Genomic DNA, 55,682 nt, shown 5'->3' with positions numbered 1-55,682 from the left:
AGAAGTGCACAATCCAGTAATGTTGGGACATATTCTTTATGTGTCCTGGTGTTTGACAATATGAACATTTTTTTCCGATCATATTGTTCTTTTATGTCCATATCAGTCTTTATTTAACTTGTTTTTTTTTATAATTATGTCATCAATAATAATAAAAATAAATACTAATTTATGTTTCTATATTCAACTTTTATGTTGTTGTAGAGTTTAATTTTTTATTTTATTCATTCTTAAAAAAAATAATTTTTAAACTAAACATTTTAAATTTATTACTTTTTTATTTTTATTTTGTAAAAACTCATTTCTTTATTCATTAATTATATTTCTAACTTTTTTAAACATTAAAAATATTTATTTTTTAATGCATTCAAAATTAAAATTATATAAAAATAATAATTTATTATTTTTTAATTTATTTTTGAAATGGTGCTAGATAGGGAAATAAAAAAATAAAAGAGTGCTAAATAGAGAAATAAAAACAAAAGGGTGCTAGATAGAGAAATAAAAACAAAAGGGTGCTAGTTAGGAAAATAAAAGTGTAAATGGTGTTAGATAGGAAATTTACCCACTAATATTATATATATTAAATTTTTAGATTAGTCATCAAAGTATCTTTGTTTCTCTGGTCAATCCTTTTAACTATGGAAAAAAGTTCCTATTTGAAACTTACTAAATGCAAAAGTCACCAAAGGTTGGCTTTGTAATATTATTGATACATACATTATCTTTTCCAATATTACTACAATCCTTCAATTTCAATACAAATGACTTCTTGATGAACTACATATAACTTTATGCAGCTAAAAGTTTTACATGAGAATCATGTGCAAATTTTGAATTAGGAAATTAAAAGTGTCTGTAGTTATGTTTTTTAACATGTTAACCAAACATTTAATGAATTTTTAAATTATTTAATTTTAAAATTATAAGAATGTATGCTTTATTTAGAGGTCTTGAGTTGTTTTCTTCTTTTCATTATCATTTGGATGGAACAAAAATTTGTTAACTATTGTAAATTTGATTTGTATTCCTATAAAGGTAGAATATTTAAATATTAGATGGTGATATTTTTTTAAAAATTATTTTTCACCGCTTAAGAATTACTTTGTCATAACTAATTTAAATTAGTATACTACTAATTTACTAATTTGAGTACACAACAATTTTTATTCAGTATTTTAAATATTTTAAAATTATAAAAGATAGATTTTTAGTTGTGTATTGAATTGGAAATTACGAATACTATTGTCATTGATAATTTAAATTTTATATATTAAGATGTTAAGTAATGATAAGAAGTTGGATAAAATTCTGATCATACTTTGTATAATATGTATAAGGAACCACTCTAATATTAATTGAGGTTAGATTAATAACAGTGTTTTATGATAAGTTAAATGTTAGTTAATAATAAAACATATTTAGTATAAGTCATTTAGAAAATATTAAGCTGTAACAAATTATCCTAAATTCATAATTGTTGTAAGTTCTTAATATTAAGAACGTATACTGATGTGAATATATTATATGAGAAATAATGAAATAATTTATTTATATATTAGTTTATATTTATGTTTTATGATATGTTTTTGTTATGATCCTAGCTAGTATCAGAACAAATAATATTACAGATAGAAACATTTTCCAATAAGATTAAAGATTTAATTTGATGACACTTTTATTTTGAGATTATATATATATATATATATATATATATATATATATATATATAATATCAAAATATAAAAAATTAAAAGTAACATTTACTTAAAAAATTAAATATTTTACATCGTTTGTAAATATTAATACACTGACATTAACCATATTTTCATGTTGATTAAAAAAAATCATATTTCCGATTTTGATTATTTAAATATTTAATAATTTAATAATATAATAATAAATTATTTTGTAAAACATTTTTAGGTGAGAATGCTGAAGGTATAAGTTTAATGTCGTTTTTTTTTATATCATAATACTTTCTTTCATTCATAAATTTTGAAAAAGTTCATTGAAAACTATACTGTTATGTGTCTAAGGTTGTGTGTTGGTCGACCGATACCTGCGATCCAACAATTACGCTCAATTAAGGTGAGTAAAGCTAAATCATCATTAGGAATTAGGTAATACACCTCTAAACATGATCTATTTTACTAATGTGGCCCAACAAAATAGGTCTATTAAAATAATATAAATAACGCACATTTCAAGAAGCAGATACGTCATTATTCACTGTCTAACAACCGAGTGTTGAAGCTCCTTTGCTGACTTGAGTCAGAGTGCCTTCTGCAGGTACCCCCATTCGACATTCGTTAGGAGACGGAATGATCGAATAGCTGGGAGTAGTGAAAGGTTTGGAAGAGGAAGCTAAAACATTGACCGATTGTCCGATAGAAAGGAAAAAGACAGTCTTTCAATAGTTCTCTAAGTCTCATATCCCAAACAAGAAAAAAAAAAACATTTTTTTTAATGTATTTTTATTTAAATTTTATTCTGAATTAGGTGATTTAAAATAAATTATGAAGATGACGAAAAAGGATATGAAGATACAAAAGCAGGTCAAATCTATGCTACTTTATTAATAAGTCTTTTGCGTTTTATTTTTTCCAACTACCATTTCTGAAAATTTAATAAGTTTTTATTTTATTTTCTAGAAAAAATTAACTCTCATGTTACGAAAAGCTCAAATTTATTCTTACTTTCTACTATTATATGATATTATTTAACAACCTATATATTCAGTGAAAAATAAAATAATAATCTCAAATAACATTTAATGTGAGTGTGTCTATTATCAGTATCTATTATCTAATACTTTGGAAAACAAATTCTAGATCCTTAAATTAAATACCATTATCTACTTTAACATGAATTTAGAGAAAAAATAATAAATTAAAATATTAGAAATATTATACATAAACTTTTATACTTTATAGTTATCAAAATTAAAATTTACTCATTTATAAGATTGAAAATTACTAATTTTAATGTTTAAAAACATAAATGATTTCAAATTCTTATATTTTTGTATAAAACATTTAAAATTCTACAATTTAAAAGAAAAATTCATATAAAGTTTACATTTCCATCCAATGATCCAAACAAAATATGTTCATTCAGTCTCCTCCCACTCCATCATCAACTAATTTTATTTTCACAACTATTTTAATTCATGTAATTCAGTCTTATTCAGTCTTTATGCTCTTTAGTTACAGTTAATTCAGTTCAATTGTTTTTGTAGTTAAAATTTATTTAGTGTTATAAATACATTTCTGCGGTGCGGTTGATAAAAAAAACTAAATTTGTTCCCGCGTATGAGTAACTAGGAAAAATTTATTCTTACCTACAATGAAAAGTGTCAGCGAAAAAACTTTTTATCACGGGTTAAGTGGATTCATCTGTCAAAACTAGTGTTCTATTGTTTGTAAGTATTCCGTAATTTTCTTTTGTTTTTCTTAGATTTTTAAATCTTTCTTTCTTTTTTCTTGTGTTTTTTTGAAATTTAAGTCGTATTTTCTTTAATCAATATTTGTCAGGAGATGTTGTTGGTTTTGAAATTTCAGTAGAAACCACAACAAATTTTATTTGGAGATAAATGACAACTTTGAAAGTCAATCAGAGGAAAGCATGGGTCTAGTGGAGACCCCTGATGAAAATCGATTAACAATTATATTTTTTTATCTCATTTATATTGGCTTGTTCTTTAGTCTTTCTTCCCCTTTCCTGCCTCACCATTGTCGCTCCTCCACCTCCGCTTCTTCTTTCTTGAGGTTCTTTTAGTTAATCTTTATTTTCTATAAGATTTAATTGTGTTTTAGGTTATTTTTCAGTTTTGGACATAAAAAATGGTGATGTTGGAATGAACATGATGAAAGGCACGACAGAGATGGAGGTGACGTAATGAAAGATAAGTCAGAGATGGAGGAGAAGTTATGCAAGACACTATTAAGGAAATAGTAATTATCAAATTATAGACAATTATTGTATGCAATATTGTACGATATTGTACCAATTATATGGAATTAATTTATTCTTAACTATGATGGAAAGGATCAGCGGAAAAAAAACTTAGTATCACGTTTTAAGTGGATTCATTCGTAAAAACTATGATGTTCTGTCGCTTGTAAGTATTCCGTAAACTTTTCTTTGTTTTTCTTAGATTTTTAAACCTTTCTTTCTTCTTGTTTTTTTTTTTAAATTTAAGTCGTATTTTTTTTTAATCAATATTTGTGAGGAGATGTTGTTGTACTTGAAAGAAACCATGGGGATTCTACTAATTTCAGTAGAAACCCACAACTGATTTTATTTGAAGATAAATGACTTATTTGAAAGTCAATCAGAGGAGAGCACGGGTCGAGTGGAGACCCGATGGAAATTGATTAACAATTTGACGATTATATTTTTTTATCTCATTTATATTGGCTTGTTCTTTAGTCTTTCTTCCCCTTTTCTACTCGTCATTGTCGCTCCTCCACCTCTGCTTTGCTTCTTCTTGAGGTTCTTTATTGTGTTTTAGGTTAATTTTCCCCTGTTTTGGACAGAAACAATGGTGATGTTTGAATGGACATGATGAAAGGCATGACAGAGATGGAGGTTTACGTAATGAAAGACAAGCAGGAGATGGAGGTCACATTATGCAAGACACTATTAAGAAAATAATAATTATCCAATTATATGCAATTAATTTATTCTTAAGTTTCAGCGAAAAACTTATTATCACGTGTTAAGTGGATTCTTTCGTGAAAACTATGGTGTTGTGTCGCTTGTAAGTATTCCGTAAACTTTTCTTTGATTTTCTTAGATTTTTAAACCTTTCTTTCTTTCTTCTTGTTTTTTTTTTAAATTTAAGTCGTATTTTCTTTAATCAATATTTGTCAGGAGATGCTCATGGGATTCTACTAATTTCAGTAGAAACCCACAATAGATTTTAGTTGGAGATAAATGACTACTTTGAAAGTCAATCAGAGGAGAAAACGGGGGTCGAGTGGAGACCCGATGGAAATTGATTAACAATTTGAGTTTGACGATTATATTTTTTTATCTCATTTATATTGGCCTGTTCTTTAGTTTTTCTTCCCCTTCCATGTCTCGCCATTGTCGCTCCTCCACCTCCGCTTTTTCTTGAGGTTCTTTAACCCTTATGTTTCGAATTAATCTTTATTTTCTATAAGATTTAATTGTGCTTTAGGTTTATTTTCCTTTGTTTTGGACAGAAATAATGGCGATTTTTTAATGGACATGATGAAACACGTGTTAAGTGGATTCATCTGTGAAAACTATGGTGTTCTGTCGCTTGTAAGTATTCCGTAAAATTTTCTTTTTTTTTCATAGATTTTTAAACCTTTCTTTCTTTTTTTCTTGTTTTTTTTTTTTTTAAATTTAAGTCGTATTTTCTTTAATCAATATTTTTCCGGAGATGTTGTTGGTCTTGAAAGAAATCATGGGGATTCTTCTAATTTCAGTAGAAAGCCATGGCAGATTTTATTTGGAGATAAATGACTACTTTGAAAGTCAATCAGAGGAGAGCACGAGGTCAAGTGGAAACCCGATGGAAATTGATTAACAATTTGAGTTTGACGATTATATTTTTTATCTCTCATTTATATTGGCTTGTTCTTTAGTCTTTCTTCCCCTTCCCTGGCACGCCATTGTCGCTCCTCCACATCTGCTTCTTCTTGAGGTTCTTTAACCCTTATGTTTTGAATTAATATTGATTTTCTATAAGATTTAATTATGTTTTAGGTTAATTTTCTTCTGTTTTGGACAAAAATAATGGTGATGTTGGAATGGACATGATGAAAGGCACGATAGAGATGGAGGTGACGTAATGAAAGACACGACAAAGATGGAGGTTACGTTATGCAAGGCACTATTAATGAAATAATAATTATCAAATTATACACAATTATTGTATGCATTAGTAACGAGTTCGATAGAAAACTCGTACAAGCTTCACCACCGAGCAAATTCGGCAATTGGCAAAGGCTATTTACTCGTTAGTGTTGCAGGTCTGTTTGTCCATATCTCGTCTATTAATTCTGCTTTTACGAAACCATGGATTTTGGATAGCGGAACAACCAATCATTTTGCATCTGATTCACAATTTGTCACACACACTTCATCATCATTTATTCCAAATGTTAATCTGCCTACAGGTTTAACTGCGTCAATCTCATCTTCGGGCACAATTAAATTCAATGACAATATCACTCTCAAAGATGTTCTTTGCGTTCCTTCTTTTAATTTAAATTTTATGTTCGTTAGTAAGATAACCAATTCACTAAATTGTTGTGTCGTTTTTATTCCACATGGTTGCGTTTTGCAGGACTTGGCTACGAGAAGGATGATTGACTTGGGTAAACAACATAGGCTTATACTACATGTCCCCTCTACAACTTGCATCTTCCTTACTACCTATCAGTAAAAATATCATTCCCATATTTAATCTATTGCATTGTGACATTTGGGGTCCTCATAAAACCCCAACTCATTTTAGATAACGTTTTTTTTCTCACTATAGTCGATGACTATACTAGATGTACTTGGTTATTTCTTATGAATTACAAGTCTGAAACTCAACATCTCTTAGAATCATTCATTACTTTTGAATCAATTTCAGGCATTTATAAAACTATCCACGTTGACAACAAATTGGAATTTATTTCTATGCGTAATTTTTTTCTCAAAAAAGTTATTGAATGTCAACGCACTTGTGTTTACACTCCTCAACAAAATGGAGTAGTAGAACACAAACATAGACACATTTTAAACACAACACGAGCCCTCCTATTTCAGTCCCATTTACCATTAGAATTTTGGGGGAATGTGTTTTAACCGGCACATATATCATTAATCGTTTGCCAACACTTTTACTCAAAAATAAATCACATTTTGAGATACTATATAATCACCCACCTTCACTTTCTCACTTAAAAACTTTTGGTTGCCTCTGTTATGCAACTGTTTTTTCACCTAAGCAAAAATTTGATCCGCGCGCTCAACAGTGCATTTTCATTTGTTATCCTCTCAATCAAAAAGTATATAAATTATTTGATATAGATACAGACACTTTTTTTACAAGTCGGGATGTCATGTTCCATGAAAGTGTTTTTCCATTCTGCCAACAGTTCCAAACGCAATCCTCACCTCCATTACAAGGTATTTTGCGCAATATTGACATTGACTTACTCACTAATGTCCAAAATTCACTTGATCAACCTTCTTCTCCTACAAATCACAATGCACCTGAACCTCCATCAAACCAACCTTCTTCTCCTACTCGTCACAATGCACCTGAACCTCCATTAAACCAATATTCATCTACTCGTCATAATGCACCTGAACCTCCAGCAGACCAACCTTCTTCTCCCACGTCAAGAAGTTTAGCACCCATTACCAAAGTCTCTCCAACCGACCTTCCTGTTCGACGATCCAGTCGCACATCAACCCCACCTTCTTGGCTTCAAGACTACGTAACAGGATTCCAAGCCAATCATTCGACCATTGCCCAAGACCGACCGAATGGAACCAGGTATCCTAGGCATCATTTTCTTTCTAATTCACGATTTTCTTCTAGACATAGTACATATCTTGCTAACATCATAACCACCAAAGAACCTCACACTTATGCTCAAGCTATCCTTGATCCAAATTGGCAAAAAGCAATTGACGAATAGCTTTCCGCCTTGTAGCTAAATCAAACGTGGACCTTGACACCGGTACCCGCTGGGCAGAAACCCATTGGATGCAAACGGGTCTAGAAAATAAAGTACAACTCAGATGGCAGCATCGACAGATATAAGGCGTGCCTTGTCGCAAAGGGGTACACCTCAGATTGAAGGTGTCGACTATTCTAAAACTTTTTCACCAACATCAAAATTAACAACTTTGAGGTGTCTCTGTTAACATATTTAGTTTTTATGTTTTAAGTTATTGGGCTTTGTTTGTTTGGCCCAACTTTCCTTTTCTGTTTCAGCTAGGTCTTAATTTTTTTCTTATATATACACCATGTATTTTACTCTCTAATATACAAGTAAATAAGAATTTCTTTTGTATTTTCTTTTCTTTGGTTTTCCCTCTTTTATGCTTAAGTCATTGTCCCTTTTTCATTTGCAATTAGGGTTCATCAGAACCTCCCTTTCTCCATTGCGATTTCGTGCGCTCCATTTGATGCACCACATCAGACAAGGAATATTCATTTTCATTAACGGTATGAAGAGCTCTGTTGCGCTTCTCTCTGATCTTTATTCTCCCTTTGTTGTTCTCTTTCAAAATCTTGATTGGGTTTAAAAATCTCTTAGACAATGTTTAATAAAAACCTCAGTCTTCATAGTCTTAATAGTAGTCACACTAGTATTACATGCAATTTTTGTGGTAAATATGGTCATACTGAGGCTGTTTGTTTTCGCAAAGTGGGTTTTCCTTCTGGTAATGTTAAAACCTCAAAGTTTTCTTCTACTAGAAAAGTCTACACTTTTTGTAATCGTCTTGGCCACATTGTCGACACCTGTTATAAAAAGCATGGGTTCCCTCCTGGCTACAATTTCACCAATTGGACATCCCAAGCCAATAATATGATTACTACTGACACTCTTTTTCTGAGCTTTTTCCTAAAGAATAAGATGCAAAAGGATTCAACTTACATCACAGCAGTGTCAATTCTTTACCAACATTTTGTGTCAGCAAAACCTTGAGGATCTTGCCTCTCACACTCAAATTAATCAAGTCGGCACCTTCTATGCGGATGAAATCCCCAATACTGAGCATTCTTCAACATGTAAGTTTCCCTCTTCACTATCTGCTATAAAAGAATCTTGGATTATTGATTCTGGTGCCATGGATCATGTTTGTCACAATTTGAACGTTTTTACTACTTATACTAAAATTAAACCTGTCTTAATTAGTCTTCCAAATGGCCAAACTGTTTATGCCACATACTCTGGTTTAGTACGTTTTTCTGATAAGTTTTATTTGTCTAATGTGTTATATACCTAATTTTCAATTAAACTTAATATCTGTTTCTAAACTTACACACCAACTTAAATGCACTTTAACTTTCACTTCAACCCACTGCATTATACAGGACAATCTCACCCAAGAGAGGATTGGTACAGTTAAAACCACCGCTGACTTGTACCTTGTCTCTACCTTGCCTGCTTCTAGTCGTTCTAAACCGCATTGTTTTGCTCCTTTTATTAATTGTAATATCACGGACAGAACACTGTGGCATTATAAACTAGGACACCTTTCACTTGAAAGATTACATGTCTTAAGCAAACAATACTCTTTTATTACTGTTGATACTCATCATGTATGTGATACTTGTAGTCGTGCAAAACAAAGAAAACTTCCTTTCACTTTAAGTAATACTGTTACCTCTGCTATTTTTGATCTTGTACACTTTGATATTTAGGACCATGTTCCATAATTTCTATGCAAGGTTTTCGTTATTTCTTGACTATTGTTGATGATTACTCACGTTATACTTGGGTTATTCTGCTGCATAACAAATCTGAAGTGTTTTCGTTCAAAATCATTTCAAAACTAATATCAAAACGATTCGTACTGACAATGGTGTTGAGTTTGCTATGTCAAATTTTTATGTTTCAAAGGGAATTATACATCAAAAATCTTGTGTTGAAACACCACAACAAAATGACATTGTAGAATGTAAACATCAACACATACTAAATGTAACCTGTGCTTTACTTTTTCAAGCAAATCTTCCTCCTATTTTTTGGGAATTTGCTGTAAATCATGTTGTTTTCTTAATAAATGTTATTCCTACTCCATTACTTAATAACATCACTCCTCATGAAAAGTTGTTTGGAAAACCATATGACATTTCCTTTCTAAAAATGTTTGGTTGTCTCTGTTATGTTAGTACCATTACTGCACATAGGAAAAAAAATTAGATGATAGATCTATCAAAGGTATTTTTCTTGGCTTCCCACAAAATAAAAAAGGTTATATTATCTTAAATTTAAAGTTTCATAGCATAGAGATATCAAGACATGTAATCTTTCATGAAAACCACTTTCCATATAAATTGGACTGTGGCTTGCCTAAGGACCCTAACACTTTATCTCTCCCTATTTCTAACGCCTATAATTCTGCTTTTGATTTTTTTCTGATACTGCACCTCCTGCCGAGCCATGTGCTTCTACTCCTGCACCCAATATTGTCCCTCCACCAGCCTCATTATCCTCTGATCTTCCAACAAATAGTGCCTCTGCTCCTGCATCCAACATTGCACCTCCACCAGAATTATCACCGCCTGCATCTCCAGGAAGCACCTCACCCCAATTTCCAAGAAGATCAGCTCGTCCTCACCGACAACTTGCCTATCTTGTGGATTTCCACACTGCAACCAACACTGTAAGTAGTAGATATCCTATTCATAATTACTTGTCTTACAATTCCTTATCTTCCAATTTTAAAAATGTTATTTCCTCTATCAATTCTCATCCGTAACCTCGGACATATAACGAAGCCTCCAAACATGCTTCTTGGCAATCTGCCATGCAAGATGAGCTTCAAGCTCTTGCTGCTAACAATACTTGGCAACTTACCCCTCTCCCTCCAAGAAACAAAACTATTGGTTGTAAATGGGTATATAAAATCAAATACCATTCTGATGGCACTGTTGAGCGCCACAAAGCTAGAGTTGTTGCCAAAGGGTTCACCCAACTTGAAGGACTTGATTTCTTAGACACTTTTGCACCTGTTGCTAAACTCACTACCCTCTGCCTTCTTCTTGCTATTGCCACTACCAAAAATTGGATTTTAAAACAACTTGATGTCAATAATGCCTTTCTTCATGGTGATCTCCATGAAGAGGTATACATGACCCCCCCACATGGTCTCTCTCTTCCTTCTCCCCAGCATGTTTGCAAGCTTCAACGGTCTTTGTATGGCCTTCGTCAAGCTGGTCGCCAATGGTACGCCAAACTTTCTACTTTTCTTTAATCAAATAATTACTCTATTTCTATTAGTGATCATTCTCTTTTTCTTAAATATAATAACGATAAACTCACTGTTATTCTTGTTTATGTTGATGATTTGCTCTTAACTGGCGATGACACGGAGGAAATCAATACAATTACTGCATCCCTTCACCTTCACTTCAAGATAAAAAATTTAGGTCATCTTCACTTCAAGACGATTACAAAAAGTGCAGACTTTTCTAGTAGAAGAAAACTTTGAGGTCTTAACATTACCATAAGGAAAACCCACTTTGCGAAAACAAACAGCCTCAGTATGACCATATTTACCACAAAAATTGCATGAAATAGTGTCGACTAGAAAAGTCTGCAAAATATCCTGCAAAACACTCAGATTGAAGGTGTCGACTATTATGAAACTTTTTCACCAACATCAAAATTAACAACTTTGAGGTGTCTCCTCACCATTGCAGCAGCCAAAAATTGGTTTACTCATAAGTTAGATGTGCAAAATGCCTTCTTACATGGCACATTGCATGAAATTATTTACATGGACTTGCCACCCGGGCATCATCGACAGGGGAGAACATTGTATGTCGACTCAACAAATCCTTTTATGGTAGACTACTCTCTATTCATAAGACAGAATAACTCATCATTTATTGCCCTTTCGATTTATGTGGATGATATTCTTTTGATAGGAAATGATTTGACAGAAATTCAACGTGTTAAAAACTGTCTATTACAACAATTTCGCATTAAAGATCTTGGAGACTTAAAATATTTTCTAGGGATTGAATTTTCCCGTTCCAAAGCTGGTATTTACATGTCACAAAGGATACGGGACTCACAGGTGCTCGTCTAGAAAAATTTTCAATGGAGCAATACCTAAAACTCACACAGGCGATGGAGAGTTATTAAAGGATTCAGTCAAATACAGGTGTCTCATGGGACGACTGATATACCTCACGGTTACTCGGCCTGACATAGCATTTTTGGTTCGGACCTCATTGACCCTAAGTCAATATATACAAGATCCACGGAAACCTCATTGGGATGCCACAATTCGAGTCCTAAAGTACATCAAAGGATCACCGGGACAAGGATTGCTATTGCCATCCGAGAACAATCTGACATTGACAACTTATTGCGACTCAAACTGAGGAGGTTGTCAGACAACTCAGAGATCAGTATCTGGGTATTGCATTTTTCTTTGTTCTTCTATTATCTCATGGAAGTCAAAAAAATAGACAAACGTATCAAGATCATCAGCGGAAGTAGAATACCGCACGATGGCCAATACTTGTTTAAAGATAGTTTGGTTGTGATATCTGTTGCAGGATTTAAAGGTGTCATGTAACTTGCCAGCTCAACTTTTCTATGAAAATAAAGCGGCATTACATATAGCAGCAAACACAGTATTTCATAAACGCACAAAACACATTGAGATAGACTGCCACATTGTGCGAGAAAAATTACAAGTCGGGATAATCAGTCCTTCATATGTACCGGACACAGTATCAGCTCGCAGATATTTTTATGATCTTCTCCTACCAACTTGAGGGGAGTGGGGAGTATTAAGGAAATAATAATTATCAAATTATACGTAATTATTGTATGCAATATTGTACGATATTGTACCCAATTATATGCAATTAATTTAATAATTATAGAATCCCATTATTAGTGAATCCCTAACTAATTATATTAGATTGTAAGTTAGAGAGAGAAAGTCTCCCAACACTAGTATATAATTTTGATGCATGAAGTGATGTAAATATACCCATAAGAGAATAAAACTTCTTTCTTCTTACCTACAATTTTCTTATAGGCACGGGAATTAAACAAAACAAAAATTGTGTATGCATTTACTAATGTTAATGTGAGACAGGTCAAATAATTGATTTTGATTGGAATGAAATGGAATACTATTTCTTCCTTCCAAGCTTCAAATTTGTTGTTCCTCTTAACTTCTTCACTTTCTTTTCCTCTTTCCCTAATCACCGTTGACTCATACATTTTCTCTAAAACTTAAATAATCAACATTGCTAACCACTTCAACATACCTAAACCTAATATATCTATTACATTTATTTTGCTTTAAATATCAGTTTTTTAAACATCTCATTCATATGTTTATTCTGTCTTTTTTAGTTTATCTCAATCTTATGATACGTAAATAATCTCAAAAAGTATAATTTCTTTTTTTATCTTCAATTTTGGGTACATCATTTTTATCTTTCAAGCCTACTTGTTTAAATGTTTGAGAATGCTTCAATTCAAGATTCTTGAGCCCAAACAATAATAACAATAATTTATCAATAAATTATTCCTTTTAGTATATTTATTATAACCCTTCCGGAGTCTCTCCTATTTGTCAATTTGATACATGACATTATTTATAGTCATGCTATTTCCTTGGTGTCTTTTTTGAGAATTTCTTATTTCTTCTTCGTAATTAAACTGTGATCGCAACAGAAAAGGAACAATGAAGATAACCTGTGGTTTAATATTAGTAATTTTGGTCCAACTTTAACCGAAATAAAAATTAGAAATAATGTTAAAATTTAAGTTATATAAATAAAGTTTAATTTAATTTAATTTAATTTTTAGATATAGTAATTTAACACGTATATATTTTATAAAGCAAGGTTCTATATGAATATAAGTTTTTCTTTGATCTTTTCAGTTTCCTTAATTAAAAGATTAAAAAATAGAATATGCATACTTTATGTCATGATATATTAAAATATTGTCATTAGGGCACATTGACTCCCACTAATCTCTAATAGCCAAAACACGTATAAAAGTATATGTGGAATATATAACTAATTAATATTATTTGACGAGAACACAAAGTTAATTTGTAATTTGTTTTCTTTTGTTAGGTTGGCCAATTGGAGGGCATAGGTATTTTTTTTGTTTTGTGATTTGTTGGAATGGTGTTGTGCTTCTTACTAGTGTTTATTATTTTTAGTTTGTTTTAAATATTTTTTTTTTATTAAAACTTTGTGAAATGACTCTTTCGTATATTTGTTCTTACTATGCCACTATTTTTACCTTGTTTTATATATTTATTTTCTTTGTTAAAACTTTGTTAAATGGCTCTTTCATATATCTGCATTCACATGTCCATTTCACTAAATAGGGAATGAAAAAATAAATAAATATTTTTCTAGGACCATTTTTCCTTTTTTTTATAAATTGTAAAATATAAATTATGATATTTATCCATTTCCCCATCCACCTCCATATGCATCATAACAAGGTACTAAATATGCTTACCCTGGACCTTCAACGACACCTCAACCAAGTATTGAACGTGCTCCCCTTCTACCTCCAACTGCATCTCAACTAAGTAATTTGAGTTCACTTATTTTTCAAATTTATTAATTCTCACATCATTAGCCACAATTGTTTTTTTTTTTCATTATGCTGATTTATTTTTAGGAACCTTGAAAGTGAGGATATATTCAACTAGACAGACCAAACTCTACTGCTACATTCATTGTTCAACCCCCAATTGCACCTCAATATAATTCTCAGTCACCACATCAATTTGTACATGTACCTGGACCAACAATACCTGGTACATCGTGTGTATATTCAAAAAATGAAGAGGAAGAAAATGAAGAAACTGAGTTCCAAACATATCAACAAATGCCTACAACCTGCAAAAGAGCATGACTTGCTGATGTCATTGGTAAGCCACTATATATCAAGTTCAAAATGGAAATTTGTATAAAGCCACTATAAATTTGTTAAAAGCATGCAATGTTATATATAGTTATATATTTAATATTAGTTTTTGGTTTAGTCCTATATCCCTTAAGACAAATGTTTTAAATATTTCACAGATGAGGAAGGAAGAGAAACACAAAACAACTAAGAACAAATGATGTTTGACATCTACCTCCAAATGAAAGGATTGTTGTGCAATGGAATAATGAGGGTCAACCATTTGCAGATGGTGGAGCATTATTGAATAGGTTCTTAGGTAGTATTACAAGAAACTGTAATGCATTTCCTATCAGTTATTCTAGTTGGAGGAAAATTCCTAAAGTTTATAAAAAAGATATACTTAAACACATTATTCAGGTTATCATATATAAAATTATACTATAATTTAATTTATAATTTAAATATATTATAATTATTGTTAATTTTAATTGTTGACTGTTTTGAAGGCTAAATTTGATGTTCGTTCTGATGTTCATATAAATCATGTCCTTTAATCACTTAACATAATAAAATAACTTTTACTGTCCATTTTGTTACTATGACAAAGAATGATTGGAAGCCATATAATGATACGTAAAAAAATTGCTCTCTAAATCTATAAGGTAGAAACAGTGATGATGCTCCTCAACAACCCAAGACTAACAAAAATTAGGATCAACCTCAGGATTTGGTAGAGTTACTAATTCAAATGATAGGGAATATCAAATATCAATAGGATGGGAAACATTAATTAAGTTCATGCTACAAAAAAATCCTAATACTTTCTCCCATTCATAAATTTCGAAAAAGTTTATTGAAAACTATAATGTTATGTGCTCAACGGTGCGTGTTGGCCGACCGACACCTGCTGTTCAATTACGCTCAATTAAGGTGATTAAAGCTAAATCATCATTAGGAATTAGGTAATACACTTCTAAGCACGATCTACCTCACTAATGTGATCCAACAAGATAGGTCCATTAAAATAATATAAATAACGCACATTTCAAGAAGCAGGTACGTCATTATTTACTGTGTCTAACAACCGAGTGTCGAAGTCCCCTTGCTGACTTGAGTTGGAGTGCCTTCTGCAGGTATCCCATTCGACATTCGCTAGGAGACCGAGTGATCGAACAGCTGGGTGTAGTAAGAGGTTTGGAAGAGGAAGGTAAAACATTGAGGCTCTGTTTGGATTAGGGAGAGGATGTGTGAGGATTTGAGGGAGTTGATGTATGAGGATGTGTGAGGATTTGAGGGAGTTGATGTATGAGGATGTGTGAGGAAAGTGTGAAGAAAGTGAGGGTGTTTGGATTGGAGTATGTTAGGGTGGATGTATGAGGAAAGTTTATAGGAGTTTGTGAGTGATGTGATGGTTGTGAGAGAATTTTAATTTTTTTTTAAGGTGTGAAATGTTACTTTACATATTTACCCTTGTCAATTAAAAAAAAATAATAATAAAATGAGTTGTTTTTGTTTAAAAATAACAACTTTCACATATTTCGTAGATTTAAAAATTATAAATAGAAAAAAAATATATGTTAAATGTAAATATGTATAATATAAAAATTATAATTAGAAAAAAAAAATGTATTCAACAAATTAAATAAAAACATAACTTCTTTAAAATATTAAACATGTGCTATAAAATTGAAAAATAAATCAAATCTTATATAAATAAAAAATATTATTTTTTAAAATTATAAACCCTGTAGTAATGAAAAATAAAAAATACTAAAAAAAAATATAACGTAATTAACAATAGAAAAAAAAATCATAATAAATAAATTATAACTCATAAACATAATAACTATACATAGAAATATATTAATATAAATACAACAAATTAAATAAAAATATAACTTCAAATAATTTCTTTAAATATTAAACATATACTATAAAATTAGAAAATAAATCACATTTTATATAAAATCCATTGAAGCAAACAGGTCGTGACTGATTGCGCGATAAAAAGGAGAAAAACGAAGCCTTTAAATAGAAAAAAAAACATATTTTTTTAATGTATTTTTATTTAAATTTTATTCTGAATTAGGTGATTTAAAATAAATTATGAAAATGCCAAAAAAGATATGAAGATACAAAAGCAGGCCAAATCTATGCTACTTTATTAATAAGTCTTTTGCGTTTTATTTTTTCTAACTACCATTTCTGAAAATTTAATAAGTTTTTATTTTATTTTCTAGAAAAAATAAATTTCATGTTACGAAAAGCTTAAATTTATTCTTACTTTCTACTATTATATGATATTATTTAACAACCTATATATTCAGTGAAAAATAAAATAATCATCTCGAATAACCTTTAATGTGAGTGTGTACGGTATGCCGTATATTATCAGTATCTAATACTTTGGAAAACAAATTCTAGATCCTTAAATTAAATATCATTATCTACTTTAACATGAATTTAGAGAAAAATAATAAATTAAAATATTAGAAATATTATACATAAACTTTTAGAAAGATTAAAACTAAAAAAATACTTTATAGTTATCAAAATTAAAATTTACTCATTTATAAGATTGAAAATTACTAATTTTAATGTTTAAAAACATTAATGATTTCAAATTCTTATATTTTGTATATAACATTTAAAATTCTACAATTTAAAAGAAAAATTCACCTAACTCACTCTCTTGTTTACATTTTCATCCAATGATCCAAACAAAAGATCTTCATTCACTCTCCCACTCCATCATAAAAGGATCCAAACAGAGCATAAAAGTTTTTCTTCCAAAACATAACAAAACTCCTACTAAAGCTAATTTTATTTTCACAACTATTTTAATATTTATAATTTTTCAACACAACTTTTAATATTTTTATTACGAAAAGTTTGTGAGATTATATATATATATATATATATATATATATTATAAAAAGTGAGTTTTTGCGTAACAAATTGACACTTCAGATCAATCGAACATTTTATGTTAGAATTAAAATTTTACAAACTTTTTTTTTGAAAATTATTTCAGAAAATAATGAAAATTATTCCCCTTATTTTTTTAAGAATATAAAATTTACGTAACACCACTAATGACACAACGAAAGAAAAAACCCTGTAGTGATAGAATTAAGTATTAGCTTCGCAAGAAAGAAGCCTGGGTTAAAAAGATGTTCATGTTGCCGCTACATTGCTTATAGTTAAGAATGAAGAAATTGATGATTTCTAAATTAGTCTTAGTTACCATGTAGTACCTACAGTGAGTTATTGAAGGGTGCACAATTTTTTACTTCACCATATAACTTTCCAGCAGCATGGTCCAATCCAATCACACAGAGGGGAAGAACTTGTTTAGATTGAAAGGAAGTGAATAAAATTCCTCACTCCTTGTATCTGTCTTGAATGAGCTGAATCTGTCCCACCAATGCATGCCTCTGTCTTTACGAGTTTGATTGTCTTTGTTGTGCAATGTGGCATCCAAGAACAGTGCCAATGAACCAGCAACAAATGCTTTTGATGAGAATGGGACATTGATCATGTCGTTGAACTGCCAAAAGGAGATACTTTTAAGTTGGCAAGTACTATGAAGTTTAAATAACAATGCACACTCAACAATGAAAAATGAGAGAAGCTGAATACCCATCTAGCATGGGTATGCACTGGACCATAGTTCTTGAATGCTGTGTACTCGTTGAAGTATTGTGGTATAGAGAGGCCCATGTAAATAGAGAATCCTAAGATGAATTTAGTTCTGAAGCTGTTTAAATTGCAAAACTGAAGGAAACTGAGGCCTGAAGAACCTGTGCAGCAGGACATAATTTTGATGATAATAATAACAAGGACTTAATGAAAGTATGCAGAAAAACCAGATTCTTGAGTTGATCATACATACCCACATAGGCAAAGAAAAGGCAATATAAAGCTGCAACTATTGGAGCTGGGATTGAAGCAAACACAGCTCCAAATTTTCCTGTACACCCACATACACATATAGTAACTACATTGGTTGGTTTATCAGGGAGAAAAAACATCAAAATTACAAGCCTAACTAACCAAGTATGGAGAAAAAGATCATGAATCCTGCTGATATTTGAACAACCCTTCGGCTACCAACTCTTGTCAAAGCCAAGAGTCCAGCATTTTCTCTGGAAAAAGCCAAGAATTCTTCTTATAACGATTTAGGTATAATATATATTCCTACTGTGAAAATGATACCTCCAGCACATGTAAGTTTGAATAAGAATCTTACACGGAAACTGATGATCCATTCCCGGTTCCAAAGATCCCAGATAACAAAATTCCTACCCCCTAATTCATGAGAAGTAGCAACTAGTGATGATGGAGAAACAATAAGAAAAAAGCCACAGGAAAAATCTAGAGCCAACAGAAAACCAACAAGGCATGATCAAGATACATGCTGACAGTCATTTTTAAAACAATTTTTATAATTTATATATTACTTAATAGAAACAAACAAATTAGGTGGGGGGAAATTTGCAATTCATAAACCGTGTTTACCTGCCAACCAACACCACGGCTAAGAACTGAAGGTGGCAATGGAGTTGCACTTGCATACCTTGAAACAGCAATAAAAGCACCGGTTGACTGTACAAAATTGAAATGCATGAGAAACCAACAATCATTATATAAGTATGCAACAAACTGCATAGGTATGAGAAAGAATGAAAGGACGGAAATCATGCACTCACATGATTACATTACTTTTGTTTATATTTTTGTTTATGTCAATTTGGACGAAGTAATAACAAATTTCTTGAAGTGAAGCTCCTAATATCTTTGAATAACTACTTATGTTTTTAAAATGTTAGACTGAGGATAGGAGAGAGTCTAGAAGTCATTCATTTTTTAATAACAATAAGAAAAAATATAATTAGATTACTGAGAAAATGTAAAGGCATTCCTCTCTCAACTTAAGTGCTCTGAATATTATCAGACTAATGAGTCAAGTGCAACAGATTGCATTCAAAATAATTGCAGGAAGAAGGCTAATCGCATCACAACTACAGGCTTCTACAGAAGGGACAAAGTTTAAGAATTCCACTGCACTTGTTCAACAGCAACAAATGTATTCACATGCATAAAAATAAACGAACCTCTACTAGTGCAACAAATGAAGCAGCCATCGTAGCAAAAGCTTCCCCAGCATCAAATGTAGGAGCTCCCCATTGGAATGGATATGGGATTCTAATCCTGAATTTAAGATTTTATCAGCAACAAAACTTATGAGTTAACCAAATTAAATCCATTTTTCCTTGTCATTTACCCAAATAACAAAACATTAAAACGAGTTTCAAGCATTATCAAGTTAGTCCTCCAAAATATACAGCCACATGAAGAAGAAACTGTTTCTATAATTAAAAATCACACCCTTACCAATGTGCACCACTTATAATGCCAGCACGATCAGTTCTGCACGTTTCCTGAGTTGTCTGTGGTACATGTTTATATGCTCCACCCACAGTGAGAAGATGAGCATAAATCCACACAATTGTTACTGAGAATATAACTGCAAACCGATCACAGATAGACTTTTGTCCTTTCATCACATGAGGAATGTACTAGACAAAGGAATACCACTACTTTAGAATATAACATTTAAATTAGAGAAAATAAAGTAAAACAAGTAACATAATTTCATCTTTGGTGCGTGTTAGGTACTCAGGGTTATTTTTAAACCTGTTCCAAATGATGAAAGGAAAGGTAATTTAACATCATGACAATTATAGATCACCTGTGAAAATACTAGTAAGATTACAATTTCTGGCAGCCCAATCTCCACACACTTTGCAAGCTAGATTTCAAAAAGACATAATCAAGAAAGTGTGAATCATAACCAATTATATAATTCATACATGTGGGAAAGAAATAAGAAATAGTTCTTGTTGCAAATATCAGTACCACAGGAAAGCCCAACTCATAAAGTCCAAAGCCTGACAGAGCAACCAGGGGAACAGCTGAGAGAGGGCTTAAGAACCTATAAAAGTACAGCAAATTACTCACCAAAATTATTTCAGAAAATAACATGCATAATGGTAAAAATCCTATCTATCAGTGTAATTGAAATTAATTATGATCACTAAGTGGGAGTTATCAAATGAAGGAAGGATTAGTACACTTATAAAAGAATTAGAGCCAGCCCTGGTTCCAAACAAGTAAAATAGAAACATGTTTTAAGTTTTAACACCTGAAAGTATAAGTATTGCGTGGATAATCTCAAAAAGTTCAATGTAACTACAAGATGGAGGGAAAAACAATTCACGGATCTAGACAGGAACCAACCTGACTACATTGCGCCAGAGTCCACTGAATCCAACAACAATTTGGAGTGTCGAAGCAACAATAAGCGCACCCTGCGTCCCACGCATTATCCTCTCAAATCTCTGCATATTTATCACTAATCAGATAAACAAGGATGATGACACAACAAAAATGCATAACAGTGTAATGAACCAACCTCCTGAGGATTCACAATGTCACTGTAGCGACTAGCCATAATTATTGAAATGGTAGTAGGCACAAAGGTGAAGGATCCTCCAATAACTACAGGTAGACGAGTCCCAAATAGTGTTTGGAACAATGTGTTCACGCCAGCTACAAACAACATGGTCTGGATCATTTTTGCTTTGTCTTCCTGTTGAAGAACAATTGAGAACTTAGTTGGACCTAGGAACCACAAAACATCATTGAAAACCATTTACTTTTTCTTTTTCTTTCTTTCTTTCTGGTCAAGACTTACGTTTCCTCCTCCCATCTGAGTAACTAGAGAGGTTGGTATTAGCACAGTTGTGCCAAGCATCACCAGGTAATGTTGGAAACCAAGTAGAATCGCCTCCGCTTCATTAACATCAAAATTCTAGACTCAATAATCACAATGACAATGAATGCACACTATTTAAATAATCAATAATAAGAGAAAAAAAAAACAAACTAGTTGGTTTCTACTTCTCCATACCATACCCCAGGAAACAAAAAAGGTTTTAAAAAGTGTTTTTCCAAAATAATAAAATAAAAAGCATCCCCATCAAGCACATTACCAATAACCACCCATAAAAAAATAAAGAAAAAAAGGAAGATCAAGTTTTAACAAAATAAAACAAAAGGGGTCAAAGAAGCAGTGAACTTACGCCAAGGAGGAGGACTAGTGATGCAGTAGGAAACATTTGGAAGTTGATCTTTCACAGGGTGCGGCTGAAGCTCTTCTGGTTTGGGTGGTGGTGCAGCTCCTGCCATGTTACTACCTCCCTGACCCCAATGAACTTAGTCAATTCCAATGCTCTCAAAACTCAACAACCAAAAAGAAAAAAAAAAAGGATCTAAAGTAACAAACAATACCACTTAGCAGAAAACCAGAACTTTGTCTTCCCACAGACAAATATAGCAGGAAAATAAATGGCAATGGTGTGGAAAACAAGAGAAGAAACGAGATGAACACTTTCCTAGCGTTCTCTCTAGGGAATGGAGGGGGATGCAGTAAAGGACAATGAGCAAGTTCAGGGGTGACAGACACACCTTGTCAGTAACGTTATGCAATGCAGCAAATGCAGGGAGATTTCTTGGCCCAACAAATACAGAATGTGGAAAAAAGCAAAAGGAGTCAGACACCTCCTTCACCCCTCCTAAAGCAACAAACAAACCAAATTGCTCTCTCACCAAGTGACCATTGCTTTTATATTTGCAATAATACTCCAATATTCCAATCTCAGTTTTAAAATATTATTTTACTATTGCTAGTGTTTGCATTTAACAAGAAGTACCACCTTAACCTTTCATAACCTCTGATTTAATTTTTTATATTTGTTCTTTGACCACAGCTATTAATATTTTTCAAAACTTTAACTAATTAATCAGAAACTCCTAAAAACAGAGTCTCTCTTACGCGCTTCAGCATATAATATAACCTTTTTAAAATGTTACTAGTATACCAAAACACAGCAAAACATGGTGAAAATATATAATTTTGTATAGATAATTAAAATGTGTTGAATTAAATAATCACCTTTTCTTTGTTTTATCACATAAGAAAGTTTCACATTTGACCATACTTTTGCTTCTCTCACCCATTTGTACCATAGTTCTGACTAGTGACGCAAATGATCAAAAGCATGGTCTTTTACCTTGACCCAGAATTTGAAACTTTAAACTACAACTACCCTTTTGAACAGAGTCATAACAATTTTGAATTTTTATGAAAAGTAGAAATAATTTAAGCTTGATTTTAAGTTCTAAATGTAGATAAAGAAAGGGTGAAATGTTTTGTTTAAAAATGAATTGGAAGGTGCAGAGTGAGTGTAAATTGTGAGTTTTGCAGGTTTTGTGCAAGCGTTTATTATTTTTTAGCAAAATTGTGAAATATTGGTACAGAACTCTCCGTCATGTCTCCCTCGCTCTTTTGCTGGTTCATCCATGGTTTTTCATGTCACTTGCCTCTGAGTTGTCATTATTGGATGCTTTCCCTTCCTCTGCTCAATTAGGAAATGCTTTCTAATGTGACAGTGATCACACACAAACTGCGTCTTTACAAAAGAAAATTATAAAAAAAAATATTTTTAAAAAGTAAAATTATAAAAAATTACATAAAAAATAGTTATAAAATATTTTAAATAATGAAATCACTATTATTATTTTTATTTAATATATAAAAATATAAAGTCACCTATTTTTTGCCTATATTAAAGTTTAACAGTTCTTTGTTTAATTAGAAGATAATGTTTTAATGTAGTTTTCTGTTAAACTGATGATAACATTATTATAATAAAATCTGGTGAAAATAACAATGAGACTTCATTATTAAATTTAATTAAGTTATTTGACCGAGACCACACAAGATAAAAATAATAAATAACATAATGTATTGTATAGTAAATTAAACAGTGTCCCAAATAAGAGTTTGGGTATGAGAGTAGTTTTATTAAGATGATATTTTTAGATAACGTTATTTTGATGCATATGTATTGGTGAAGAAGGTTGGAATGAATATGGGGATTTGGTTTTTATTTTTGCATGATCACGGGAACAGGCATATATCCCAACTTACGAGGATCACTGAATCAACAAGGTTAATGGTACAGAGTTTTAGTGAGGAATCAATTCTGGTATCCTTTTATGTTATTCGCAATGCTTGCCTTTCATTTATTTCCAATTTCTCTTCTTAAACAATATTCATTCATCAAAGTTAATATGTCATTTTCCTTTACTGGACTATTTTTTTTTTTATTTTTATCCTTTAAAATATATAAAATACACTTTGCATCAATTATTTTATTTTATTTTTATAAACAGTTTGCATTAATGGAGTGTTGAATGTAACTCTTCATTTCTATATTTTCAGTAACTTTGAAACTTGCAGTGTTAATTTATATATTGAGAAAACTAAATTAACTAGGGACTTCAAATTTGTAGAGAATATTCTCGTCTTGAACAAAAAAAACAGTGATTTGATTTGGAACGTATATTGTAAAGCTATTTTTTTTTAAAATATTTTACAAGTTATTAACAGTTTATTTTATGGCAAGGGTGATAAAAATATTTAACTTTGGAACTAGTCTGGTCAATTTGCCAAACTTTTGTTAGTTAATTAGTGTTTTCAACTCACTAATTTGACTAATTCGGAAATTAGTCTGGTCAATTTGTCAAACTTTTGCTAGTTAATTAGTGTTTTCAACTTACTGATTTGTTTTATCAGTCGTTTATCTTATTAAAGTGGCAAATCAAATACCAAATAGTTTAAAATTAAAATATTTAAAAGATCATTTTTTTTATTATAATATTTTAAATGATACAAATATTAAATATTATTATAACTTAAATCATTAATACTTATAAACTAAATTTTATTTATTAATTATTATAAAATAATTTAATATTAAAGTAACTATTATTTTAATTTATCTAATTAGGTACATTAATTAATCAATTAAAATTTTGGAAAATATTTATATAAAATGTTTTAATATATATATATATAAATTTAAATATACAAAATTTAAAAAATAAAATTTAAGAAAACAATATTTAAAAACAAAGTTGGTTAACTAATTTGTTACTCCAACCTAACTTTTGGTAAGACGAATCAAAAAATTTAACCCACTTTATTACGATGGATCAATTCGTCCTATCTCATTTTTAACAAGTTAATAATGGAATGACTGAAATAGGTCAGGTTGTCTGTTTTACTACCCTTATTTTATTTAGAAATTCATATGTTCTATGGTATTAAAGTCAAATATATGCCAATTTTACTAATGGGTTGACACAATTTCTTCTAGTATTCATAAATGAAGACTAACAAATTTCTTTTCAAATGAATGTGTTAAGGAGATTAAAAGAAACCACAAGTACAAATTATACATTTTACATAAATTATATGTGAGTTTTTACTTCGATTCTACCACTAATATATATACCAACGAAGTAGAAAGTGGAACACATTTTACATCAGTTGCAAAATCGATAAAAAGTACATAAATATTACATCAAGTTTAAACACTGGTCGATATAAAAGTGCGATTAAAAGAGTCAACTTAAGAGAAAAATAAGGTACATATTACATCATTTGTGGCTTAGTAATACATTGGTCTGACCACAATTGATGTAATATGTGACATTTTTTAATAATTTTGTTAATTTTATTATTTTCTCCCCGGTAGTTTATAAATAGATATATCAGACTGCAATATACAACACAATATATTATCGAGAGTCAAACAGCCTTAGACCCACTAATACGTTAATTATATAACAATCAAAAACATAAAATCACAATTAAGAAACATCAATAACAGTATATCCATATGCTTACAATCCTTCAAATTCCAAAATAATTTTACATATTAATTAATTAAAAATAAAAAACAAAAAATTCAAATAATCTTAACTTCACTTTTAATATTAATTTTTAATTTTAATTTTCTAAATAAATTACAAAATTTTATTTCTAATATTAATATTAGAGTGAAATAAAAAATTATTTTTTATTTTAAAATCTAATCTTAATATTAATACTAATTGTAAAAATATATAAAATTGAAAAAAAATACTAACCTATGTTGCGTGGTTATGGAGAAGGTAGTTAAACCAACGACTAAAACGGGTGGTAAGATGGAGGAGCACAGGGGTGGCGGAAGTGGAACAACTAGCAATTTTATTTCTAATATTAAAAAGTAATTTTCAAAAGAATATATCTATAATTAAAAACAACTTTATATCATATACCAATTTTATTTCTATAACTGATTTGGGTCATTCTATGTTTAAAAGGTTGGATTTGGTCCTTAACTTTGTAAAACAATCAATGTTATACTTTTCGTCTAAATCAAACTGATGACAAAAAGAATATGCTGAAATTATGTTGGAATCAAACGTACATTTTTATGCTCGAATATCAACTGGATTTGGACAGAAGAAAGTAACATTGATTTTTTAAGACATTAGGCACTGAACTAAATCTTTTTAAAAGTGAAGAGACAAAAATATTTAATTCAATAAGATATGATTTCCTAAGCTTTCCCTTGAACATAGGCACACCAATATAATTGAAGGGTAAAGAACCTTACTGAAAACCAAGCAAATTCTGCTTCTGTTGAATTTTGTACTATCCAAAAAATTGATTACAAATACTACCATAGTTATGTAGCACCTGCATAATCAACACGGAAAGTTTTGCAGTTTTCAATATTATATACGTGCAATTGCAGAATTTATCATTGAAACCAAAAACTTTTAAAACATTCAGTAACAAAATTCCAATTGAGAGTATCAAAGGCCTCTCTAATATCAATTTTTAAAGCAACATTAGTTTGAAGAGAATGACAAAAGCTATCATCATTAAAGCAGTCACTACAAAGAAGACTTCAAAATTTGGTTCAGAGTAAAAGATATTTACATGTTTTAGACGATTTATGGGATGAAGATCAAGAAAACTAGCAGAGGTTGAAATCCATACTGGCTTGTGGGGCGAAAGGTGCTTCCATTTTGGTCACTACTCGTCTTTCAAAGTTGTGGAAATCATGGGATCAGTGTCCCCTCATGAATTATCAATGTTATCAGACAATGATTGTTAGGAGGAATTGTTTAGATACCGTGGCTTTGGACCAGATTGAGTTAGGAAAGGACTTAGTCAAGAAGTGTGGTGGAGTACCTCTTGCAGCCAAGGCACTGGGAGGTCTTTTACGATTTAGAAAGAGAGGAAAAAGAGTGGTTCTAAAGCAACCTGTGTGCTTGAACTTATCACTAAAACTCAGACAATGTTTTGCTTATTGTGCAATATTTCCCAAAGATAAAAAAAATAGAGAAGCAATATATAATTGAGCTTTGGATGGCTAATGCATTCATTTCACCACCCAATAGAATATCAGAAGCTGAAGATGTTGGTGATGGTGTGTAGAATGAATTATATAAAATATCATTTTTTGGCAAAGTTAGAAGTTTCAAAAAGCATGATTATCTTGTCCTTGATCTTGCAGAGTCTGTTGCAGAAGATGTTTGTTGCGTTACAAAAGACAACGGTGTGACTACTGTCTGAAAGCATCCACCATGTCTCAAACCATCTGTGGATGACTAATGGGGTTGCATCAAGTAACTTGAGTACATATGTACACCGTGTTGATATTTGGTATAGTTACCATTATTCACCTCATGCCTTCAAAAAGTCATTCTTTTTGTGTGCTTCATTAACAACCAAGAGAAGAATTGCCATCTTCAATTGATCATTTAAAACATCCAAGTACTTGAATCTTTCTTGGAATGAGTTCAAAGTTCTTCCAGAATCCTGATGTAAATTGTGGAATTTGCAGATATTCAAATTAGACCAATGTTTCATCTCCAGAAGTAGCCTAACAACAGCTATCTTTGAATAACTGCAGCTCACTATGAAGCTTGGCTTCTCTGATAAGGGAAAGTAAAGGGTTCCATTTGGCAGATTGGGAGCATTGAAGTTTAAAGGATATCTTGAAATCATCATTGGTCTAAGTATACATGGGAAATGTAACCAAGATTTTCTATGTTCGATTCATAAACTCAGTAGTCTTAAATCCCCGTGGTTTGAAAATGAAGAGTTTACATGGTTTCCAGATGAGCTGCTACAAAGTCTATTGGCTATTGTCAAATGTTTCAAGTTGAGCGGTCTTTCACAGGCCTAAAACATTAAGGCCCCTTTAAACATTAAGGCCCCTTTGAAATAGAGAAAAGCCTACAAGGTTCTGAGATTTCATCTTAAAAAAAAATGGGTTGTCATAATTTTGTTATGTTTTCTATTAAAAGCTAAAGTTGTCTCATAGTTATTAGCTGACAAGGCTATTATAAAATGTATATGTGTATTTAAAGGAGACAGAGAATAATATTGTTAGAATTTTCATATCTTAGTTAGCTCTTTTTCCCAATGATTTTCCTTACCTGCATCTATTACTACCTTTCACCCATCAACGTAACATTTTGGTGCTTTCATTGACCCACCTCCATGCCTCCCAAACCAACCAAAGATATGGAGGATACCCTCCAATCCATCCTTGACAAATTAGCCACCCTCCAAACCCAACTTTACACGGTCCATTATCAAGTTCTCCAAGAAACTTTAGAAGCATGCCAAGATGCTTTGGAATCAAAACAAGATACAATCACTCATACCCTCACTGGCCTTTTCACCACCTTGTCATCTCAAACCACCTCTATTTCCCTTAGTGTTGATTTTTCTTATCATTTTACCAACTTTTCCCTTGATGTCACATCCTCCATCCCACCCCCTGTTATCAATAACTCCCATGCTACTTTCACTACCTCAACAACCACAACTATACCTCCCCATTCATCTTTTCCCCTTCCTTCTACCACAATACGACCACCAAAAATTCAACTCTCCTTCTTTGATGGTTTAGACTTGTTATTCCAAGCTGATCAATTTTTTCAATTTTACAATATTCCCTGGGACTCTCATTTAAATATGGTTGCTTTTTGTATGCGAGATGATGCACTAAGTTGGTTTAAATGGATGTATCAAAACCACCAACTTAGTGATTGAATTTCTTTTAATAGAGCCTTGAAACTACGTTTTGGACCCTCAACATACGCTAATCACTAGGCAGAGTTATTTAAACTGCGCCAACACAACACAGTTACAGATTATCATAAGGCATTTGAAAAACTCTACAATCAGGTTATGGGGTTAACTCTTGAGATGATACTTAATTATTTCATCTCTGGCCTTGTCCCTAAGATTCGACAGGAACTTGATGTCTTACAACTCACCTCCATGACACAGGCCATTGAACTAGCCAAGCTTATGGAATCTAAAATTACTGATTCCAAACGTCCATTACAGTTTTCACCCACTTTACCCCAACCATCCACTCATTTGTTACCTCCACCACGCCTTTCTACTTCCACTTCTACACTTCCCCTTGCACTCCTTCCATTCCTATAAAAAAGCTTACATCAGCCCAAGATCACGAACGTAGGGTTGTTGGTTTTTGTTACAATTGTGATGAAAGGTTTTTCTCAGTCACAAGTGTGCAACCCATAACTTCCTTCTTTTATTGAGTGAGGAATCTTCGTTAGTAAACCATATAGAAATTGACACCAACACCCTCTCAAACCTTGAAACTTGACGTGAGTTGATTTTTAGGATTGCACATTTTAATTGGTTGCTCTTGTTTATGATTTTTGAATTAGCAATTTAAGGTGAGAACCCTAAGAAGATTTCCACTGGACACGAACTTAACCAAGTGATTAAGTAAGTGTGAAGGTTCACTTCAGAAGGGCAAAGAGAAAAAAGAAAATAATATGGCGTGGATGATGCAAGGGCGAAAATTAAAGAGCATAAAATTAAGCAAGGAATGAAGAAGATGACTGAATGGAAAAAGACACAAACAAGAACATAATGAAGAAAGTAAAAGGCGAAATGGAAAGGAATGGAAAAGATGAGATTAAGAAAGCTTATGGAGATTGGGAAAGATGAACACGCCACTTGGAGGGTGAGAAACTCCAAGATAAGTGAGGAAGAGCCATCACTTGAAATGCTCACACACTCAAGATAAGACCCCAATTCATTTAGGAGACAAAGCTCACTAATCACTCAAGCAGAGTTTTTTTACTATATTCAAAATCAAGTGAAAATACATGAGGCAAGGCACCCTATTTATAGGAATGAGTGCCTTGGTGGGCAAGGTGGGGGAGGGGTAGAAAAAGGGATATGAGAGGGGCGACCTAGGGGTTTGACCTAGGTCAATGCTGACCCTTAGTCCTAGCTTCAAGAAGTTAGGGCTACCTTCTAACCCTAGTGGACTAGGCACAAGCTAACATGATAAATACACCCCCTATTATGCTAAATGGACCATGCTCTACTAAAATTACAAACAAAGAGACTAGCTGGTGCTCAACTCCCATGGCTTGGGCTCTACTCCTGGTGATCCTCTAAGGAATGATGGGCTTTGAAGCACTGGCTAGTGGTGGGTCATGACCTAGCCTTGGATCCTGTTTCAATCTCCGGGTCATCCTTCTAGAGGGTTGGGCTTGGTCAGGGGATGCTCTATCTCGCAGGTCTTCATCATGCTCTTCAAGTGAGAGAGAATTCGTCCATGAATTTGCAACACCTGCAGAGAAAGGAGTTAGATCAGTAACATTAAAAGAATGACTCCCTAGATACGTGTAAGGTAAATCTAACTCATAAGCATAGTCATTGATCCTTTTGATGATTTGGAAAGGACCATCACCACATGGTAGGAGTTTGGATTTCCTTTGGGCCAAATTTCTATTGACCACTTCTGTCTGACCATCATTTTGGGGATGACAAGTAGTAGAAAACAAGAGTTTAGTGCCAAGTTTTCCTCATAATGTCTTCCAGAAGTGACTTAAGAACTTAGAGTCTCTGTCAGATACTATACTTCTAGGAAGCCCATGCAATCTAACAACTTCCTTAAAGAAGAGATTTTTAATATAACAAGCATCATCTACTTTGTGGCATGGAATAAAATGGGTCATTTTAGAAAAGCGATCCACTACCATAAAGATAGAATCCATACCTTTAAATGTCTTGTGAAGACCTAAAACGAAATTCATAGAGATGTCTATCCAAGGCATGTTCGGGATGAGAAGAGGGGTATATAAACCATGGGGTTGCACCTTAGACATAGCCTTCCTACATGCTATGCACTTATCACAGAAGTTATGTACGAATTTGTGCATGTGGGGCCTAAAGAAATGCTCATGCAATGTATCTAAGGTTTTCGCTACCTCAAAATGTCCCATTAAACCAACCTCATATGCCTCTCTAGCAAGAGATTGTCTCAAAGACCCTTAGGGCACACAAGGTCTTTTCCCTTTAAAGAGAAAACCATCATGTATGAAAAAGTCTTTGAGCACTCTTAAAAGATGAGAGAAAAATCAAGGTCATCTTTATAAATTTCCTTGATGTGATCAAACCCCAAGTATTGAGTGTCCAAAACATTAAGCAAGGCGTGTCTTCTAGAAAGAGCATATGCCACCACATTAGACTTACCTTGCTTATGTTTGATCACATAAGGAAATTGCTCAATAAACTCTACCCATTTGGCATGTCTCTTGTTAAGCTTGTTTTGGCCTTTCAAATATTTAAGAGATTCATGATCACTATGTATCACAAACTCTTTAGGAAAAAGTTAGTGTTGCCAATTTTGCAAGGCCCTAACAAGAGCATAAAGCTCTTTGTCATAGGTGGAGTAATTGAGGTGACTTTCCTTGAGTTTCTCACTAAAATAAGCTATGGGATGACCCTCTTGAAGGAGGATAGCCACAATGCCTATGTTAGAGGCATCACACTCAATCTCAAATATCTTAGTAAAGTTGGGAAGTGTTAAAATGGGTGCCTTGGTTCATTTGTCTTTCAAGGTTTCAAAAGCATTTGCTTGTTCTTGGCCCCATTTGAACACTACATCCTTCTTTACTATCTCATTGAGAGGTGCAACAGTAGTACTAAAGTCTTTCACAAATCTTCTATATAAACTAGCTAATCCATGAAAGCTTCGTACTTCACTAATATTGGTGGGTGTAGGCCAATTTCTAATTGTTTCCACCTTTGGCTCATCAACATGCACCCCTTTGGAACTCACAACAAACCCTAAGAACTCTATATGGTCTATGGCAAAGACACATTTTTCCGAATTGGCATTCAACTTCTCCTTCCTAAAGGTTTCTAGGACTTGTCTAACATGCTCTTTATGGTCTTCTTTGGCCAAGCTATAGATAAGGATGTCATCAAAGTAGACTAATACAAACTTGCCTATAAAAGGTCTTAAACATGATGCATAAGTTACATGAAGGTGCTTGGAGCATTGGTTAAGCCAAAGAGCGTGACTAACCACTCATACAACCCAAACTTGGTCTTAAAAGCAGTTTTCCATTCATCTCCCGGTTTAATCCAGATTTGATTATACCCACTTTCAAGATCAATTTTGATGAAGATTTGAGACCCATGTAACTCATCCAACAAGTCATCTAATCTAGGAATGAGATGCCTATACTTGATGGTTATGTTATTTATTGCGCGACAATCCATACACATCCTCCAATTCCCATCCTTCTTAGGGAAGGGAATCACATGCATAGCACAAGAAGTCATGGTATCTTGGACCCATCCCTTAGCTATTAACTCCTCAACTTGTTGTTGAATTTGTGTTTGCCTCGGTTGGATTGGTTCTATATGCTGGTCTATTTGGTAAAGAAGCCCTGAATATGAAACCAATTTGTTGTTCAATGCCCCTTATAGGAGGTAATCCTTTGGGAGGCTCTTGGATACATCTTGATACTCCTTTACCAAAGGATCCAAACATTTAGAACTATCTACCGCTGACTCATTCTATAGGTTTTTCCTAGGATAGGCTATAAAGAGAGCCTTGTGAGCTACCTTTTTTTACCTCTTTGGAGGAGATGAAAAGACTTTTCTTAACACTTTTTTTTCATTTCGCTCATTTTTTCATTTTCTCTCTTCTCTTTCATTTTAACTTGGTCTTCATGTACTTCTTTTGGAGAGAGAGATTTCAATATGATCTTATGCCCTTGGAAGGTAAAGAAATTTTATTAGTAAGACCATCATGTAAATTTTTTCTATCAAATTGCCATGGCCTTCCTAATAGAATGTGGGTGGCTTCCATTGACACAACATCACACAAGACCTCATCTTTATATTTTCCAATTGAGAAGGCTATGAGCACTTGTTTATTAACAACTATTTCTCCTTCTTCACTAAGCCATAAGAGCTTGTAGGGTTTTACATCGGTTCGGTCTGGATGAAGCCTTAACAGGAATACCCTGCCCATACCCCCACAAACTTGTTTCAGTCTGGATGAAGCCTTAACAGTCATACCCTGCTGACACCTCACAGTTTGGTTCAGTCTGGATGAAGCCTTAATAGGCATACCTTGCCGATACCTCACAAACTTGGTTCAGTCTAGATGAAACCTCAATAGGCATACCCTGTCGACGACCTATACATTCAGTTCGGTTTGGATGAAGCCTTAGTAGGCATACCCTACTGGCACCTTACAACTGGTTACATCAAAACCAAGCCTAAACCTTAAAAGAATTACGAGCGAAGTCTGACTGCTTATTTAACTAGTCCAATTTTTTATTGTTCAGATAAGTCACCGACCGTTAGCTTGACTTGTTCAATTTTCTTTAATCAATTAATTACCCGACCGACCATTAACAATATTGAAAGAAACGACCGATTCATTAATAAGAGATGTGGGGAAGGCCACACCCCAGCCTTGGAGGAAGAAGTACATAAAGGCCACACCCTACCCGAAGGGAACAAAAACTGAAAACCTAGTCCTACTGGTCTTCACCTTCAGCTCCCCCGGTCAGTGCAGCTGCTCCTTTACCGCGACCGTCAATGCTCTCACCTTCACCCTTGGCAGGATCTGACCCTCGAACACTTTGTTCTCAGGATCGAAGCTCATGTTGCATCCGGAATATCTCCTCGGCATGGTTGTCTCGGTCCTAAGACCCTAGCTGGACCATGATAAAGGCGTGACACAACATCTCGACGCTACCCTTCAGCAACATCTCGACGCTACCCCTCGTGAAAATTGCATGTCACCCCACAACACCGCCAAGGGTGACATGGTGACCTCCATGGCGCGTTCGGCTCGAGAGGGGCGATCGGTTGGTTGAACTCGTTCGTCAGAGGCGAGTCAACATCAATTGGGGTTCAATGAGGAGGAGGAGGCGTTAGCAGGGAGCTGGGGGAGAGAGTGGTTGTAGCTATGTTACTCGGCTCCCTCGGCCTCTTCTTTGAATTTTAAGAAAAGCCAGCATGACCGATCGACCCCTTCCCGACATCTAGGGTTTCGATGCTAGGCCGACCCTTTCGTTGGGCGACCCTATTCCTGAAAGCATCGAGCATACCGCTCGCCTAGGGAACATCATGATCCATGAGTTCTGCAAAGAAAAGCAAAGTGTTAGTCAGAAACAAAAAATATCGACCGACGTTAAATGAAACTAGCATAACCTTAATGGCCGCCCAACACGATGCCTTTGCATACATGCCATCCAACTTCCGCGTAGGAAGCTTCCTTGGGAGCATATTGAAGAGCAAGAGAATCTCTAGCTCCTCGGCACCCATGGTCGACCGATGCCACTCTTTGAAGTCACGAGGCTTCTTGGTCCAATACAAGGGAAACCTCGACCGACCGGTTTCATCAAAGAAATACGACGTCGCCTCCGGCCGAATACAAACTTTGAAAAATCTTTCTTTGAATTTTTTATTAGAGGTAGCGAAAAAATTAAAAATGACATTACTCGATCGTCTGATCAGTGAGTGCCATAGAACAGGGTTGGCCGGGTGAGAAGTATAATAACTGAGGAAACAAGAAGGACTAGGGTGCAAACGTAGGATGTCACATATCAGGCGAAAGGCCTGAATGGACGCCTAGATATTCGGGTGAAGTTGGGAAGGGGCCACGTTTAGGGTTTAGGGTTTAGAGTTGAGCATCCGAAGGACACCCATCATGAAACTATCAAAAGGAAGAGAAACGTTTGAAAAAAGACACGAGTACATATTGAAGAAAGACGGACCGGTGGCAGACCGACTCATACTCTCGTTCTTGGTCGGCAGATAGGGTTCAACACTTAAGAAACTCGAGCGAGCATTCGCCTTCAGAACCGGATACCTCCCTAAAAACTTGGCGATAGAGTCCTCGATTAAGTAGACGGAGGCGATCCCAGTTACCTTGGGATCTGCCCAGTCAAACTCCGCCTGAGAGATGACTTGCTCAAGGAAGCCAAACCGATCGACAGCATTGACCAGATCGTCTCCCCTAACCACCTCTACAGGGTGCAATACCTCAACCCCATTGACCGATAAGGAATCGGTCCTAGAAGAACCAGAAGACGAAGACGAAGATGAAGAAGAAGAGGGACGCACGGGAAGAGGAGAAGGGGGAGCCGAAGAAGAAGAAGTAAGTCGAGACAAGGAAAACATAACTAACCTTATGTAAAACCGAAACACCGAAACACAGTAAGAAGACGAGAGAACGCTCGGGTCTCAGAGCAAATATTAGAGAGATAACACAGTATCTCGGCACTTTTGGGTCCGCTATTTATAACCTCCAATGGTCTTGAAAGACGAAGCGTCACAACGATCTCAACCATTACATCCTTCAGATCCAACGACTCCCAACGCTTCACGCTCAAAAGCCCATCATCAATGCGGGTCATATCACGCGCGTAGGTACTGCGTGAAGTCACGTCAGGCATCGGGAACTCCAACAGTCACAATAAACTCAAAAGCCCGATAGACACCTGACATCCAAGACTCTTCGAATGAAGTTATCCTCGAGCATGGGGGACAAGTGTACTGGTATGGACCGAACGATCAATACCATATCTCGGCTCCCACAACCTAGCCGACCGAATGTCCCACGCCCGTGTGGACTGACCGACACCTTCGGTCCAATTATGCTCAATCAAGGTCAATGAAACTAAGCCATCATTAAGAACTAGGTAATACACCTCTAAGCACAATCCACCTCACTAATCTGACCCAACAAGGTAGGCCCATTAAAATAATATAAATAGCACACATTCCAAGAAGCAGGTACGTCATTTATTACTGTGTTATGACAACCGAGTACTGAATTGTCTTTGATGACTTGAACGTCGGAGTGCCTTCTGCAGGTACCCCCATTTGGTATTCTCTAAAAGACCGAGTGGTCGAGCAATTGAGATTGGAAGGAGTAAAAAGAAGTTTGGAAGAGGAAGCATAGACTCACCGCCTAACAAGAAGAAGGAAGACGAAACTTTTCAATAGTTATATAGGTCTCATCTTCTTAGCAGGAACAAAAAAAACATACATCCCTCGTCATTAAACTCAAATATAAGATTAAGATTTAGATTAATCCCTCGTCATTATTATGAAAAAGCAATTGTCAAATTAATTTACATAATAAAAGGTAGTGAAAAAGAAAAAAAATCCTATCCTGATTCAAGACGCCACCTATACCCAAAAACATAGAACTGTGGAAAGAAAGAATATGATATTTTTACTCCTTTTTGATGCACTTGTTATTTAAAAAAATTTATACTTTCCGTTGATATTGACCTATTTCAGCGGGGGTTTAAAAACTTATCAGAAAAATAATACTTGGACACTCCTAAAAATATTAAATCCACTGAATAATATAATAAGATATATTAAAAAATTAAATTAAAAAATAAAGTAAATATTATTATTTTAAGTATGAAATGTGTACTTTTTTATGGATGTAAAAATATCAGTAACCTTCTCAGTAAATATACAGATAAGACCAGAGAAAACCGTTAAAAACAGTAAAATTGAAAAGAAAAAAGTGCTTTTGAAATTAAACAATGAAACAAAAAAGTGATTTTGAAATTGAAGAAAGGAGTTATGAATTTGTCCTTTACAACCTGTTTTCAAACAGGAAACCGTGATCCAAGTTCATGTCCTATTTATCAACTATGGATCTCTCTTTAGTTTGAGCAATAGAAAGATTAATAAGTCACAGTAGTTCAGGTTTTCCAAAACCGACAGAATAAAGTACCAGTTCCACAAAAGTTTACAAAAGTAAAAAAACAGAGTAGGGACCAAACAATGAAGAGAAAAATAACAACAACGTTCGTTCACAATAATGTTAATTTATTTTCCAACGTTTATTGCATGTTCTCTCACCTTATCATCTATCATCTCTGCATTAAATAAGGCCGGACAATGATTGAATAGCCATCTGATGTGTGTAAAAAGCCAAAAGAAATTTGAAGACAGAGGAAACTACAAAATCATGGATCCCTTTTCTTTCTTTGATGACTTTCACAGTGTGAAGTTGTTTTTTCTCTTCATTCTTCTCAACCGACAACACCAGAAAACAGTCATCAGGAGCTGAAGGAAGGGAAGAAACAAAGAAAGAAAAGAAGGCTATGAAAAATGGGAACCACACTGTTGCTTAAAGATAGATTGGTTTTTTTCACAAACAGATTTGTTTTCTCCACTTTCTATGTTCTGGTTCCTGCAACTCTGCTTTGCACATACCTCTACCTTCTTTCCCTTACTCAACATTCCACCACCACCACCTACCATTCTTCTTTTTCTTCTCCTCCTCCTCCTCTGCCTTCATCATCTCCTTTTTCTACAGGTATGTGCATGAACTGCATTCTCTTAAAACTATAGAATTGCTTGTGGTTTTGTTTTGGATTGTCTTGCATCCTGTAAGTTGCACCAACATTATGGTTTATTTTATTGTACTCTAAGAAACAACCTAATACAGTTTTTTAGGAGTTTTGAATATTATTCTTTTAGGGTTAGTTGGGTTAAATTTAGAATTAAGTGCTTATGATATAATTGTTTTCTTAAAAATCGCTTATTTATGAAATGGGTAGATTTAAAAAAAAAAACAAAAAATAACAAGCACATAAAAAAACATACTTTTTTCATTTTTTTTAAAATAAAAGGTACCAACAAACTCTTCTCTAATCAGAATTAAATTTTAATTGAAAAATTACAAAAAAATAATATTTAAAATATTTTTGGAGTAACAGAGAGAAAGGTTAGTTGGATTGGGGAGGATTGTGATTTTAACTTGCTCATAATTGTCATTAGTTAGTTGGATTAGTGAGATGGTAGTTGACTAGACTTGATTTTGTTTCATCTTTGGTTTTGGCAGAAAAGGACAAAGTTTACCATCACTCATGTGACTACTCTAATGGTGATTGGGTTCATGACAAAAGTGGTCCTTTATACAATGCAACTACATGTGGTACAATAAAAGAGAGTGAGAAATGCATCTCTAATGGAAGGCCTGACATGGGCTATCTCTATTGGAGATGGAAGCCCAATGAATGCAATCTTCCAAGGTTTGAACCTCTCACTTTTCTCCAACTAGTTCAGAACAAACACATAGCATTTGTTGGGGACTCTTTGGCTAGGAACCAACTTGAGTCTCTTCTTTGCATGTTAGCCACTGTTTCAACCCCAAACCTTGTCTACAAAAGTGCCAACGACAACAAATTTCGTCGTTGGCACTTCCCTTCTCACAATGCAAACTTGTCCTTGTATTGGTCGCCTTTTCTTGTGCAAGGGGTTGAAAGATCAAATGAAGGGCCTTATTACAACACCATGTATTTGGATCATGTTAATGAGAGGTGGGCAAGGGATATAGAGTGGTTTGACATGATTGTAGTGTCATATGGGCATTGGTTTTTGCTTCCTTCTGTTTACTACGAGGATGGTTTGGTTATAGGAAGCCTAAATTGTCCTGATCTTAATCACACCCAGATGGATTTTTATGTTCCATTAAGGAAGGTTTTGAGGACTACTCTGAGTAGCATAATTGAGAGAAAGAGGAGTAAAGGAAAGAGTGAAGTTGATGTGATTGTGAAGACATTTTCACCTGCTCATTTTGAGGGTGATTGGAATAAGGCTGGAACTTGTTTGAAGACTAAGCCTTATAAGAAGGAGGAGAAGGAAGTTGAAGGTATGGATGGTGAGATCAGAAAGATTGAGATAGAAGAAGTGGAGAATGCAAAGGCAAAAGCCAGTGAATTTGGAGGGTTTAGATTAGATATACTTGATGTGACAAAGTTGGCATTGTTGAGACCAGATGGTCACCCTGGTCCTTATATGAATCCCTTCCCATTTGCTAATGGGGTCCCAGAACATGTGCAAAATGATTGTGTTCATTGGTGCTTGCCAGGGCCTATAGATACATGGAATGAGATTTTTCTACAGATCATTAAAAAGTGATTTTTGATTCATTATACTTCTAATCATTTCACCATGCACCTGTCTATTCCTGTTGTATCACAACATGTTATATTATTTATAACCAAGTTGCACTTAAACCATAAATCTCTTCAACCCAGTTAATTACATTTGGTAGTTACCTTAAGTTATATTAGGTATAAGCAAGTTAAACCATGAATCTGTTCAACCTTGCGTTTGGGATTTTTGTTATTCATCAATTTGAAACCAATAAATCCAATGCAACCCAATTACATGAATAAATACAGACAAAATGTTAATATTTAATAGTTGTATCATGAAAAATAATTTTGTGTTGGTGAATATTATTTTTTTAAGCAATTATATTAATATACTTTATACATGTGATAACTACTGTAATTAACTTATAAAAAAGATGATTGCGTTACTAAATAAATGATAATAATCCAACCTCATTAAATTTAATTTAATTATTTGAAAGAAATTAATCTAACTTTAATTAAACTTGAATAATCTAAAATTTATAATTGAACATGATAAGAGTGTAAAAAAGCAATCAAGTTGGTAAAAGTTAACACGCACGCTCTATCTTTTTCGTTGTGTCTCTTACCATTTAGAAAACAACCTATTTATAGATAATAACAAGCTTTTCTAAAACAGAAAATAATAAAACCTTCTTATGGAAATAAAACTCCACTAACAACTCTTGGTCTTTCATCTATCAAAATTCTCATTCTTTTATTTTCCACTAACTTCTAAATTTAAAACCAACAAAATAGCATTTAAAGTTTATTCAACAAAACTCTCCCATAAACTTAAATGTTTATACCATCCATCATGTCAATAATCTTCTTGTATTTGTCGAAAAGTACTTTCGGTAGCGGTTTTGTGAAGATATTTGCAACTAAATCCTGACTTGCCACATGCACCAATTTCGCACTTCCTTTCTTCACATGATCACGGATAAAGTGAAAATGAACATCAATGTGTTTTCTTCTTTCATGGTTCACTCGGTTCTTTTCTAACTTAATTGTTGATTTGTTGTCAACTTGAATTAGGTTGCACCTATTTGCTTTAGCTCTATCTTGCTCAACAAGTTTCTAAACCACATCGCATGACATACACCCAAGATGTTGCCACATATCAAGTTTCACACATCAATAGCATAACGATCGGTGCTTCTTTGAAAGCCAAGAAAATGTTGTGTTGCCCATAAAGAATTCATATCTCGATGTAGTTTTTTGATTGTCTATGTCTCCACATCAATCGTTGTTAGAGTATCCAACCAACTTGTAATCTTCTTCTTTTGAGTACAACAACCCGAGTGAAATAGTACCTTGGGTGTACCGTAGGACTCGCTTCAATGCTTTCCAATGTTAGTAATCCTACTTCTCCATGAACCGACTTATAATGCCGACACTTAATGAAAGATCCAACCTTGTGCATGTGAGATAGCAAAGGCTTCCTACCAAACTCCAATACTACTCGCATCGACACATTCTCCTCCATCGAACTTCGAGAGTTTTGCACCTGGTTCCATTGGTATTGATACCGGGTTGCAATTTTCCATCTTGTACTTCTTCAAAATCTCTTTTGCATATGTCTCCCGTGATAAAAAAATACTCGTCTCTTCTAATCTAACCTCCAAATCAAGGAAAAACTTCATCAATCCCAAATTTGTCATCTCAAATTTTTGTATCATTGTGCCCTTAAACTCTTCTATCATCTCATCTTTTTTACCCATAAAAATGAGATCATCGACAAGAGCAACAAATATTATGTTATTTTCACTCTTCTTTGTGTAAATGACATACTCGTAAGGACATTGCTTGAACTCGTTCTCCTTAAAATATGTATCGATACGAGTATTCCATGCCCGTGGTGCTTACTTCAACTCGTAAAGTGCCTTCTTTCAATTTTAGCACCTTCTTCTCTTCTCCGATTTTCATGTACCTGGGTGGTTGTTCGATGTAGAGTTCTTCTTCAAGCACACCATTCAAGAATGCCAACTTGACATCCATTTGAAATATCGGCCATTTAAATTGAGCCATTTGAGAAATGAGCAATTAAATTGTCTTAATTCTTAAAATGGGAGCACACACCTCATCATAGTTGATTCCCTCCTTTTGTTTGTATCCCTTTGCAACAAGTCGCGCCTTGTACTGCTCTATCTCGCCTTAAGCATTCATCTTTTTCTTGAATACCCACTCACATGAATGGGTTGGCCCTCTGGCAATTCTGTTATAGCTCTCATGTCTTGTTGCGGTCAATTGTTTTAATCTCCTCATCCATGGCAATTTGCCACTTCTTGTCTCGCATCGCGTCTTCAAAGCATATATTTTCAGCATCTGCCAAAAGACATACAAGGTGTACCTCATTTGTCGAATCATACAAATTTTGCAAACTTCACATTTTGGGTTGTCATGGTTCATCATCATCATCGATAGTTTCATAATTTTTTTGTATACTTATCAGTTCAACGACTGATGATTCTCTAACTTCAATGATAACCTCAAAAGAATTGTTCTAATCCTACTCACTTGCTTCATTTATTCACACATCACGGCTCACCTGTTGAAGAAGAGGTTTGATGACTCCAAATCTCCATGGATTGCTTGAAGGTTAATTGTAGCTTAATTGTGTGTGTTCTGAGGTAGTTTGAATTTGTTAATTTACTCTTAGTTTGAATCCAAAGCTGGTTTAATTCAAATCCTTTTGAAAAGAGTGTTTAATGTAGAAGCAGAAAACAACCAGTTGTTTTATCATTTCAATCGGTTGTTTCATACTTAGGATTTTTTAAACTGGTTTTAGCAGGTTTGAATTTGGTTGACTTTGTTGTCAAACCAATTCAATCGGTTATTTCGAAAAAACAACCGATTTTTTTTTTAATTGTCTTAACAAAATTTTGTTAAGTTAGTTAAATCTGCTTTAAATGATTTGAAACTGATTTGACTTTTATAATAAATGTTTTCAACTGCTAATTGGAGTATAAATGTTCTGTTTTACGCTCCTAGCATTAACTTTATAAGATCAGTTTGTGAAATCAAGTTTTCTCCAAGATTGCTTAAGGCTTTGGATATTTCTCTAATAGTGAAGTAGGACTTGTTGTGTACTTTGATTTAATTTGGACCAGGTGTGATCAATCCTATTTCTTTCTTCATTAGTAATTATGTAAGTACTGGTGTACACAGAGTCAGAGGATGTTCTGATATGTGGTGTGATTATGGTGTTCCAAAGGAAGTGTGTGTTCTTGAGGAGATCAAGATCACTTCTTTGGTGGTGGTGTGTTTGTAATCTAGTTTTTGATTACTTAGTGGATACCTAGAGGTTTCTGGGAACTGGATGTAGCTCTTGATATAAGAGTGAACCAGTATAAAATTGTTTTTGTGATTCTTTCTCTCTCTTAACTCTTTTATAACTGCTTTTAGTTGTTTTTATTCTACTGATAAAAACAATCGGTTGAATCGTAGAAACAACTGGTTGCATTATGGAATTCAACTAAAACTATTTTATATCTTGTGTTCTTTTATTGCTTTGACTGTGATTCTTCTTTGACTTTCTTCATACATTCAATTTTTGTGAAAAACGTTTGTAAACAATTCACCCCCCCTCTTGTTTAAGGCCTTCAATTCTAACATCATCCATCACCTTCTTGCTTATCGGGTCAAGTAGCTTGTACCCTTTTATCTTCTCATCATAACCAATAAAAATATACCATTTGCTTTTGTCTTCTCATCATACGCAATAAAAATATACCATTTGTTTTTGTCTTCGAGCTTCGTTTTTCGTTGATATGGTACGTGTGCACAAGCCACACTACCAAACACTTTGAGATGAGAAAATGTCAGCTTTTTCCGCTCCATGCCTCTTGTGTTGTGTGATCATCTAACTTCACATGTAGACATTTAACTTCCTTTGGCATCTTTTTGCTCTTAAGTATTGACCGAACCATGTCGAGAATGGTTTAATTCTTCCTCTCGACCACACTGTTATGTAGAGGAGTGTACGGTGCAGTTAGAAATCGCCTTATGCCTTGCTCCTCGCAATACTCCAAGAAAGTCGTCGAAGTATACTCGCCACCTCTATTGGATCGTACAACTTTGATGTTTCTATAAGCTGCCTTCTCCATCATCACTTTGAACTTTTTGAACACATCGAATCTCTCGAATTTTTCTTTAAGAAATTAGACCTAAGTTTTTCTTGAGAAATCATCAATTAAGGAAATTAAATACCTTTTACCACAAAAGGATTCGAGGGTAATTGGTCCACATATGTCAGTATGAATCAATTTGAGAGGTTGCTTAGCTCAATATTTGGCCTTCTTTTGAAACGAGGTTCTCACATGCTTGTTGAGCATGCATTCTTCACAAAAATTTCCCTCGTATTCCATGTTGGGTAGCCCGTGCACCATATTCTTCTTCCCTAACTCTTTTAGGCCACCATGATGTAGGTGACCAAAACGGAGATGCCACAGTGATGTCTTGTCTTCTATGTTGACTCACAAACATTTTTCTCGTATGCTTCTCAAATTTAGTTTATACATTTGATTTCTTCCATCTCAATTCCAACAACCAAACGCTCTTGCTTGTTCTTCAAGTGTAGTAGCCGATCTTTTAAAAATATCGTGTAACCGTTCTCTGTGAGTTGCCCCATACTCAAAATGTTGATCTTGAGGTCTGGTATGTAATAATCATCTTGGAGTAACCCAATTAGGCCATCTTTTTGTAAGTAGCACACCATACCTTGACCTATGACCTCCACCTTTGATACATCTTCAAATGACACATGACCATCTTCAATATTTGCAGCTCTTTGAATAGGTACATATGGTTGCTTGCCCCCGAGTCGAGGTACCACAGAGTGTCATTGTTAATGTTGAGGTCATTTTGAGCCATCAAGAGAAAACCTTCATTCGTTTCGTCTTCCAAGACTAGGTTGGTTGTTTCTTCTATCTTTGGCTCAATAATCTTTTGCAAAATGCCCCATTTTACCACAATTATAACATTTTTCGGAGTTGCAATCCTTCACATAGTGATCATATTTGTAACATTTGTAGAACTCGATGTTGGAATAATTCGTTTGGTCTTCCTCGATTGTATCCTCTTCCATGCCAAATTGGTTGGCTCAATTGTCCTTCTCCTTATAGTACACTTCATAACTGATGCCTTGACCACTGCGACCATTTCCACGACTTCCACGGCCACGCCCTCTACTTCGAAAATTTTTATAGTAGAGTACCTTTTCGTCTTTGATTAACGCCTTGGTTTGAAGTGCTTGCTCGAGTGTTTCCTCCTTCTTCTTCTTACATTGCTCGTGTGTCTCAAGAGAACTGGCAAGTTCCTCGATCGTGAGCGTTGCTAGGTCCTTTGACTCTTCTATCGCACACATATTCTTAAAATTGTCGGTTAATGTTCTCAAAATCTTCTCCACAACTCGCGTATTGATTAACGTTTCACCGTTTCGGTTGAGTTGATTTACTACAGTCTGTACACACGTGATGTAGTCAGATACAATTTCTGAATCCATCATATTCATGCTCTCCAACTCGCCGTGAAGAGTTTGTAGACGCACTTTTTTAACTCGGTCAGCTCCTTTAAACACCTTTTTTTTTTAAATGTCTCACGCTTCTTTTGAAGTAGTTGCACTAGCAATCTTCTCAAAGCCCGACTCATCAACGGCTCGAAAAAACAAGTATAGTGTCGCCTTTTCCTTTTATCGTGTCTCTTTTAATGCCTTGATTTGAGTCGATGTATTACCCGTGATATCTGTTGGTTCTTTGAAACCTTCTTCGACCACCTCTCATGCATCTTGAGAACCAAGAAGGGCTTTCATTTGAATGCTCCAATTATCATAGTCGGTTGCCTTCATTAATCGTGGTAGCGGCCTTTGAACCGTCACATTCGCCATTGACTCTAATACCAAATTGTAAAAGTAATCAATTTGGCCAAAGTTAACACGCACACTCTATTTCCTGAAAAATCACTCTTCTTCAATTTCTCTGTTGTATATCTTTTTCGTTTGTGTCTCTTACAATTGAGAGAACAAATTATTTATAGGTATTAGCAAGTTGTTCTAAAACAAAAAATAATAAAACTTTATTATGGCCATAAAACCACACTAACAACATAATAAAGCCTTAGTATGGCCATAAAACTCCAATAATAATTCTTGACTTTTCACCTATCGAAACTCTCATTCTTTTATTTTCTACTAACTTCTAAATTTAAAACTCACAAAATAACATTTAAAGTTTATTAAATAGACAAAATGGGCATTTCAAACTCTTCCAAAACAAAGTAAACATGAAAAAAACATACATGTACTCTTACTAATGTGTGTATATATATACTGGTATCAAGAATAATTAATTGGTAAAATCTCTTCATTTTCTTAAATTTGTTATAAGATATCCATCTCATTTAATATATCAGGTAAGGAATTATTTCGTAAAACTCTTTGTCTTCAAATTCTAATACCAAAACCATAATAGAATCATATTGATCTTTTAGTACAAATTTAACAGGTGACTCATTTGGAGTGTTTGGGAGAAATCCTAACAATGTATATGTTTTTTCCGGTTGACCTTAGTTGGACTGAATGGAGAGCTTCGCTTCTGGTCTGACTCCTCTTGGTGCACTGGAACAACAATCCGTTGGGACAAAGGGGACTCTACCTATTGATCACACTCTGACGATCAAGTCAGTGAGAGCATACAAAATAAGTAATCAGTTTCAGTCTCAAGTATTCAGAAACAACGTACCTTTTCCGGTGTTCTCAAGCTCCTTTTATAGTTATCCCTTTAACAACTTTCACTCACGAGAATATAATCTCAACTGAAAGCATATATAATATAAAGATATTTTGTCTATGGGTACCTTTCCTCACGGTGCTAACAATAGAAGAAAATCTTGTGCACATTTATGTTCGAAAGGATGGCTTTAAACTAGAGGGGGGTGAATTGTTTGAAGAGGGTTTTCACAAAATTTTAAGTCAAGAATGAAATTATCTCGAGAAACAAATGATAAAGAATTCAGTTTTCCAAAAACTTAAAATAAAAACAACAACACCAGAAAAACAATCGGTTGTTTCGAAAAAACAATCGGTTGTTTATACCAGTTTGCAAATATCAAAACTGAATTTAAAGAGATTAGGGAGAGAGAGAATGCACACAAATGTTTATACTGGTTCACTCTAAACCCAGAGCTACATCCAGTCTTCTCAGAAACCACTGAGGAACACCACTAAGCAATCAAACCTAGATCACTTACAACACAACCAAGAAAGTGACCTTGATCCCCTCAAGACACACACTTCTCTTGGCCAACACACCAACACTAAGAATGTTGATCTTGATCCCCTCAAGAACACACAACATTTTTCAGCAGCCACACAAAGATTCTTGTTCAACAAATACAAGGATTACACTTGTTACAGAAGCAAATCTGAAATCAATACAAGCAGAAATCCTATCTCACATTCTTTGATCAATCTCAATCTCTAATCAATCTCAACTCTTTGATAACTCAAAACACTTGTGTTCAAAATTCTTAATTCAAATCTGTTTTTCTGAATATATTCAAAGATGTTGTTTGTTATCAAATCTTAACAAACTTATTCATTGCATTTGAGGATTGGTCAAAGCATTAAAGACTGGAGCGTAAACAGTTAGAAAAACATTTAATGCTCAGTCAAATTATAAACCATTTTTTTGTTATGGTACCAAAACAAACAATCGGTTGTTTCTACGAATCAATCAGTTGTTTTGGTTTTAACAGCTCAACCATTTGAAAAACAGTTTTCAACCTTTTCTAAAAACTCCAAGTATAAAACAATCGGTTGTTTCGACAAAACAATCGGTTGTTTTTCACTTAGTTTAAAAAACACTTTTTCTTTTAAAAAGATTGAGAGTGTCTATGCTTTGGATTCAATCAAGAGTGGATTACATAAACAATCTACCCCAGATCCTATCTAAGACAGCTCAGCAATAGCAAGCACAACCTAGCCTTCAACATCCTTCAAAGGGTTTGGATTCTTCAAAGCTTGAACACCATATAATCTTAACTGAAAGAATATATAATAGAAACATATTTTGTCTACGGGCACCTTTACTCACGGTGCTAACAACAGAAGAAAATCTCGTGCACATTTATTCACGGGGTGCTTGTTACTTAATTAATAGCTTTATTAACATATATATTCAATTAACAACTTTTATATTCATTAATATATATTCAACTAACAACATTATATTCACATATATAATAACCTATGACCAAACTTAATATTTTTTGTTTTTTAATTATTCTTTACCGAGCTTACCATTAAAACTGGGTCGAGTCCATGACCCGCCTTTTGGGCCCAAAGCCGAGCTGACCATAGCCAAATGCTTGGACCGAGGTCCCGAGCATTCCTGCCCAATACAAAAGCCCCTCAGGCTCGAGCCGAGCTTGACTAAGTGAAGAGGCTTTCTAGCATTTTGGCGGCTGACGCGATGTTTTTCCCAGCGGGTAAGTGAGGTGCAGCGAACATTTCTGAGGAGACATCTCACCACACTTAATTAAGAGCGTACAAGTGGCGCAACATCGACGATGGAGAAAACCTTACCGTTTTGAATTCCACCTTTTGCATATACCCTACTCAAGTTTCACTTAACGCCACACTATTTCATTTCTCCTTGCTTTAGAAGCTTCTCCACGACACTACCTTCTCACTTTCGTGCCTCAACCATCACCGTTGCACCAAGCTCACTGTCATTACTAGGTACTCAACTTATCTTCCTTAGCACAAACCATCCATTTCTGATTAACGTTACAAAACTCACTTTAATTTTCTTATGCAGCTTTCACATTCTCGCTTTCTTTGGTGTTCTTTCTCGTTGAAGTTCTTTCGCGTTTTCTCCTTCACCGTCATACATTTCCACTTGAGTCAACCAGGTAATTACGTCTTCATTGATGATTAACTGATTGATGATGTTGCATGGAATGTGTGTTTTATTTTACCATTGACTTGTTCAATCTGCCTGGCCTAAACTATATCTATACTTTATTTGTGTTTGCTTGTTCTAGCTATTTTTGAGAATGGATTACAGTGTCTTGTACCCCTGGGCCAAAAAATATCTTTTGAAAGAAACCTCTTACTACACCACCCAACAACGTCTTAAAGATTTAAGAGAGAATGGTTGTACGATGAGTAAGAGACATGAAAGTCATGTAATAACCGTAGAGTGCAGAGAGGGCAAACCCATCTGTTGCGATGAGTACTTAGACCCCGAGGGTCCTTTCTGTTTCTTTTATGCTACCTTTTTCAAAAAGGTCCTCTTACATCCCCCTTTGTCTATTTTCGAAAAAGAGCTTTTGATCGAGCTTAACGTTGCCCCTGCCCAACTACACCCTAATAGTTGGGCATTCATCCACGCTTTCATTATTCTGTGTGCTCAGTTCGGCATCTCGCCATCTATTAAAGTCTTTTTATACTTCTTTGAAGCCAAACACATCAGTAGCAAACTGTGGGTGTCCTTGTGATATAAACTAAGACAATAAGAAGATGACCAAGGATGCACACTATGAAAGGTCATCTCAACATTCAAGTGAAGACCTCACCAGAGGGAGAAATGGACAAAGGCTAGAGCATCTCAAGTTCTTCTTGCTGGTCTTCTTAAGAATAAAACAAGTTGTAAATAATTTGGGCTCACTTTAGGGGTCCAAATAGCAAATATAGGCTAGAATAAGGTGCCTTTAGCATAATAGGGGGTGTAGTTATCATTTTAGCTTGTTCCTAACCCTTTTGGAATAGTGGCTCCTTTGACCCAATTGACTAGAAATGATCATCCTTTTGCATGGACTGAACAATGTAAAAGATGATTTGAAGAGTTGAAAAGAAGGTTGACTAACGTTCCTGTATTGACAATCCTTGATACCAATCAACCTTTTGAAGTTTTCTGTGATGCTTCCTATCAGGGATTAGGCTGTGTTTTGATGCAGAATAAGAAAGTTGTTGCCTACGCTTCTCGTCAGTTAAAGGTGCATGAATATCCAACTCATGATCTAGAATTGGCAACAATTGTCTTTGCTTAAAAATATATGGAGACATTTTCTTTATGGGGTTAATTTTAATGTCTTCAGTGATCATAAAAGATTGAAGTATTTATTTGATTAGAAGGAGCTTAATATGAGGCATAGGAGGTGGATTGAATTTTTGAAAGACTATGATTTCCATTTGATATACCAACCTGGGAAGGCAAATGTTATTGCAGATGCATTGATTCGTAAAAAGATATCGATGTCGTTGCTTATGATCAGAGAGCTAACACTGATTGAAGATTTCAGGAATATGAATTTGGAGGTTTCCATGTCTTGAAATTGCATTAGTTGTAATACACTTGTTATAACTAATGAATTTCCGAAGAAGGTGAAGGAGAAGCAGTTGGAAGATTCAAAACTGAAGAAAATCATGGGCTTATTTAATACTGACAAAGCTAAAAAATTCTCTTTATGAGTGAATGGTATTTTGAGATTCAAAAATAAAATATACATACCAGAGGATAATTAACTAAAGAAAACATTGTTATCTGATGGTCATAAAAGCAAATTTAGTTTACATCCAGGAATGACCAAGATGTATCAAGATCTCAACAAGTCTTATTGGTGGCCTGGCATGAAGAATGATGTAGCCAAGTTTGTGTTGAATCAAGTGTGTTCAAGCTTTGAAGAATCCAAATCCTTTGAGTTTGATGGAAGGCTGGATGTGCTTGTTGTTGTTGAGGTGCTTTAGAATAGGATCTGGGGTAGATTATATTGTGTAAATCCACCCTTGATTGAATCTTAAAGCTAAATTATTTTCAAACCTTTTGGATTAAAATTGTTTTTCAAACTAAGTGAAAAACAACCTGTTGTTTTGTCGAAACAACCGATTGTTTTACTCTTAGGTGTTTTGAAAAAGGCTGAAAACTGTTTTTGGTGGTTGACTTGCTGTCAAACCAAAACAACCGATTAATTCGCACATTCAACCGGTTGTTTATTTTCAAATCATAACAGAAAACTGTTTTGTGTGTTGACTAAGCTTTAAATGTTTTTGTAACTGAATGTGCTCCTGTTTTTAATGTTTTGATCATTCTTTGAAAGCAATAAATAGTTTGTTCATCTTTTTGTAACAAATAAGAACTGAGATTTAATCATAGAAAAACAAATTTGAGTTTTTCACTGATTTTGCTTTCAAGAGTTAAAAGATTGCTTTAAGCTTGCTTTGATCAAGAGAGAGTGAAATAGGATTTCATTTTTATTGATTTCAGTTCATTCTGTAACAAGTGTAATCCTTCTGTACTTTGTGTAAACTCTGGTGTAATAGGCCAAGAAGTGTTGTGTGCTCTTGAGGTTGTCAATATCAACATTCTTGGTGGTGTATGTGCTGAGCCAAAGGAAGTGTGTTTCTTGAGGGGATCAAGGTCACTTCTTTGGTGGTGTTTGTAAGTAATCTAGGTTTGGTTACTTAGTGGATTCCCAGTGGTTTCTGGGAAACTGGATGTAGCTCTTGGTTTAAGAGTGAACCAGTATAAACTGTGTACAATCTCTCTCTCCCTTAAACTCTTTAATTTCAGTTTGTATATTTGTCAACTGGTATAAACAATCGATTGTTTCTGCGAAACAACTGATTGTTTTTCTGGTGTTGTATTAAATTGCTTTGTGTTTTTGGCTAACTGGATTATGAATCAAGTTTTCTCAAAGGAATTTCATTCTAGACTAAAAAGTTTGTGAAAACCCCCTTTAAACCATTCACCCCCCCCCCCCCCTCTAGTTTAAAGCCATACATTCTAATTGTTTGTAGTTGCATGCTTGACTTGTCAGAAATCAAAGATTGAACATCAACAACCTAGAGGCATGTTAACTTAGTTAGACATTTCGGTGTGGAAGTGGGACAGTATCTCAATGGATTTTATTACCCACTTACCACGTACTTTGAGGAAGCATGACTCTGTTTCGGTCATAGTGAACAGGTTGACAAAGACGACACACTTCTTACCTATAAATTTGAGAATTTCTATGCAAAAGTTGGCCCAAATTTACATAGATGAAATAGTCAGATTGCATGGTGTACCCTCCAGCATAGTTTCAGATAGAGATCCCAGATTCACATCTAGATTTTGGCAAACACTTCAAGAAGCTTTAGGGACTAAACTCAGATTTATTTCATCATATCATCCCCAGACTGATGAACAATCAAAGAGAACTATCCAGTCCTTAGAGGATTTTCTCAAGATTTCTGTGTTAGATCATTTTGGTAGTTGGGATGAAATTCTACCTTTTGTAGAGTTCATTTACAATAATAGTTACCAAGCTAGCATAGGAACGACTCCTTTTGAGGCGTTGTATGGAAGAAAGTGCAGGATACCTTTGTGATGGTTTCAAGATGGTGAAAATGTGTTAATTGGACCAGAATTAATACAACGAACCAATGAGAAGGTCAAAACGATTCATGAAAGAATGAAAGCATCTCAGTAGGCAAAAATCTTATGCAGATCAAAGAAGAAAACCTTTAAAATTCTCTGCATGTGAGCATGTCTTTTTTAGAGTTACATCGTTCATTGGTGTAAGAAGAGCACTCAAGTCCAAGAAATTTACTCCTAAGTTCATAGGACCTTATCAAATTCTCAGGAGAATAGGTTTCGTGGCTTATGAAATTGCTTTGCCTCCTCCCTTAGCTAACATTCACAATATTTTCCACGTATCCTAGCTAAGAAAGTACGTACCTGATCCTAGCCACATTGTAGAGTTTGATTCAATCTAGGTGAAACAAAATTTGTCATTTGAATTGAAGCCAATCAGAATTTTAGATTCACGAGTGAAACAACTCCGTGGAACAAGTATGTGAAAGTATTGTGGGATCTCATATCTAGAGATTCTACTTGGGAAATTGAAAAGGAGATACGAGCTTCATACCCTAATCATTTTCGAGGACGAAAATTTTTGTAGTTGGAGATAATATAACGACGTAAAAAAAACAATAGAACCCCCCCCCCCCCCCCCCCCCCCCCCCCCCCCCCACCACCATCACACACACACACAATTCTTCTTCCTTGTTTCTTTCTCTCTCCATCTCTCCCAAGTTCTTTACTCTTCCTTCTCTCTTAACTTTGTCTCCCAATCTTCATCTATTTTAGAATTTAATCCCACCACGATGTAGCTGAGGAGTTAAGGAACATTTCTACCCGATCAGATTTTCAAATATAGTAAGTTCATTTATGCTCTAAATATCCTTTATTCTCTATTTTTTCCTTAGGATTTAGTCATCAATCTTGGTGGGGTCAGTTGAGAAAAGTAATCATCTCAACGTATTCTACTATATACCGAATTTTTGTTCTATTTGGATAACTTGCATTAGGCCCTTAAATCTTGAAGATTATCCAGATTGGGAGGATAAAGTTCTAGAAGTTGCTTGGAAAGCAAGCAATTAAGGTAAGAGAAGCTAACTTTAACTTTCAATAGTACCATAGGCTAGAAGATCTAAATGTGGAGGGGATGTGGTCCCAAGTTTCAATTTCTCTTGCAGGGATGTTATTTGATAAAATTGTTTGATTTTATGTTGTGTGTATAAATATTATATTTTGATAGTTTGAAGTTAAATATTGTTTTTTATGTTCGAAAAGTTCTTGAATGTTATGAATTTTTAAATGTTATGTGATTGAATGATATGTATTATATATGAATGATGAAAATTGTATGAAATTGATGTCATATATTTGGAATAATGTATGACTTATTGTTTGATGGTACCTTAAGTATGAAAAGCCTATGTTTAATAGAGATCTTTTAGCTTCACTACGATCTAAGTCATATAGACTAAGATATCAGGTGGTGAAAAGCTGGTGAGGAAGTTCATATACACATTGTCCCATTGTAAACACTCGGTATTAGATGTTTGAACTTACTCAAATCCTTTCTCTTGGATTCGCTGGTAATCTTTGGATCAGGTGTTAGTCTCTGGTAGGGGCATACTTAATGAGTCTTCCGGAAGTCGATGAATTCCTGTGTAGTTAGTGAGATTGAAATGAAATTCAATGATTGTGAGAGAAAATACATCCATGTGTGGTCTATATGAATGGTGAAATTGATATTGAAATTTTATATGACAACATTTTAAAGAAATGTTTTTAAATGATTAATTTGATTGGTTCTTTTTGCATGAAATATATATGTTATGTAATTTCTTTTTATTAGTTTACTCTTACTTTTCTTGTTGTGTTTGAACTACTATGATTGTACTATGTATACTAGTAGCTGATCATACAGGTGTTCAAGAGTTTAGAGAGTTTTAGGGTGTTGTTTTAAAATTTATATTGTAAATATTTGTATTTTTAAAAACTATAATCATATATTAAAAATATTTTAAAAAAATTTAAATTTATAAAGAAATATATAAATTTTTTATTGTAATAGTCAGTTGTATTTTAGATATAGACCTACATGTTCGTATGAAAATTCAAACTTTCTCTAATACCAGAGTAATGCGACAAAACATAGGCAAAACATAATGAAAAACATAATTGATAAAAATATTAGTATAAAGAGATAAATATATATAGAATGAACAATTTTATCTAAATTTATGGATATCGATTCAGATTTGTTATCCTAAATTAACAACATACAAAAATATCTTATAAAACATAAACTTTTTATGTGTTTTAGTTTTAATGAATTTAATTACTTTTATTTGAAGTTGACTTAGTGTACTTTAAGATTTTTTTAAGATTTTTTTTTTTTTTTTTATAAGATGCCAACAACACTGATTAAGAAAAATAGAAAAAACAATATAACAATATTTTAACAGACCATAGTAATCATATGCATAATATATATATTTACCCGACACAATAAGATATAAATGAAATCACTTTTCTTCTGGCACTATAAATAAAACCAAAGGTTGTCCCTTGTTTCCGGTGCTAGAGCATATCTTGAAATTTTTTAAATAATATCAACAATATATATTAAAATGATGTCAGGAAATGTTCGCATGCATGCCAAACTTAAATTCCACTGTTTTTATGATTTAGAGGTATGTTAAAAATATTTCATACGAATTTGTATATATTTAATTTATGAACTGATAAGAGTAAAACATAACACCATGTTAAACAGTCACAAGTTTGTATAATAATAATATAATAATATATATTTCTCTTTACAGAATAATTACAACTATTTTTTTTCTATCATAATTTTTCTTGAACCAATTAAAATTATGTGTTTCTAGCGGTTTTTTTTTTATATTTTTTTTCATATAGTAATATTTCCACTTTTAAATATTTATAAAATTGTAGTAAATTTATATATTTATAAAATTAAAATAGAAAAAAATTAAAAAATTAAAAATTAAAAATTAAATATATAAAAATTTATGAAGAAATATCAATACAAAGAGAATGAAATAAAATATTTTATAGATATTTTAATATAAGTAAATATTATGGGTAAAATAAATGTAAATCCTAATCTCTAAACCCTAAAACATTATAAAAATATTATATAATCATATTTGTTATTATAATTTACATATATTTATATATAACTCATTATTTACATAATTTTTTAGTTTAGATATAATTTTTTTTCTTAATTTTTATTTTAAAATTATAATTTATATTTTTTTATTAAACCTAATAATAAATTTGTTCACTTAATTTATTATTATCTACATATCATAATGAATAACTTATTTTTTATTTATAATTTTGTTAATATTTTTTATAAAAAATATTCTGTTATTGCACCCTTCCCCTATCTTCAGGAAAAAAAATGTTAAAAATTCTATTTTAATTATATATATAAATACATAAATATATATGATTAAATTATAATATATAAAAGGAGTAAAAAATTATATATTTTTTTAATTTTAGTTAGTAAAAGTCTGTCCTCTCTTCCTTCATAAAAGTCCCTTAATGAATTCTTTCTTTGACCAACTCAGACTCTGCTAATGTCTTGGTTCCTTTCCTTTTACAATTATTGTGGCTAAGAACCCATAACTGTCCAACAAGAATTTGATGACACAATAAATGCATGCCAAACAATTCACTGTAGATATTGTTTGACCTAAAGGTGAGACACTTCATTTAAGGGCAGCATGGAGCAGTAGGAGGAAAAGAAAAGAGAGAAAATTATTTTAAAATAACAAAGATATATATTTATTAAAATGAATGAAAATATAAATATTAGATTTATGCAAATTTCTTTTTTAATGAGTTATCAAATAAAGGATATATGTTAAAAGAAAACTCCTTATTTTGTCTTCGTCTCCAAAATTCAAGAATGTTTGAAAAGTAGACAAATATATTTAAATTGGGTTAGTATAAAATATATTTAAATTGGGTTGACATTATCATCTATGGCAATTTCAATAAAATAATATATATATATATGTATTTTTGTAGGTCAAGACTTTGAGTTTATTATTTTATGATAATCATATTTATTAAAATCACATAAAATAAACTAATAAAAAATAAACAAAAGGTAAAAGTCTCACAAATAAATAGATAAACTATCAAACAAAATTAGAAATTAATAAATTTAACACATTTTCTCAGCTCCCTAAAAATAGTAATAGTAACATATCTAAAACTTGTCTACTTATGGATAATATTGAATTAAAATATCTGGAACTAGACATCTGTCATAAAATATTCGATTGTCTAATTGTTCATAATATCACACATCAAGCATCTTCAAATGTAAAGATAAATTCCTTGTACATATGGTGTTCTAATTAAAGAAAAAATAGATATGAAATCTTAAAAGTGATGTGTCAAAAACTGAACAACCGATTTTTTTATTTATATA

The 55,682-nt window shown here is 33.4% G+C and overlaps 2 protein-coding genes across 3 annotated transcripts; one reads left to right on the top strand and one right to left on the bottom strand.

The window, feature by feature from the left end:
* Window positions 1-17,732: 17,732 nt before the first annotated feature.
* LOC137810657 (nucleobase-ascorbate transporter 7) lies at window positions 17,733-22,384 on the bottom strand. Of its 2 annotated transcripts, none has more exons than XM_068612044.1 (15): window positions 22,158-22,384; window positions 21,773-21,890; window positions 21,385-21,482; window positions 21,103-21,279; window positions 20,928-21,028; window positions 20,547-20,622; window positions 20,380-20,439; window positions 20,022-20,206; window positions 19,742-19,838; window positions 19,146-19,232; window positions 18,877-18,935; window positions 18,681-18,772; window positions 18,520-18,597; window positions 18,267-18,427; window positions 17,733-18,174 (listed from the first exon to the last, which is right to left on the bottom strand). In XM_068612044.1, the coding sequence occupies exons 2-15, from the start codon at window positions 21,876-21,878 to the stop codon at window positions 17,956-17,958; spliced, it is 1,596 nt and encodes a 531-aa protein (XP_068468145.1). In that variant the 5' UTR covers window positions 21,879-21,890; window positions 22,158-22,384; the 3' UTR covers window positions 17,733-17,955. The 2 variants fall into 2 exon arrangements, with proteins under 2 accessions (XP_068468145.1, XP_068468144.1); XM_068612043.1 differs by having other exon boundaries at window positions 21,981-22,288.
* A 14,396-nt stretch (window positions 22,385-36,780) lies between these two features.
* Window positions 36,781-38,902, top strand: LOC137810656 (xyloglucan O-acetyltransferase 1). Its single transcript, XM_068612042.2, has 2 exons — window positions 36,781-37,261; window positions 37,790-38,902. The coding sequence occupies exons 1-2, from the start codon at window positions 37,054-37,056 to the stop codon at window positions 38,866-38,868; spliced, it is 1,287 nt and encodes a 428-aa protein (XP_068468143.1). The 5' UTR covers window positions 36,781-37,053; the 3' UTR covers window positions 38,869-38,902.
* Window positions 38,903-55,682: the final 16,780 nt, after the last annotated feature.

Source organism: Phaseolus vulgaris, chromosome 2 (assembly GCF_051622355.1).
Source record: "Phaseolus vulgaris cultivar YP4 chromosome 2, ASM5162235v1, whole genome shotgun sequence".
Classification (NCBI taxonomy): domain Eukaryota; kingdom Viridiplantae; phylum Streptophyta; class Magnoliopsida; order Fabales; family Fabaceae; genus Phaseolus; species Phaseolus vulgaris.
Note: the sequence above shows the minus strand (reverse complement) of the source record. Positions and strands in the feature narration are given on the sequence as shown.

Coding starts and splice junctions, on each gene's coding strand:
- LOC137810656 (XM_068612042.2), top strand. CDS start 37,054: ATGGGAACCACACTGTTGCTTAAAGATAGATTGGTTTTTTTCACAAAC. Junction 37,262..37,789: donor ATCATCTCCTTTTTCTACAG/GTATGTGCATGA, acceptor TGGTTTTGGCAG/AAAAGGACAAAGTTTACCAT.
- LOC137810657 (XM_068612044.1), bottom strand. CDS start 21,878: ATGGCAGGAGCTGCACCACCACCCAAACCAGAAGAGCTTCAGCCGCAC. Junction 20,623..20,927: donor CTCTGGCGCAATGTAGTCAG/GTTGGTTCCTGT, acceptor GTACTTTTATAG/GTTCTTAAGCCCTCTCTCAG. Junction 20,440..20,546: donor ATGAGTTGGGCTTTCCTGTG/GTACTGATATTT, acceptor TTTGAAATCTAG/CTTGCAAAGTGTGTGGAGAT.